Below are 71,018 nucleotides of genomic sequence, written 5' to 3' on the forward strand. Positions count from 1 at the left end.
TTATGGGCATCCAATTGGCTTTTCCTGCTATACATGTAGTTCTTAAATTCTTAAATGATTGACACCTAATTTTTCCTATTCTTACATACACTGTACAGGTTTTTATACACCAAATAGTTTTTATTTGCTTCGTTTTAAGAACCTGATGTTTAAATGACGGGTCTCTTTTTATTGTTGTTGATTTTCACTCTTCATACATCATGGTTGGTCAAAATGTAGGAAAATTTGTGCCGGCCTCAGACCATGGAATTATTACACTGATGCTGCTGTTTTAATTTTTTTTATTAATTAGCCAAATCACGATCCATGAGAAAAGTACTTACAGCTGGCCTGGCTATAAATAATAATAGCCAAGTACATAACCTTGTGTTTTCACTTCTGTTTAAATAAATCAGTTACAATATGTTCATTAGTGAGCTTAAGAGGTGCTGGTAGGCTTATTTGTGACCTTTGGACATAGCCAGGGTAGCTGTTTCCCCTGTTTCTAGTGTTGAGGCTAAGCTAAGCTGTTTCCTTATCCTACTGTTTGAGTTTTATGAAAAGGTTGTTCTGGTAACAAACAACAAAATAGAAAACGGTGTTTAAATTGTTGTTGTGTTTATAATTTTCTCAAAATTGTTGAACGTAGACTTGGTCAACCCTCATGACAAAAGTTATCAAAAGAATTTTGACAGTTAAAAAAAATTTCCAAGTTATAAAGGACCAACTTTATGAAGGTGGAAGTGAAAACAGCAAGAGTTGGTTATCTTGGCACCAGTTATTATGAAACAGAGTAAACTTGGCACTGCTGGTGCTCCGCTGAGGCCATGTGCAACATTTGAAGTAAATTTCCCGGGCATCCGGCCAGTACCCCTGAGGTGCTGGGATGGGCGAGGTCCCGTTCAATGCTGTTTGCAGCTTTAATTATTATTACTGCTTTAACAGTTATACTTTTTTTTAATATCTTCTTTGATAATTTAAAAAAATGACATTATAGCAATGTGCAGGCAATACCTTGCTAAGGGAATGTGTTGCCAATGTATATGTTTGTATGTTTATGTATGTTTATTTAGTTCTTCTTTCCTTGCAGGTTTATCATGGCTTCAATCTCTTCTGTTTTACGAACCACCCTGACAGTGATTATAGTGCTGGCTGGAATCCTAGTTCTGTTTTTAATGTACTATAATTCTTTGCCATCTCCAAAATGTCATCCTCCCCCGGGTCATTCACAGAAACAACACACAGACAAGCCTATATTGCTGCTGTGGTTCTGGCCTGAAAACAAAAGGTTTGATTTTCAAGACTGTAAGACGCTATTCAAAATTGACGACTGCCACCTCACAGATGATAGATCGTTATACTCCAAAGCTCATGGAGTTTTGGTATTTCACAGAGCTATCCAGGATGACCTCTCCAACCTTCCCACCTCACCTAGGGCGAGATTTCAGAGGTGGATCTGGTTTAACACAGACTCACCTACCAACACACGCAGGATAGCAGGCATCCAAGGCCTTTTTAATTTAACCTTGAGCTACAGGAAGGATGCAGATATCCACGTTCGCTGGCGACTGACTCTCAGGAAGAACACAGATGAAGATTTTGTGCTACCCAAGAAGGAGCGATTGGTTTGTTGGATTGTGGATAGCGATGTCCTCAGCACAAAATCAGGTGAGGGCTACAACTACTACAGAAAACTTATAAAACACATTAAGGTGGATGTTTTTGACCGCTCCTCTGCTGAGTTCTCGAATGAGAACTATTTCCTGACTATCAGCAGCTGCAAATTCTACCTTTCCTTTGAGAATTCAATTCACAGAGATTACATCACAGAAACATTCAATGGACCTCTTGCGGCAGGCACTGTGCCAATAGTTTTGGGCCCACCAAGAAGTAACTATGAGGATTTTGCCCCAGGTACTTCCTTTATACATGTAAATGACTTTCCTGATGCTGAAAAACTCGCTGAGTTCCTCTTGAAGCTGGATCAAAATAATACGGATTATATGAGATACTTTAATTGGCGGCCATTCTATACTGCCAGACGTCCTCTTACTGAGGAGAATCATGAGTTTACATACGCTATCTGCCAGGCCTGTTATTACATAGGCATGAACAACAAGTACAGAGTTGTACCTGATCTGTACAAGTGGTTGTTACTGTGATGCTGTTATGGATCTACTGTTCCTCAGAACTCATTGAAAAGACAAATTAGAATCATGTAATGTAGAGAAATACTCTTTTATTGTCTATAAAAAACAATGTATGTTTGTTAATTTTACATTTGGTTAATCAAAACCGAAATAATTATTAAAACTATATCTTGGGGTTATATGTTATGTATGCTATACAGTATATTATACCTGATTTTAAAACACAAGCTGTTGTCATTTAAGTTTGTTTGTTTGAGTTTTTAAAACTATGTAAAAAAAAAAATGATGTTTTGATTGAAACGCCGGAGCTTTAGAGCTGTAATGTACACTGAACTGTACCCAGATGCTCAAACTAGTGTCATCATGTGCTCAGTGTAAACATTAAAGGGCCAATTCACTCAAATTGCCAAAATACCACAACATTTTCATATTTTCATACTTTCCTCCGGTGGTTTTTTGACATGCACATTGTTTTGGTGTGTTCAGTGGTTTATACAGCCTCCATTAAACATCAGGATGTCTTAATTGATGTGATGATAAATACTTATGGTACAATATGTCACTATTAATCAATAAAATGAAAAGAATAAAATATTCTATAATTATTTATATTACCGGTAAATGCTATTTGGTTATATTAAGGGCTTTGGATACCACTGAAGACACTGAGAACCTGCCACACATTATAATTACTCTACTCTTTCTGATACTGAACATACGTACAGGTGCCCCTCAAGGCTGTGTAAGCTCTCCTTTACTTTTTATAATTTACACAAATGATTGCAGAAACATCTCTAGAAATAACCACATTATTAAATTTGCAGATGATACAGCTATACTTCGTCTACTTAAAAAATATTCAGACATTGCTATCTATAAACAGGAGATAGAGGAAGTAGTGAAGTGGTGCAACAGGCATAACCTGCCGCTTAATGTAAATAAAACCAAAAAAAATATTTTTTGACCCCAGGTATAGGAGATCAATGCACACTCCAAATTGAAGGTGTACTTGTTGAGCAGGTAACAGCATATAAGTATTTAGGCATACAATTAGACTGTCAGTTGCAGTGGTCTCATCAAGTGGAGTATGTTTGCTCAAAAGAAAAGTCAGCGTCTATATTTTTTAAGACGACTTGGAGTTCAGTGGACAGTTATCATGTTACTGTTTGACAAGGCAGCCATTGAATCTGTTGTTCTTCATGGCATTATGACTTGGTTCAGTAACCTGTCCTTAAAATCACAGCTCCAAAACTTGATAAAAAGGGCTGGAAAAATAATTGGCCAAATGCCACCAACTCCTCTTCAGGAGCTCTTCGAGGAGGCGGTGAGGAAACAGCGTCTCAAAATCACCCACGACCCAAATCACGTCCTGTATAGTGAGTATGAGCTGATGCCTTCAGGCAGAAGGTACAGGTTACCAAACTGCAAGCTTATCAGTTATAAATTCTCATTTGTGCCGCTTTCAATCAAATTAATGAACAATAAGAGATAAATTGTGTGTGTATTGGCTGCAGTGACGTATGCGTGACTAATACTACTAAATAATATTTGTGGCAACATGCTATGTTATATTTGATATGGTATTGTGCAATTGGGCATTGTGTAATACAGAAGTTATTGACCACAGCATGAGTTAACGGGAAATGTGCAATCATCAAAATTAAGTGCACTTAATTTTGATGATTGCACATTTCCCCATCCTTTTTCTCTTGAATGCCCAAGATGAATTTCTCCTATAGGAGACAATAAAGGCTTATCTTATCTTAAATATCAGGGCTGGATCCCTTTTTTTCCAGGAGTCCGTAAAGAAGGCTAAATGTGTTGCTGCTTTGAGAGGTGCAACACTGTAACACATTTCCTTGTTAAATTATACTACAGTAAATTACTGGCAGCTACAGTCACCAGCATTAAAGGGTAATTTTGTTTTTTGCTACAGAAATTATAGGTTCCTGTTGTCTAAAAGATTGTCAGTGTCGTGGTGGCTCAATATTTAAATGATTTAGACAATGAGTAGCTAAAACATTCAAGTAATGAAATTCTTAATCATGGCAAACAGGTTCTCACCAATCTGTATACAACTTGCATACCATACTTAATGTACAATGCTGAGACTTGTTACCTTAAAATAATGACAACATGAACATGGTTGTGTTGACTATTCCTTTGTGAAAGTAATATCCTGTGTGGACATGTGTTGTGGCTACATAAAGATAAAGCCCCACTCAAAGTCCATGAGTTTGTTTTTTATTAGGGTGGCCAAATGGCAGCCTTTTCCTGGACTAGCTTTCCCATCTTCTTGGATGCACTTTCCCCTGGCTGTTCTTTGTTCTCCTCTTCAGGTTGATATCAACAAATTACCTAAAAATGTAATAACAGAGAAAGCATAGGATTAGTACATTCCCAAAATAAAAAAAATATTTTCTCAAGATTATGACCTTATGACCTCATATCTATGAGAGAATCATCTCATTTTGAGAAACCATTTTATTGATATGAGAAACAAAACATGATCACAAGCCAAGTTGTTGCCATTGTGACAGTATACAGAAAGAGAGAAATTAGACTGAATGACTTATGTTCTATAGCCTACTCCATATGTGACACAGCAGTTGTAGCCTATCAGTTGTGGATTGACTTGGAGAGTCAGGGTGCGCTGGCAGACAACATTGGCTGCAGTGGCAGACTTCTGTAGAACATAGACAATGGTATCGACATTAACAATTAAATAGTGTACACGTTGTGTGTAAACGTGGTTCAACAAAAAGATGGTAACCCGTGGCAGCACGGTGCTCAGTGGTTAGCACTTCTACCTCGCAGCAAGAAGGTTCTGGGTTCGAATCCAGGTCGTTCCGGGCCTTTCTGTGTGGACTTTGCATGTTCTCCCCGTGTTTGCGTATAGGTTTCCTCCGGGTGCTCCAGTTTCTTCTCACCATAAAGAATATTAGCCGACTGGCTAATACTGGCGCATTTACAGAAATGTTGATTAATGTGTATTGTCCTAATCAAATAAACTTACAACCACTCGGCCTATGCAACAACCGGACACTAAAGAGAACACCTTGGGACTTTTACCCAAAGAGTCCTACCATACCTTGTGGTTCACACCCAATTTCCCTCAATCGCAGGCAAGACCACAATTAAAACACACATAGTGCCTATGCTATGTAATATATTTAAGAAATCAGTACAAATATGTAAAACACATTTAAACCAAGATCAAAATAAATGTTGTTAAACACTAATGCCTGGAAAATAAAATGACCAAAAATAACGAAAGAAAACAACATATAAAACAATCTTTAAAAATTGGAGGAGATATAGGCTAAAAGCGACCTTCAGAGGGGCTGCAGCCAAATTCAAACTAAGGCAAGTGGCCTAAAAGTTCACACTATACTGCAATAAATAAAACAACCGCACTAAAGACACTCTTAAGGTAAATGCACGCACAGGAGAAAAATTTGCCAATTGCTTTGCCCTTCACCAGGCCTTACAATAGCTGTAGCCGCTAACAAAAACATATTTACAAGAGATCTTCAATAGTATTCCTCCAAAACAAAATTATTCTAACTGAAAGCAAACTAGAACCAAAATAACAAAATAAAAACCTGTCCTCTAAAACAATCAAAAGGCCTTACAAAAATTCGGCAGAGCCAATAAAACAAGGACTAAAATAGTAAAAATCAAAAAGTTGAGGTCTGCTCCGACTCTCAAAGTTGAGGCTTTTTCTGTTGGACACTGCTTTCATTAAATCAAATGTTGGGTTATTTGGTCATAACTTGCACTATACTGCCTATACTGTCATTTTTCATTCTTTGTTGTATTTTATTCCATTTAAGCTATTTTACTTTACTCCTGTTTCCACATGTGGGCGGAGGATGCGACTCTTGGTCTCCTGGCATCGGCACTGGATTGCGCGCGTCTGCGTGCGCGCAAATTCTGGCATCGTGTGTGTGTGTGCGCGCGTGTGTGTGTGTACGCGTGTGTGTGTGTGTGTACGCGTGTGTGTGTGCGCGTATGTGTGCGCGCGCGTGTGTGTGCGCGTGTGTGTTCGCTCGCAGCGGTGCTTAAGTACCTTGGACAGCGCCAGGCGGCACAAACGCACTTGAGCAAGCGTAGGTACTTCAGCGGAGCGCTCTCTCTTTTACAGAAAATAGCCACCTGCATAGCCAGCTTCCTTCCTCCAGTTTTTTTTCCTTTAACCTTTCTACTCTACTTGGACCTCCTTGTTCGGATAACCTCTCTTTTCAGCCGGGTATGAAGCAGTAGAGCTGCGACGCGCTCGGAGCACCGAGAAGCGGACTCCTCTCTCGCCCTCCCACTGCCGTTTCCTCCTGCTGGATCTGGAGAGATGCCCGGGGCAAGATGTGCTCCAGCCGCAAGATCCTGTGGAGCCTGCTCCTGCTGTCCGTGGTGGAGGTGGGCCTGGGTGTGGCGAGCATCGTCCTGGGAGCCGTGGGCATTAGCTGGGTCCGGGGACAACACAAACCGCAGCAGGGCGACGCGTCCCCGGTGTGGAGCGGACTCTGTGTACGTCCTGAGAACAACTTTTGTCCTTACTTTTCCTTATTTACCTCCAGAGAGGATACCTATCTCCAGGGGTGTTGTGGAGGGCCAAAGCTAAAACTAAAGGGAACTACCAAACTTCTTACTCATATACCGTTGAATTTAGCTCAAAAAGTTGTGCAGCACATTTTTTGTTAAATGATTTTCATAAATCCTTCATTACGTAGGTTATACAACTGTAATAATAACTCTAACCATTTGATTCTACAACTAAAAAACACAGTCTACATATCAGCATTTTTCTTAAAAAGTCTTTAATTTTCTTCAGCTATTTACATCACACACGTTTGTAGTATTTGAGGTCACAGTAGAAAGCGTTTATTGAAGGTATTACATAGATTTTTGTTTATACTGGTGTTTATAATATTAACCACTAACTGGAAGTTTTGGCTCCTCTCCCAGTATAGACCCAGGGTGTGGTGAATGTTTTGGTTATGTTTGTCTTTTATGTGGCACAATGTGTTTGTCTATTACTGTAGATGTTAGAGACACACACACAGCCATTTGGCCTATATATGCCTCTGTTCTGGAGCTAAACATCGGTTTCATTCATTCATGCTTGAGTTGTTGCTCTGTTCTTTGGAGAGTCAAAGCTTTTTTACGCACAATCAGCTCACTCCTCTGCATAAGTCTCCTGCTGTGACAGTGGCCTCGTTGTCTTGATTTTGCTGATGAGCAATAATAAGTTGAGTTTCTGACATTTCTAGTAGCAGCTACATATAACCTTATACTGTACATGACCATGAACACTCTTATTGCTGAGAAGTACTGTAAGTGCCTGAAGCTTAGGCAACATGAGTCATAAGTATTTCAAAGACCCCTGAGGTGTGTAAATATGTGGAAAGACAGCAATTAGTGATATGACATTATATAGGTTGTATATTTGAATGTGAGTGCATGTAGTGTGTGTGTGTGCATAAAGTTGCTGCGAAACTGTTATGCAATGTGACGTGTGTGTGTTCAACCTCACAGCTGTTGAATGCTGCCTGCTGAGCTACTGTGTCTCGTGATTACTCAAAGATCTCCTGTCAGGAGCTGAGAGTCATTCAGACTGACTGACTGCTGCCCCCAGAGCAGTTTCAATGTCCAAAGATTTTTTCAGTTAAGTTCAACTAAAGGGATTTTTTCCCCAGAGCTGTCAACTTAGCAAACTCTGTCCACTGATGAAGGCCACAAGATAGGACTGAAAGCTCTGAAAGAAATCTAGTAAGTGGACCTTGATTTACTAAAAACTTTTAACTTTAACTGAAAGCAGAGTGATTTTAAGTTGCTTTCAAATAAATAAACAAAAAATGAATTCAAGACTACAACGGTTTACTGTAACTGGACGTTAGACTGAAAATGAGAGGAAGCCAAGGGATGACGTCTATAATACACCAGTGCGCTGTTCCAGTTCAGTCTGAATCATTGACATCCAGGACAATGTGCCTTCTTGCTCAAAGCCCACAATAACACACTATTTTTAGAGGGAGAAAGTTGCATCTGCATAGCCAAGTGTAAATAATACATTCTCCCTTTCCTGTTGTCAAGACGGGGAGGATGGAGTGATACCAATAGTTTACGTTTTATATTGTTTCTTAACCAGTAATTATCTTGAGACTACAACTTCTCAAACTGCTCATTGATTCATTGACTCATTCTGTTGTTCTCTATCTCTTTCCAGTTTCTGGTCTGTGGGATGTGTGGAGTGCTGTGTGCTCGCAAGAGGACAGGTCTTATTGTAAGTATATATTTAGCGGTTTCGTTTCCCAGTGGCCTCTTTGTTTGTCCTTTCTGATGTATTAAATTGTAGTCTCTTTTTAAACAGCATGTTCCTGCTGCAGCAAACAGCACCCAGTGATATGACACATGGGAAGATTCAAAGTTTTTTAAAGGAATAATTAGACATTTTTAGGAATACGTTTTTTTCTTTGGCAAGGGTTTGATGAGAAGATCCAAACAAGTCTCATATTTGTACAGTAAATATTAAGATACAGCTAGCTGTCAGTTAGCTTAGCTTAGCACGACTAAAACAACCTTTGAACGTTCACATGTTCCACCAAAACAAGTTCCTTCCCGAGACTATTGCTGCGTTCCAGGCAACCCGTAACTCGTGTTTTCATAACCTTCTACTCGTGGAAGTGCCCTGGAACGGCAGTCAAACCCGTAACTTACTACATGTGAACTCGTACCAGATCATTGTACTCCCAGTTACAGTTTTTGACGTCACACACACATAAACAACAATGGCGACCCCCGCTGATGCTGTACAGACACCGTTTATTAACAGTGATAATTAGAAATAAATAGACATAAATCGGCAACGTAAAGTAACCTAGATAGCTAACGTCAACTAGCTAACGTCCACGTTAGGTAGCCGCTAGCTAACGCTAGCTAGAAGGGTTTGTGGTGACTTTGCCTGGAACACTACCAAGTTGTGAGTCGTGACTTGAAGTCATAACTTACAGGCTAAAAACTGTGTCTGGAACGCAGCATATATTGCAGCAACACCATGGCTCCGTCCAGCGCTTAGCACCGCCCATGACGATTGTGATTGCTTTAAAGAAATGCCAATAAACGTTTTGAGCAGGAGGAAAGTTCTTGCATGTTTGAGAAGTAAGTGAAACATGGTTACTTGCTAATTATGATTACTGTCGCTATGTGATGTAATCTGCCATTTAGGCTACGAAACTACAGCTATACCGTTATCTAAATGGCGCCCAGCGTCTTTTAAAGTCTATAGTTTGTTACGTTTAGTGAAGCTGTTTAAATCACACAAATAGTATATCCCACTGTTTGGTGTTTTTAACTTGTTAACCGTATCTATCTGGTTATTGATCAGCTCCAAGTGGCAAATTCCCTTGGTACAGTTGGTTTGGAAAGTGTGTGTGTGTGTGTGTGTGTGTGTGTCTCAAACCTACAAGAATTTCCCTCCTGCTCATCCGCAAGCTCAGTCTGTCAACAACACACTTCACATTGTATATGTATTTGTGTTGTGGCTTTTGTATTTGTGTTGAACCGTCTCAGCAATAAAAAAAAAAAGTGAATAAGCATATCTGAACATTTTGTGCTTTTAGAGAAATCAGAAGCAAAAATTCAAATCTGAAAAATGTTAGTAGAGCTCCCACCTCTTAGTCGATTAGTCGACTAATAGGTTGTTTTGGTCTTAGTCGACTAAGATTTCTTTAGTCGATTAGTCATTTTTTATGCTTATTCATGCTTAATTACTTATTTCCAAGAAACTTCTGAGCACATTTATGGTAAACACAAGATTTAAAGTGGTGCTTTCGCAGGATTAATTGTGGAGAAACTCAGTTTTACAGATGGTTAATTAACTACATTTATATTGTGCTTTTCTAGTCTTGACCACCTCTCAAAGCAATTAAATCAACTAATCGATTAGTTGACAAAATCGTATAAGTGTTAGTCAACTAAGAATTTCTTTAGTCGAGGACAGCCCTAAATGTTAGACACTATTTTGTTTCTCTGCCTGTCCTCAGTTTTTGCTTGAATCTCCAACTGTTGGTTGTGTTAACCTAAAAGAAACTTGCTCAAATTACTGTAAGTAAGAGTCTTACTGATTGGTGAGTTTTGAGGCCCATTCATTAATTATAGACTGTATTCATGTTATCAGTGTCCTCTGTTAAAGACTTCATGATGCCAAATTCTAACTGGAAACAAAACCGACAAACAATTTCATAGATGTTTGGCATTTGGTGAGGCAAAAGATCCTTTGAGAGGTGATGAAGATGAAACCCAAATAATTATTAATTATTATGTATGAAAGTGTTTCACTTCAAAAGATAATTTATTTCGAACACTAATACTGTTGCTAATCAGTGAACTGTCTTATAGATATTATGTGCTGTCACCCATCATACATCAACTATTAATACACACACATCAATTCTCATAAGTATACACTCGGAAGGATCCAAATGTATTAATGGTCTGGTCTGATTATTTTCACATTATCTATCCCTGGAAGTTTCTAAGTAAAGACGGTCTAAAGGTGCTGTGTGTGTGTGTGTGTGTGTGTGTGTGTGTGTGTGTGTTGTCCTGTCAGGTGCATACAGTGCATGTGCTCTGAAAAAGACATCTGAGGAAACCAGAGGAGACAAGCAGTCACCTCTCCTCTTCTCTTTCTGTCGTTCTTTCCATCTTTGGAAATCCCATCTTTCTGCTCAGTAATCGCATCACAGTCTGGACTAAATAACATCTCTCTCTCTCTCTCTCTCTCTCTCTCTCTCTCTCTCTCTCTCTCTCTCTCTCTCTGTCTCTGTCTCCTGCGGGGAGGGCACTAATGATGGATCAATGTCAGCACAATCCACTGTAACCGAGAAATCTCTCAACCTTTCTCTCCCTCTTTCTCACCCTATCCATCCCCACCTAGTGTCTCTGTCGCCATTTTTATCCTCGTGACTTACCCTTTTTCATTGCCCTCATCCATCTATCTTCTCTGTTCAATCTCATCCTCCCCGGTCGCTTCGATGCTCTGACTCTCTCTATCTTTCTTCCTCATTTCTTTCCATCCCCTTACTCATTGTTTGCCTGCGGGATGATGATTGCATTAGGTTGGTTTGGCTCCGGAGTCCTGCCAGCCGCTTTCCACACTTCGCCGGTTAATGACTGAAATTGGAGAAGCCCTTTTCCATATGGTTAAAGGCACTAAAGGCATCTGTTCTGGGAGTAATGAAAGATAACCTGTACTCCAGACACAATACACATATGTGCATGCACAATAAACAGGGAGTAGTATTGAATTTATTGGATTGTATTATTCCCATTGCAAAGTAACAGAACTTCAGTCATTTTCCAATCAGATCCTGCTGGGGAAGAAAATTTGATTCTTATACTCTGTTTGAGTTTTCCAGCTGCTTTACTATTCTAAGGAGGTAATCTATAAAGATTGCTTGATTAAATACTGAAAGGAACCAACCTTCTAACACACAAATCTGACACAAAGACAAACACAAGAACAAGTAAGTGATGCAAGCTTATTTACAATCTGTGCAATATTTCTTGAAGAGACAGTGTGTTTTCAGGAGCAATCCAATTTTCTAATAGGAAATGAGATTTATTTTGACTGATATGCGTTACTCATCAGAGCAACCGTTCTCCAAAACAGCATATGGAAGCTCAGTGGTAGTTAGTATATCTCCCATCTCATCTCATTTTGTCAGATTGTTTACAGTTTTGTTGATAAGAGATCAATTCTGGAGTCTGCATTAACATCAAACATTCTCTACCTCTGTCCCTCAGATGATCTTATTTTCGGCATGCTGTATTTGTGGTCTGATTGGTGGGATCCTAAACTTCCAGTTTGTTCGGGCGCTGAACAAACGACCAGACTCCATGCACTCGATCCATCTGGCTGCCATGACTCTGGCCTGTCTGGGTAAACAAAATATAACAACACACTGTGATGAAATGCAACACAGCTAAACTCAATTAAGTCTACTCTATGTGACATGTGTATGCTATCATCATATAGGAGTAAATGCTAATGTCAACGTGCTAAAATGCTCAGTCATCACAATGTGATTCAATTCAATTCAATTGTAATCACAACAGAAGTTATCTCAGGACACTTTATAGATAGAGTAGGTCTAGACCACACTATAATTTATGCTAACATTTGCTAATTAGCATAAAGCACAACAGATGTCATTTGTTTTGCATGTGTTTGGTCATAAACCAATGTAGCACACAATAAACACAGACATTAAAATACCTGATGGTTGCAGAAGATGAAATGCTAAGGCACCACCTGAGGATGACATCAACATCTGTACCAAATTTCACAGCAATCCATCCAATAGTTTTCAAGACATTTTAATGGATAGGTGAAAACTTTGCCCTGCTGGTGGTGCTAAAGGGAAAAGTCAGGGGATCCAAAAAGTCATTAGGATTCATCCTCTTGCGATCATGAACGTCTTTACACAATTTCATGGCAATCCATCCAATGGTTGTTGAGATATTTCAGTTTTGACCAACATGATGGACCAACCACCATAACGTCATTCTCAAGGGACGTCACTAGCATGGCTAAAAAAGTATAAAAAACTAAAGATAGGACAGCACGCTCTTCTTCCATTGTTTGTTGAGCTGGTTTCCCTTTTCCTGTCTTGTCCAGGGATCTCTTCCTGTACCTTATCCACATGGCTTACCTGTCGCCTGGCTAGCTCCGAGCAGCAGAGGATGTTCCTGGAGAGGGAACACTCGCTGCACCATTCGCATGAGATGACCGAGAAGGTACACAAGGATAGGATAGCAGAAGAGAGCTTCTAATTGGTCAGCTTGTCAGCATTATGGCACTTAGCTCCAGCAGTTGTGGGGAAAATGCATGTTTCATGACCTAAGAAGATTTTGAAGTTTGCATTTGGGCAGTGCATGTTAAGTTATCAAGTGCGTTTGTGTTTCCAGGAGATCCTGGACAACTCCAGTAACGGCATTCCTCAGATATCTTACAACGGACACACCACAGTATCACCATGACAACGTGTCACAAAAGGTTACTTGCACACACTGAAACAGAGGCTGTTCATGTGTATCGCTTGCTGTCAGAAGACAATTACAGCCCGAACTTCTTTTTACACATCCTGCGGCAGATGCAATAACAAGATCCTGACTGCAGCGAGTGAATGGTCTCTCACTTAGGAACCCATTTTCTTTACCGCCGGAGTAAAAAAGAAAGAAAGGACATTTTGACAACAAGAGGGAGGCGTTTGTGCTTCTGAATGATTATGCAAACACAGGTTCAAACCCCCTCTGATCAACTCAAACCAAAGCCAGGATGGAGAGCTGCCGTTTGGGTGATAATTCAGGTGACAAACATCTGCATTACATAATCTGACCTTTAAACTAATTAGCAGGACGGATAGATTTTATCCAATGAAACGCCTCAAAGTGATGAGCACAAACCAAGCATGCAGCTGATTCACTTGAAGGGCTACTGCTTTTTCAGTCTCAATGTCTTTATTCTCTCTTTTCTCTATTCTCTGTATTGTTATGAGTTTATGGAATGCAGATCTTGAAATAGCCTACAGTAATATGTATCGTCTGATAATGGAATGCTATATGAAATACAGTGATGCGCAATGTACTGTATTGTATATCCATGCTTGTATATCAGGAAGATATTTTTATAAATGCTTCTTATAAAAGTGAATTAAATTAAAGTATAACAAATCTGAGTGATGGTTTATCTTTCATGGATTATTCCAGTGGAATTTAGTGTAATATTTCAGCAATTTGTGAAATGGTCACGTTATTTAATCTCTTGATTCGTGTACACGGACACGTTCATCTCATTTTTTTAGGGTGGTCAGCACGTTTTTTAAACTAATGTATTTCAATGGGAAGCATCTTTCGTGATCACAGCACAACTATGGTAGCAAGTAGTATGAAATGCCGAAAATCTGTGCAGAGAGGTTGGTTGAGGTGGTGGATGGGTCCAAACAACACAGGACCTTCACCTTGGAGATTGGGGATTGTGTCCCGCGTGTGACGATTCCTTTCCTTGTTGTTCTTTTCGTAAACACAACCGTTCCGTTGTTGTCCCGCATCCCCCAGAGACCGTGGCCGTCTCCCGCGTCTGAAGTTTCCTTTTCCCCTTGTTTTTTTCTTAAACACAACCGTCCCTTTCCCGTTGTTCTTTTCCTAATCACAACCGTGACAGATAAACGTGTCCGTGTACACGAATCAATAGATTAAAAATAACGTGACCATTTCACGAACTGCCGTGTTGAATATTTTTTGTTGCACACATCAGCGCTTGTGTGTGGTGTCTCTGTTTGGAAGTACGCAACTGCTGTTATTACTAAGCTAGTTGCCCCCTCACAGCATTTTTTTCTGTACACTAAATGTTTCTTTTTCGATAAATGCATGTACTAAATTTTAAAAACCAAGTGTGCTTATATTACATCTTGACAACCAGTGTCAACATAATCAATGTGGAGCAAGATTTAGGAAGTCACTGCATTCCTATGAGACCTCAGTTTAACTCAGTGATGCCTTTGGCTCTGCTTGAGATTCACACACTCATCGTAAAGATAAGTGATGAAGTGAATCTGTTTTATAGCACCTCCCAAACCACCTCAAGCAATAATAAACAGTATTACATACACTCACATGCACACACACAGACACACAGCTGTGACCTCTAATGAAGATATACAATTGCTCTGACAACATCATGCTGCTCAATACCTCATTATGGTGCCTACTCCAGAAAGCACTGTACTGTGTGTGTGTGTGTGTATGTGTGTGTGTGTGTGTGTGTGTGTGTGTGTGTGTGTGTTAACTACGGCCCACAGCTACAGAAGCCACTGGGAGGTCTGCTGACTAAGAAACTACGTCACAATTTATCACTGTGAAAACTGACAGGAGTGGGCCATGGCGCCCAAGAGAGCGCCAGATCTGCCCTGCACTGCACTTTGTGTGTGTGTGTGTGTGTGTGTGTGTGTGTGTGTTGCACTTATTGACACCACAGGTCACCCTAATGATCTTAATGTGCCATTGTATATGAGAACAGGATACAGAATCAATGACCGTCTCTTATCAGATGAACAGCTTTACAGCATCCTTGCCAGGGTAGCCAGTGCACACCTTGCAGTTTACATAACAAAGGTCCTGTTAGTGAGGAAATGCATACCTTTCAGGGGTTAAATAAAGATTCATGTCAGTTATCAAACTGTCCCAAGCATTTCATTTCAAGAATAACTGTCAGATTAAACACAATTTAGCCCAATTTGATCATATGTGCCAAGTAAGCACAGAATCACCTGAAATAATGGCAATTAAATCTAGATGTTGTTACAATTAATCGCATTACCACAAAGAAATTGCCATACTGAGAACCAGGGGCTTTCAGGGGACTCTGGGTGCCTGGAGGCAGTTGTCCACGTTGCCCTATTGGCTTTGTGGGAACAATGTTTGGTACTATTTACTTGAGTACTTCTACTTTACAACATTTAAATGCAGCCACATATCACACAGATTAGATTAGGTAGATTACAATTTGACATGCAAAACAAAAAGGGTAAAAAAAATGTATCATTATAGTTACTACTACAACGACATACAGCATTTAAATTCAATTCAATTCAATTTTATTTATAGTATCAAATCATAACAGAGTTATCTCGAGACACTTTACAGATAGAGTAGGTCTAGACCACACTCTATAAATGCAGCTACATGTTTATGAGTTAATAATTTACAGGTCTTTTGATACACCTACAGCAGACAAGTTGTACACATTTTCTGGCACTATCAAGGATTTGCTTACTTTATTTATTTTTAATACACAACAGTAAATCCCAAAAAGTTTTCATCATTGAGTCAACGTCTTTATGTTTATATAAATATAAATATAGCTGTAATTTATGTGGTCAAAAATGACAGAGTAGGTATTAAACTTGAGTAAAATGTTGTTTGCGTAGACTATTTGAAATGTTCTTCGACTGTAATTCCACATCCTGGCCAGCAGGCGGCAATATAAAGAAATATTTTAACTGATGTTGAGCCTTCCCCAAAGCGGAAATTGCGTGTCGTTCGTTTCCGGTCTTCTTAAACAGCATGGCGAACTTAGAGCACGCAGAAGACGACCCGATTCATGTGAAAATGTCTGATGAAATATCCGCCACCACTGCTGAAGTCCAACCGACCGAAGAGCCTTTTGTACCGGGCAGAGATGCCGGCGCGGTCCCGTGCTCTATCCCTTCGTTTGCAGCCGCCTCCGAGCTGCTGTCAGCGCCATACTCGTGTCTGGTCATGAACACGCACCGGAGACACATTGCCCTGCCGCCCATCTACCTGAACAAGAAGAGGACAGGTATACAGGAGGAGCTGGAAGCCGATCTGCTCAAGTTCTCCCAGAAGTAATAACACCGGACACGCCATTTGTCTTTTATTTGACGAAACCACTTCAGCTTGCTTCAGATATGCTAGCCATTTCTAACAGCATGCAAGGTTAAGCCTGTAATGTGTATAATGTATGTAGCCGTCGTCTCTCAGTAAACATTTGAGGTTTGTAGTTATTGTTACTGGCCAAGTTTTCACCTCCCTGTCACTGCTAATGAGCTGCAACAAGGCAAGGTTCTGACTATGGTAAATAATGTATTCGGACCTGTTACGTAAATTAAAGTGGCAGTGCCCCAATATATAATACAAAATGCACTTATAGAATCAAAAGTAAAAACGTTACTTTATTATTGTATTATTATGATTGATGCATTGTTGTATATGCAGCATGTATTATTGCAGCCGGTCAAAGTAATGAAAACATAAATTATGCTGTTTTTTAAAATGTAAATCATATCTATTTATAACATTTTGTATGTACACTTTAGTTAACGTGACACCACAAATTTATGTAATGGAGTAGAAAGTTAAATGTGCTTAGTTACTTTCCACCACCTGATCCAGGATGTTGGCATGGATGTAAATAAACACCACTGCTCCCACCAGTTTACCAGAGCATGGGTCCAACTGGCAGGGATCCAATATCTAATGACATTGGTATAATGTTGATGACATAAGAGTTGTCACTAAAGAATATCACAATCTGTTTAACTTTTTAAATTAATCGTTCAGTCTATCAAATATCAGAAAATAGCAACATGCCTGTCAAAGTATCCAGAAGAGTGAATGAGGTCTTTGAATGACTTCTGTGAATTCAGGGTTTTTCCTGTCTCAGATTGGGCCTTTGGGGGGTTTGTCTTTCAAATGGAGCTGCTGTGACAATAATTTGCATATGTTTCATCTGACCATAAATGTCATCATATTGGTCTTGTAACAAAATAATTCAACTCAATCTGTTTTACTCATGCAGTCTAAAGGGAGTACCCCTGGCTTACGACAACATCAGGATAGTGAGCCAGCATGGAGGCATCTACGACGACAGCGGCTACATCCACATGGACATAGAGGCCCACTTTATTGTCTTTCAGCCCCAAAGAGGACAGACATTGTTGGTAAGATTTACATCTACAGCACTCTGCAGATGTTGTTATCCAGAGTGTCTTACATACCTTAACAGTTTTGGCATCTGTCTTGGCCTTGCTGTGTTAAGGCTCTTATATACTAGACGCATCCAAGGTGGCGCGCGCTATCGTGATGTCAAGAATGACGTAATATCCTGCCGGCGCGCCCGATTTATAGCGCGCAATATTTTTTTTTCCTCTTCCTCAGTGGCGCGCAACAAAACGGAAACAGGAGGCCTGAACGAGTTTGCCGACAACCGGATGCCAGGACAATCAGAGTGACTGCAAGTCTGTCTTGTAAACTCACTGGGTTAAGATGAGTTATTTTATGGTGAATGAAAGGCTTGATCCGTCGAAGTAGGTCATTGAATCAAATCAAAGCATTGACGGCAATGCTGCTGCCTGTTCTGCCGTTGTTTACCTTTTTCTTCTTCTAGTCCTTAGAAAGAGCAACGTCGGTAGCATTTGCTCATTAGCGCCACCGCTGTTCAGGAGAAGAATGCAACTAGTGTCGCGAGCACCAGCGCGGTTATAAATAGTCACGGCAATCACATGACGTCACATTTGCACGCGCCAGGAGGGCTTGTGGTAAAACACAAAAGTCTCTGTGTAAACAAAAATGATGTCCATTCATGTGATTACATATTTCCCAGGACAATATAATTAAGCTTGTATACCGTACATGATTTGTGGGAGTATATTCCAGGAAACCAAGAAAACGTGAAGAAGACCTTTACCTATGGGCCCACTTTTATGCATGTAATTTGCGATTTCTACTGGGTTTCTGTTTCCAGGGTAACGTGAATAAACTAGGAGCAAGCCATGTGGGCTGCCTGGTGCACGGCTGCTTCAACGCCAGCATCCCAAAACCCAACCTGGTTTCTGTGGAAACGTGGCGGGACGCAGGGCCAAGAATCGGAGCAGAGCTAGAGTTTGAGGTGACTGCACTTGACGCTGACACTGCAGGGGTGCTGCTGATCAGAGGACGGCTGGACAGGACCAGGCAAGTGTGCGAGGAAGTTGGATGGGGATAAAACTAATCTGGATGGTCTTTTGTTACATAGCTGCAAACCTTTCACCAGCGTTTTTGATAGAAAAATATGGCACCTGTATGAATAGAACCGTTTGGGCAAATCACAGACACACCTCCACTTGATTGAGGAACGTGCCATATGTTTGTGATTTCTGTTACTTGAAAGCGTGCTGTTAAGCTGAGCTACAGAACTTTGGCTTGTCCAAATCAAGCTCACTTGAGCTTTGTTTGCAACAGCGGCGAATTAAAAGCAGTGTAGGTGAAGCATAGTTCCCAACGCACTCGGGTCGGGGGTCCGTATCTTTTTGGGCCAGGCCCTGTAGAGGTTACCAGAGGTGCATACCCTATCCCCGCGGCGGTGGCACCCACACAGCATCGTCTGCCCTCGGACGAAGCCACAGGTAGCACGTCAACTCGGGGACGGAGGTCTCCGGTCGGGCAGTGGTCCAGACTAGGTTGCCCATGAAAGGCTGTGTCCGCAGCCCCTTGCGATCCCATATCCGTCTTTGCGAAAGGGGTAAAAAAGGTGCATAAACCTTGAAAAAAGAATATACGACCCTGCCAAATCACAGACATGGTGATTCGCACGAGACTAATCTCATCACAGGACCTCTGCATTTGGGGAAATATGGTAGTTAATCTGCAGGGGAATTTTTACCTGACAAATTACATTCCTGCCAATACATCCATATTATGCTACATTCCTACTATGAAGAGTATGCCATTTCAGCTGTTGTGCGACCGCTTTCCACACATGCGCTTTTGCCGTGAAAAGATACAGGCAACGCAATTTTCTGTTCACGTTACGGCACATGTTAAAATCTGGTGCCAATATGGCACCGGTGCCTGGTATCTACCGGACGAAATAGCAGTGCGGATTACGGTGCCACTTAAATGTCTGCGTTGCGCTCTGATGCTCCAAAACAGACGTTAGAGGCAACAGAAACATTGCTGCATGTCACTCTAGTAAACACTAATAACACGTTACACAGCAGGTAATATTAGCCTACCATTAGCTACAGTAGTAACTGGATTAAACACGGCTAAAATGCTGACAGCTAAACGGTGTAGAGTGACTGTATTTCACTGTAGAGGATTCCAACAGCGGGACGTACAACAGTCTGCCGCTAAAGCTATGAGCTAAAAGACACAAACTAGCAGCGGTCACTGCTGTTGTCTGAAAAACAAGACAGACGGGACAAAATGTTGCGTTTACTGGATAACTGGTAAACCTTGTCACGACTTATGACCGACTGCTATCTGTTGTGGAATTTTCCTCACGTTACTCTGTCCTCTGTGACTGTCTACATCTAGAAACTAAGCTGCGCTGTGCAGGGAACAACTCTGATTGGCTCATGGAGGCACGTGATCAGACAGTGGTTTACGGAGCTTTGAAAAAAAGAAACTTTGATACGGAGCGTTCTATGAACGGAATGACGCATTTTAAATATCGCTCGATCACGTGAATTTGATCGTGGGAAGCCAAAATTGTGATCGTCATTTAAAATTTGATTAATGGTGCAGCCCTATCACAGACAACCTCCGTAATTATAACAAATGACTATAGGTCACCAGGTAATATTAATCCCGTGCGCATAGGGCTATAGTCTAGTCCTGCACATAGGCAGCGTCTGTGCGCACATTCATTTTTCCGAGAAGCAGCAGTTTTATCACATCTGCTCTCCAGATGGGCACATCTCACCTACTGAACCCTGACTACTACTTCTGTCAGTATTGTGAGTCGCTTTATACAGCTTTCTTATGTTGATTATTTTGTTCTTGTTGTAAATAATTGTTTACTGTATAAATGTTGGACTATTGTAAAAAAAAAAAAAAAATACCCTGCATAATTTTCCAGAGCCCAAGGTGATATTTTCAAGTTACTAAAGATATTTAAATTACAATGATATAAAACATATTTCTTTACCAAAAATGATGCAGGTGTAAAGGGGGCTGTCACCTTTTTCTGCCCACTTGAGTTTGCAGCTACGCATACTGAATAATAACTTTTGTTTTACTCTGTACGTTAAAAATAATATCAGAAGTCTTTAAATGGAAATGTATGTTCTACAGAAATCATGGCATAATGTTTTTGAAAGGTGTGGTTAAACCCGTGATTGATTACTGTGTTCTGTCTGTGTGCATCTCAGGGTGCAAGAGCTGCTGGCTATAGGTGAGAGCTCGGATTTTGGCGTCCCTGCAGACGAGCCAGAACTAGCAGAGGCAGAATCGAACCCAGAACCCACCGAGGAGTCTCCTGAAGACAACCCCAAGAAGAAGAAGAAAAAGAAGAAGAAAGACAAAGTCAAAGAGGAGGGTGGAGAAGAGGAGGTGACGAGTACACCCTCCTGCCAATTGGATGGCAACACTAGACCAGATCTGAACGGAACAATGAATGATGGAAATGGCAATGAAGCTGGTGAGAAAAAGAAGAAGAAAAAGAAAAAGGAAAAATATGTCAAAGAGGAGGAGGAGGAGGTGGAGATCGCTCCCATGGAGGTCCACGGCAGTGACTCCAGCGGTTACCTTAGTGACAAGCCAAGCAAAAAGAGGAGACATGAAACTGGTAAGGATGTCACAGTTAGTGAAGCTCCTGAACCACCAAAATCCAAGAAGAAGAGGAAAAGTGACATTGAGCAGTTTGCTTGAAAAATGTATCATGTCCTGTATTTTGGAAATTGTTTGGAAATATGTATAATAATTAAGGCAATACAAAAATAATGACAACAATGGTTCTCTTGGAACACAAAGATGTGCCTTAACAATTAAACACAATTTTTTGCAAGCAAGATATCTGGTGGGTTCTTCTGAGCTCCTCTTAAATCATTTAAAGAGTGTCAGACTTGAAGAGGGAACCTTTCTACAGTCACATGTTGTAGCTTGTGGAAAAGCGCGAGAGGATGGAAGCAGACTTGACAGATCAGTCCTCGTTGGATTGCAACTTCCTTAAACAGCCTGATGGGGGAGCAAAACTGCTTCATATATCCACACTGGGACAAAAAAAAACACAGGAGTGAAACCTTGTTAACTACATCTGTTTAATATGGTGCTGAAAGTAAATAGGCCATTATTTAATTTATAGAGCCATGTGGAAGAAAAAAAAAAAGTATATTAATGCTCTGTACCTATAGTGCTACATTTTCTCCTGCTTGAATATTGAAGAAGGCAGGCTAGATAACGGAGACTGCCGAGCTCAGTTAAGGTAAATTCTCTTGCCTCATGTGCCTCTTTGAAAATATTGTCTTGAATAATACCTGCAATGGAAGGAGAATGTTTTATTTTTACTCCCAAATACACACTCAGCTTCCTAGAAATGCAGCATGCACAGTAACAAACTGTGCAGTGACTAATTATTTGTGCTATTTCACTGTCTGCCTTCAGTGCTGCATTGACTGTTTTTATGAATCTGTTTTGATGAATGGAAACCAACAAGTGGACATTGAATATTCAGTTTTAATGCCAATTAAAGAGCTCTAGATTTTGAAATGTTTACCCTGATTCCACGTTTCATTCAGAATCATTTGAAATGCCCATGATCTTTTATCACATTCAAAAGGAATGCTTTTTTGAAGACAAGGGGATCTGTGAAAATCTCCAGTTTAGAAATCTACAGCATTGCTTAGATTGTGAGAAAAAAATTATTTTTCATGGCAAATTCCCTCCCACAACAAACTCTTTTATGCTGACCAGTGGGTGTTAAGTGACAAAGTGCTGAGAGACAGCCTAAAGATCTTTGTGTTTTCTTTACCCCCACAGACCCACAAGTACCCGCCTTTCAGTGGTGAGTCTCATTAGATGTGAGCTGCTAAGAGTTGGAGAGCTTATCGGGAGCTGCCTAAAGAGGACAGATAAGGAGCTGCAATTAACTTGGCTCATCCTTATCTGTCACCTGATCATGTACATCTGTGCTTTATGATTAAAAGCCAATAACTTAATATTTATAACTGCAGACTTATAGGCTTACGAGAAATGCAGAAACCCATAAGTATTTATTAAATGAATATTTTAGGGTAATACATTTATTAACTTTCTTGTCGAGAAAGATTGATATCACTTTCACGCCTGTTTGTTCATATGAAGCTGCAGATACCTTAGCATAAAGGCTGGAAACAGCTAGCCTGGCTCTGTTCAAAGTAAAAAAAAAAAAAAACCTACCAGCACTTTTAAAGCTTGCTTATTAACACAATATTTTGCGTAAGTGCGAATACAATAATTTGCTGTTTTATAGGGGGATTGTCTTCCAGACTTAATTACTGGAGTCTCTGCTTCTTGCCAAGCAACTAGGGTTGGGTATCGTTTGGTTTTTTTTCCGATACGGTGCTAAAACAATACTTTTAAAACGGTACCGGTGCCTGAACCAAAATATGTATAATATATTTATAATGTATATAATATAAAATATATTAAAAAACAAGCGCAAAATGACAGTTGGTGACATTAAATAATGGCTTGATTATTGCTAAGGCCATATGGTCAAAATGAAATTATTGATTATGTAATAACAATAACTTATAACAATGACTTATTTCACCAGTAAATTTCTGGTAAACGACAAAAACAAGCACCAGTTGGGAAAAGCTGCAGACAGACTGTTACGTCCCGGTGTTGGAATCCTCTACAGGGAAATACAGTCACACTTAACACCACTTAACGTAAGCTGTCAGTCTTTTAAACATTGTGTCCATTGTGATCCAGCCGGTCAGGCACCGAAATGAGGCACCGAAATTTTCGTTCCTATTTGGTCTCATTACTACCGTTTACGTTGGAACCGGTGCCCTATTGGTACCGCGTTTCGTTACCCAACCCTACTAATCAGGGCCAAGAAATCGTTTATATTCTAAAGATTAAGACATGAGAGTGGTTGTCATTTAACTCTTAAGCAAGAAAGCATATAGTTCATAAGTATTTCATAAGCTATTCCTTTAATGGATTATCAACATTTATGTCTGCATTATTACTGAAGGAAGTTTTACAACTTGGCAACCCAAAAGTTGTTCTTAACAATGGCTTATAACTTATCTTTAAAGTATTAGTACATTACTTTTTAACCTAAACCACTTATAAAGACATAGTTACAAACTATAAACCCTTTATGAAGTGTGCCCTGTTAGTAAGTGGTATTGAAATAAGATTTGAGCTCTTAAAACTAAACCTGCTTCCAGTAGAGCATACCCAAAATCAACACATAATATCTAACGTTACCCAGATTATAGTTTTCAGCAGGAGAACATTAACACCTTCTAAGAACAGGAGGAATGATTAAAGCAAGTAAAATGGTGAGGGATCTTCTATGTGGTCTGCCGAGCCCTAAGCAGCTGCCTAGTTTGTGTATGCCTTCTGGTTTGTACTGATTTTTAAATTGTTTTTTTTTCTCTTGACTGATACTCTGATGTGTCATTCCTATATTACCATATTTTCTTCTGTTTTGGGGGTTTTGTACTCTCCACCAGTGTGATCTATGACCAGGCTTGAGCCCAGAGATTTTGTCTTACCTGCTCCATCACCCTTAATCAGGGCCTAAATTGGTTCAAAAAAGTTGCCGGTACCCTAATTCAGCAGTTGCACGACATGATCATTGCATGATCTAAGGTAAGGAGCCTGGTTTGACTAACAATCTCACAGTCGAATCATCCCAGTGTCTGAAAATGTGGTGGTGAAACAAAGGATTATTCCATTCGGTCTATATGGGGGTTCTGAATGTCTGATTTTACATAATTGCTTGGTTTTTCCCAATTCATCATGATATACAGTATATTTTGGTGTAAATATCAGCCTACTAATAATACTGTTAATAACAATTAGAAGTAAGGGTACTCGTACTTTTGGGATGGCTTTTGGTGCAAACATATAGAAAGTATGACATAGTATTAACCTGTTTGCATTTGTTGGATGACCATACAAGTGAGTCACAGCTCAAAATGTATTTGTCCTTTAAGCATTGTCTTATTTCCATACATAACACACTCTTTTGCGCTGCTTAGTAAGCCAACGAGTGACCTGAGGCACGGTGTCCATGGTGGTTTGGCCTGGAGGAGGAGGAGGACCTGTGTGTCATAGTTCAGAGGTCAGGATGTGGAATGTGACAGTAAATGGTAATTTAATGACAAAGAAAATGTGTGTTATAGGTACATATCTTTATTGTTGGATCTCCGAAATGTCAACTTTTACAATACAAGAAAAAACAGCCTTACTTTCAGCCTGGCTGAAATCTTTATGTGAAATCTTTTAACTGTGCTTAAAGTGATACTGAAAATTGCAACAGTGCTACTTTTTTACTACTTTTATGTTGCAACATTGTTCTGACAAAGATCTCAATTCTCAAAAACTAAATATTTGTCTGTAGCCAGGTTTATGCTAAAATATGAGTGTTTGGAACACACAGAGGAACAGTGTAGAAGTGGATTATGCTGCTGGAGTAGAATCCACTGAATTCAGGCTGACCACAGCCACTGTTTTCTGTAAAGGAGGAAACTATAAACTTGTTACAGCCACCTTGGGATGAAAAGTTGATACTCAAAAGATATTAGCACAGCATCCCTTTAACTCATAAAAATAGATCAGCGTTCGAAGGTTTTAACGGGACAGCAGTAGCAGAGAGAAGATATATTCATTTGTCAGTTGTAAATTATGTGGCACAATGTGTGTCTTCAGTTGCATGTTTGTGTGTGTTGCTGCTGAGCCCGCTGGTGGCAGGGTGACAGAAGGTAGATTAGGGGTGACACTGACTAAATGTTTGCAGATGAAGGCTCCCAATATCTAATCACCACGGTAACAAGGGTCACCAGGGTAGGCCAGTGGGCCAAATAGCCCAAGGCACATTAATGGGGCAAGATGTTTACTTTAGAATCAACGGTTTGTGGTTATGTGAGCTGAGTGCGTGCATGAGGTTGTGTGTGTGTCTATGCCCTTAATTGTCCCTTGACCACTCGCCTGAGGGGAAAGTGTGTTTGCCCGCTGCTCTTCCAACCTCCACTTAACACAACCTTCTCCCCCCTGACATCCACATAATCCACACAGTCACAGTCCTGGCAGGAGGAGGAGAGTGGACACTTCCTGGTGCACAACAACTGTGTCATTCTAGGACTCTGTGCACATCCCTGTGGTCCCATACTAACTGCTAACACACACATGTGCACAACATAAACTGGATAGTTTACCGTACTTGTGGGAAATATATTTTCCAGTGAATAACATTTGGTATGACATTGCACAAAGACAGAATAACAGGCCACATGACTCTTCAGGACAGATAGCAGACCCCACTGTTACATCACAGAGGTCCCAGAAGGTTGCACACTAACACAATAGAGAGAAGAAGAAGTAAAACGGGTAGAAAGACTAATTTAATTTGTTAGCTATGAAAGCAGTCTGGCATTCAGCACTTTTATTATTAGTATTCAAAGCAGCAAATTGACTTCATTTAAAACCTAGTAGGCAAAGCAAGTCTCTCATTCACCCTTGCGTACACATACACACCGATGACAAGGTTTGAGGTTCAGTGATTTACTTAAATAAGAATGCTTTGACATGTGAATGGGAGGAGCTGGGGATCAAAATCAAATCCTAGGATTTATGGATGACCTGCCCTACCACCTGAGCCACAGCCACTCCTATGTAGATTACAGGTTGTATATCAGTTACAAAAATGAAACATTATTTAATATATCAACAAGTACAGTCTTGTGAATCAATGTAGCAGGTTGGCAATGCAAGTCAAACACAGAAAAATGTAATGACGAGGAGGAACAGCAACAGCAGTCATAAAATGAAACTAACAGAAATATGTCTATAGAGCCCTTAAAATACTACCAACCTGCATATAACCAAATTTAACCAATACTTGCAATGACAAATTAGTTCCTTCAGTGTCTTTTTTAAAGACTTTTTATCCAGCTCATTTGATCCAGCTCAACTAGACATGAGAAGGGATGGATACATGTAATAAATTCTAAAAAAAAAGATGGTTTTGCAGTTCTCTGGCAGTGGTTAAATGTTTCCTTTTAATGTTTCTGTTGTGTTGTCAATCAACAAATGATTGCAGACATAATTTGTTGGCAAATGATAAGCATGGACTTTACATCCACAGGCTGTTTTTATCTTGTTTTTCAACCACTGTCCTGTTTTGGCTTATGAACTTGCTTACACACAGTAAAGTTGCTGGTGAGGTCACTGAATGGAGGTTTTAAAGTGTTAATCGCCCACATTGTGTTAACTGGGTGGTGTTATAGTTTGTTCACTCTATTCTCATAAAACCACAAAAATGTTCTTTTTATTTTCTTGCTCAGTCTTTTCACACTTGGGTTTACACAGTATAATAATACATCCATGGAGAGATAAGGAAGATATATGTTTCACTTTTCAAAAGAGTTCAAATAAACTTTTTCATCCATTTAGGAAATTCCACAAAAGCGTTGTGGGGATACTGCGGGCAGGAATACCGCAAGTCTTCAGGGAACACCACAGGAGAATATTTCCCGGAATTTTGGGGCCTGTGCAACCACAGCAGCAGCAGCAGCAGCTCATTTTGAGTCTGAACGCAGCTCATTTTGAGATAACGCAGGTAGCAGAGCTTTTTGTCTCCTTGACGGTTCCTCTCTGGAGGACCTGCAATGAAAACAATAAATGGAGAGAAGACAAGAAGGGAGTAGAGGGGGAGGAGAAAAAGTATAGGAGAGACAAAAAAGGTGCATTTTTTAAATGGTGAATAATTAATCTGCCCTGACATGATGCTGCGCAGGACCACTTCCTGTGGCTCAGGTTTCAGTGTGTGTGAGTGTAAATGTGCTATGGGGGGAGGGTCCACTTCCTGCACCAACTCCTGATTTTGGGGGCCTTAGATTTGTGGCACACTTGGAAAGTATACGCACTGAAAGCAGTACTTCTTAAGATATAAAAAATAAACTGATTAATATTGGTTTTAAAGATGTGCATATACTAGTAGTGAGTGTAAGAGAGAGCAGTTATGGATTTTGGAGGTGAAAATCCCTGTCTGTAGCCATTTTACACAAATGCAGGTAATACATGTAAAACAGTGGATAGTCTCGCATTGGCAGACTTATCTCCACAGCGCTGGAATAAGACACAGTGGATGACCTTATAAAGCAGGATTTTAAACAATGAAGGTTAATAAAGGTTTTAATAGCAACATGTGGGCATTTTCCTCACTCTGTTTTACAAAACTGTACCCACATATTTGTGTCATCGTGTGAGGGACTTCCTCTCAGACGCACAACCTGTCTGTCTGTTCAGCACTTTGTTTAAGCTCAGTTTTGCTAAATTATTTTTCCTGTATTAATTGATTTTCTATGTGTGTGTATGTGTCTGTGTGTGTGTGTGTGTGTGTGTGTGTGTGTGTGAGACCAGCTTTTGTGTGTATCTGAGGTTTCTGTAGCTGCAGGTAGCGGACCTGTTCACTTAAACACTATACCTCTAACGTACTCCAGATGATTCAACTATTTATAACTCTCCCACAATCATGTGCTCACACACACCCATGCACAGACACACAGACACAGACACACACACACACACACACACACACACACACACACACACACACACCCTCTGTCCTGTTGTAATCCTGGCGTCTGATTTTTTACTATACTATCATTTCTTGAAACTAGTTTGCTAGAAACACACGTTTCCTTCTCTCTCATCATCATCATGGTCTCAACAAGACCTTTTGTCATGCTTTTTTTTTTATAGGTGGTGTTACTTTACACTTTTCCTGTTAGTTGTGTGCCATGACTCCGTGTGTGTGTGTGTGTGTGTGTGTGTGTGTGTGTGTGTGTGTGTGTGTGTGTGTGTGTGTGAGAGAGAGAGACTTCAGAAGTTGGCACTAACCTTCACCAAGCAACCAGGGGAAGAGAATTATGAGGCATTCTGGCCTGTTTTACAGAACCTGAAAAAAACACACGCACAGTTCATGTGACGCCAAATGCCAGGCTTATAAAATCACACAACCAACACCTTCTGAGAGAAAAGAAAGAGAGACACAGACAGAAAAACAACAGTCAGAAAAGCAAACACAATGTTCTAATCTTAAACAGTTTGCCAAGTAAAAAGAGCAATACCCCAAAGACACACACGGATTCAGAGGACAATTGGCTAGAAAAATGCAGGCCAGTGATAATCACTGCATCAGCAAGACTTTGTTTTTGTCTCGGCTTGGTTTTCCTGCTGTCTTTAAGTACACTCACACTCTCTGGCACTGCACACACACTTTTGGCAAACGGCATTGAGTAAATAGTGAGACATGACGAGTGTTTTGTTTGTTGAGGTAAATAAAAAGGGGAAAAGGGGAGGGAGTTTGAAGAAGAGGAGGAAATGACAGAGGGGAATTATTAAACAGAGCAAATGAGATTATACGATAGATAAAAGGAGAGAATATGATTGAAGAGGGAGGGAGATTTGGGATAGAAAAGAGGGAGAAAGAGAGAGATGGAAAGACAGAAACAGACAACTTAAAAGTAGAAAATACTGAAGACAGAGAAATGAAGAAGGTGGAGAAAGAAAGAGAGACCAACCCACAGTCCACACCGAGGGAAGGCTGCAGATTTCAACGTCTATTTCTCTCCCAGCACAACTCCCCTTAGACCAACACTGAGGCTGGAGCTGTTCTTACTGCCAAGTCATCCCTCACTTTACCCGTGTGTGTGTGTGTGTGTGTGTGTGTGTGTGTGTGTGTGTGTGTGTGTGTGTGTGTGTGTGTGTGTGTGTGTGTGTGTGTGTGTGTGTGTGTGTGTGTGTGTGTGTGTGATGAGACATTGTTCATGACAGGGGCCCTCACAAAGCCAGTAAACTACGGCTGCACTCTGGTCATTGCTTTCAACAGAGAAAAGATTGAAAACTTTATATAATCCAGGATGATGCAACACTGAGTGTGTGTATGTGACAGATGCATCTCTGGGCAGAGTCAGGACAATTCTCACTACACAACAAGGAAATATATACATTTATATACATTTCTCCATTGACAGCCACACTCCGCACATTGTGTGAATGGACCTATGTTAAGTTAAACAATGGCCTCTCTTTCTAGAAATAAACACAGTGTGTTGTGCCTGACCTCTATACTGATAGTCCATAGATATGCATGACAAGAGACCACTGTGGTTTTATAAGGTAAACATGGACAAGACCTATTCAATCTCCATCAATAGACCCCCTAAACTTCCCCATTTAAAGCCAGAATTAGAAAACTCAAATCCAATAAAGGAACTTTGTATAAGGCGAGGTAAATTAAGTTAGGAGAAAGAGCCTATGTGTTTGAATGAGCCGTGCTGGTCTTTGATAAAGCGCGTATGTTTATGTTCGTAAAACGGGGTCACTGTGATATTGCTTGGTATGTGGAGAGTTATAAGGGGCTTGTGCTTAACTCAATCTGCAAGATAAACAGCCTCAGGCATGAGCGCTCAGAGGATTCCTATAAGTTTGTTCCCTCCTTCCTGCCTACTTTTCTTGAGTTCCTCTTTTTTTTCTCACTTGTACGTTCATTTTGAAACTCTCTTTCTTCCCACCCTGTTCTCCACAACCACATCTCCCTGTACTTGTCTGCCCTTCCATCTGAGAGGTATTAGTGAAATGAGTGGCTCCTTTGTGGAGGTGAATGTGGTGGCTCGTGTCCCAGCTGGGGGTCGCTGTAGTCTGGGGATAGGGTCAGTTTGAGAGGTCACAGGTCAGGAGTGATGGGTGCAGTTGGCACCGTCCTCAGGGAATGTGTGAGTGTGAGTGGTAATTATGTTACTGCTTTGCCCTGACTTCCTTTCTGTCACTCTTCTGTCACTCTATTCCTTCCTGCTTGCTTTGACCTGACGCTATGTCTCGCAAATTACTTGCTCTGCCAAATGCTCCATTTATTACATTACTAAAAAACATTTTAAGTCCAAAGAAGCTCTGTGCCAATTATTTGAAACCCCACACGCCTTGTTTTTTAAGGCGTGACACACAAAGAACCAATTTGATCTTAAGACGCTGTATATAATTCGTAATAAATTTACACTAAATGTGAAATAATAATGAATTCATTTGACAGTATTGGTGTTGAGTGTTTTGAGCAACATTGTTTGACTCATCAACTAAACCAAATAGTTTTGTGTATGTTTCTGCATTGTTTTTTTCTATACAGCATCACAACACACTGATTAGGCACCGCCTACTGGGGCTAATTTTTAGGAATATTCTTGTAACAAAGAAACCATCTATTTTGTATAATAATTTATCTTTAAGTTTAGATAGACATGATTATGCAGCTAGACATGCCACAAGAGGTAACTTTACTTTACCAAAAGCAAGGACGAATACTATCAAACGAATGGTCATGTATAGAGCAATGCAAGAATGGAATGTGCTACCTGAACAAATTACACAAGAAAGCAGTAAAATTACATTTAAAGGTTTAGTTAAGAAATGTCTATTCATTAGAAAAATTAAGTAGACACAGAAACTACATTGGTTGAGGTTTAAAAAATATGAAGGTGTGTTCAAGTGTGAGAAGTGTCCTAAGAGGGTGAAAGAGATGTTAAGTGACGATAGCATGTTGGTGTAACTGTCTTAAAAAAGTGTTAAACATGAATGTATGGAATGCCCTATGACTGCACTAGTGGAGCTGTCCTGTCTATGTGTCTGTCTTTCTCTTATGTGTGTATTTTTGTTATTATTAGTTGTGTTATGAAATTATATTGTTTATGTTTTATAATGTATTGTAATGTGCGCATTAATTTTTGCATTTGTCCGATTATAAAGAGAGTTGTAAGGACCTCAGGACCTCATTAGCTCCTAATGAGGATCCTAAATAAACAAACAAATCCTATAATCAAAGATTTTATATTCAATACAGTGCACATAACTAAAAACACAGAAAAAGCTAGAAAAGGGAGAATTAAACTTATTTGATATCTTTAATCTATCTACATTTGCTCACAATTTCTTCTATATGCCAAAAATAAATAGTACCTATGCTCTATCTTCATCAGATTCACTGTCATAGTTTATTCAGCCACTGAAGAGTGGAGATAGGGGTTGCAGTGATATACAAAGCAGTATTTCATTGCAGTTCAGATAATGTCCTCAGGTATGATTGTTTTGATTTAAGATGCATGAGTCAAAAGCAGCAGAACACAAACAAAAAGAGACACAGTGCACGCGCGCGCACACACACACACACACACACACACACACACACACACACAAACTGCTTCAGGTTGAGATGAAACAGATAATTAGCTCTAATGGAAACCAGACTTGCCAATCTAGTCTCACTCTCCCTGTGTGTGTGTGTGTGCGTGTGTATATGTGTGTGTGTGTGTGTGTGTGTGTGTGTGTGTTTGTCAGTCCAGCTTCCCCCCCCCCCCCACCCCTCCCGCCCTGTCTTTTTGTGGTGTTGAGTGTTAATGTAAACCAGCTCTTGTTACCCTGTAATGAGGAACTTCTGATAGAGATGGAAATGAGTGAGACAACAAGCTGAAATAAGAAAAAGGAGAGACAAGACAGGAAGGTCTCTGCTAGTTTCAACAAACAAACAAACAACGTGGGCCTACTGTCTATGTAGAGGCGTGACAAATCACGTGAGACAAAAAAAAGATTTACAGCTTCTGGTATTATTAAAACACACAGGCTTGCACCTTTGGACTTTTAGATCAGTGTAAAGACTGCAAGCCCAATACAAGGAGATACAAACTGTGATTAATGAGCGGGACAGAGTGTGTGTGCCAGTCATCAAAGAGTTTATCATAGCACACTTATATCCAGATACCAGATGCCTTCATGCTGATAACAAGTGGTCATCCCATTACTTTCAAACATCAAAGGGGGGGAGCAGGAGCTGAGATGCAGGAGCCCTCTTCTCCCTCACTCTCTCTCTGTGGAATGTATTTCCCTGTTTGATAGGCGTGAGAAATCTCCCTCTATGTGTGTATAACCTAGATGTGGTTATGCGTCTGTGTGTGTGTTTGTGTGCGTGTGTCTGTGTGTGTTTCGAAGCCTCAGAGGTGACATTCCTCCGTGTCAGAGCAACAGCCTCAAGTTTAAGATAACACAGCCACGGTGATCTAAGGGTGGGAATCGATTTCCCCCGGTGGCAGGCGAGGACCTCGGGTCAGAGCTGATGGCTTTACCTTCCGCACGCAAACCGTAAAGCAAAAACACAGTAATGCTCCCATAATCATCCTTCACGGCCTTATGGAGGAAAATGAAATGCATCTAGAAGTGTGTCTCAGTATCTTTCATCTATGATAGTCCCAAGTACTCCTTTAATAGCCTATTGCTTTAGGAAATGTACAGTATTTTACTGTGTAGTCTTTAAGCATTTATTACTGGACATTTACAAATATTTAAGGAAAGGCAACTTTTGGTTTAAAGCAAGTAAAGGCAATGGGGTCCCATCTATATCCCCTTATCCCTGGTCTAATCTAGTCCTACGCTCCCTGAATACATTTAAGAACCTATTTTAATCCAGAAAATGCATTGGTATTTGTATATATTTATAGAGATATTTTTGGCAGAAAGTTGCAAATGCTTATTTGGCTAAGTGATTGAGCTGTTCTAATATTGCTCAAGAAGACTTATTTTCTGCAGGTTGATATGTGTGGTTTCAATTATAAGAGGATTGATGCCTTCACATACCTCAATGTCTCTTATATCTTTATATTTGCTCAATTTCTACGGTTACTTGTGATTGTGCTGTTTCAGTAGAAAAGTGAGTTTTTGTGGCACAACCTGAACACATCTTCATTTCAATACAATTTTTTCTATGGGGGAACAGTAAAAAAATCAAGATATATATATATATATATATATATATATATATATATATATATTATTTATTTATTTATATTTTTTTATTAATTTTGAATATTTAGAAAGAATGTAATAACAAAATACAGTATTGAGTTAAACAATGCATGTACCTTCTAAAATGATTTTGTTTTTCCCATGGTACCACTATCATGAGTGTTTGATCATTATTCACATATGTGAATAACTCTTTCTTCTTCATCAGAACTGCAGGTATATGTGATCACACAGGCTATTCAGTTTGCTTTATGACCTGCATTCACCCCTCTTATCTGTTAGAGCTCTTGGAGTAGCTGCTGTAGCACCTGCAGGATACTTCCATGCTGCCCTGTGGCTCGGAGGATATCTGGGAATATCATGCATGCCTCCCACAGCTCCACATTCACCCTGTTCAAACAGACCACCGGCTAATCATGGCTTCCCCAGATCCCAGAGCTCAAGGAATCACTACAGAATAAGCCCCGGGTATGAGATGTTTTCTTTTGCCCCCTCTACTGTGGTTCAGTTAACTGGAGATTCAACAACAATGAAAATAAACGCTCAGCAAAAGCCCAAAGTACTCAGAGTACTGAGACTATGGGACATGAGTTTGTTTCCAAAAATGTCAGGTATTTTAAACAATTTTTGTGTGTCAAATAGCCAACCTTGGTTTATTATTTTATAATCCAGCCTCTTGTTATAGAGCTTAAATTGAAATCTATAATGAATATCCAGACAACTGAAAGGTAAGAATGATATTTTTCATCATTTTTTTTATTCAACATATTAGCAAATATATACAACACTCAAATGCGCAGACTCCTGATCCATTCAGCATTCTGTGATATCCCAAAATAAATAACTTTTATTTGAGTGGGGAAAAGGAATTTGGAGCCTGTGTAGAAAAAATAAATACAAAATTCTTCATTTGCTGTGAAATATTGTCACAGGGAATGTGGGAATGAATTGTCATTTTTCTTTCATTTTTCAAAGCAGAGCAGTTCCTCAGAGCTCAATTTGTTTTTACAACAATCATAGTCGCAGTGGTCTTTCTATCTTCATATCCGTCCTGTCTGTCCTAAGTGCTCCCTTGCAAACATTACAGTCCTTGCAACGGGAAATATGAAAAACCGGCTCTCCTCTGAGGCCTGAAGCATAGTGGCTGGCCCCTCAGCTGTGTTTAGCCTGTTCCAGTCTATGTGAAGAGTTGGCCTGCTCCACTGGTTCTTCAGTCTGGATAATCTGTGAAAGAAATATTATTTTTATTAAAATAAAAAAATCAATACATAGAAATGTATTGTGTGAGGGTTGTAGGATAGGTTGTACGATTCATGTATTTGTAGGCTGTATTTGAAGAGATGTAACCTGGTTATGATCTATGGGGTAAACATTGTAAACATATCTATGTTTTCAGAAAAAAAACACATTTCCCCCTTTGCAAGTAGTAGTAGTTTAGGTTTAGGTCGACGGTAAAATCTTGTGAATGTCTTACAAATAATGTGCTTAATATTTGTGTACAGTCTACAGGGACCCCTCCCCCTCATTACGAAATGAAACATTGAATTTTAAAAGTGTTTTGAGGGATGCCATACAAATACTGCAGCGAAAGTATCCCTACATGTATATTGGAACAATAACTACACTGTGGTTGTGCGTAAAATGCGCAGGGACATTTTGACACAGCTTGTCTCCCTGTAGGATGAAAAGTCGCTAAGCTTACCGTGCTGCACCATCCACAGCAGCCATGCTAGTGGGACGTAGTAGACAAGGACCACGAGCCCCCCATTCTCCAGACCGAGAACGCGTAGCTCAGGCGCTCGTGCGCCACGTAGCTGCAGCTGGTTCCTCGCGCGTCCAGGTCATCGGTCTGCAGAACTTGGCACAGGAAGTCGATGTACCGGGCAGCCAGCTTCAGCGTCTGGATCTTGCTGAGTTTGTCCGAAGGGAGGGTGGGAATGATCTTACGTAACGACGTGAATGCCTCGTTGAGGGACTGCGTCCGTTGCCGCTCGCGGATGTTGGCCATCCCGCGCTGTGTCTGTAAGTCATCGAAGGAGGGCCCGGGGCTGCTGCTGGCTTCGCTGTCGCCGCTCCCTGCGCTGCCGCGTCCTCCGTCGCAGCTCTTTCTGCATTTCTTCTTCCCGGGGCTCGGACTCTCCATGTCTCCCTCCTCCTCCTCGTCTGCGCGCCTCCGGGTCGCCCGCCGCTTCCTCGCGCCTCTCCGCGGAAGCTGACGGTCGGTCTCCTCCTCGCTGTTCCCAGCACTGTCCATTGGAGAGGGATCCTCTTCCCGCATCGTCTCTTCAAAAACCTTTCTATATTCTGTAGGAGCGTAATAACCCCTGACTAATTCAGTGAACTGGCTACAACATCAACAAACGCGACAGGTAATGAGAAGTGTGGCCTGCAAAGGGGTGTGGGCGGTATTACGGTAAATCTCATGCGCCACTGAGAGGGAGAGGTGTCTGCCAGACTGGGGCGAGCGGGGCTCTTATAGCGGGGAGCGGGCAGGACGATTTTGGGGAGCGCTGTGATTGGATAAGGAGGGGTGTAACTTAATACTGCAGGGGAAGGAGAGTTCTAGCTCTAATATCAGAAATGGTGTTTAAGACTCCTTATGGCTCTGTTACACAAGATTGCGTAAAGGAGTGTATGGGGCGCGGTGTTGTTGGTGAAGATTGTGCAAGGACAATAGTAACTGTCCCTATTTTAGGTATTAAATCGTTCTCCCTTCCTCACCCCAACTTATTTCTGGCGCAAATGCATAATGCTGTTTTTCTCTCACTCTTGGGTCAATTGTACATTTAACAAAGTAGCTCTCTGTTTAAGCTAAAAGTATTTTGTTTAAACGTTACTCTACGTCATATGCGTAAACTTATTTTTACTTATCTCCTATTGCAGATAAATCATAGACACAAAAAACATAAGAGAAATTCCTCCACAAGTTGTCTGTTGGCCCTAGTCTCCCTGTAAGTCTAGACACTGCCTGAGATGGGAGCAGTGGTGGCTGTGAAAAATATCAGACCTACTGAAACACAGGAGGCTGTCACAGCAGGAGGTCTCTGCTCGTAAGCAGACCGAGGTGTTTATTTTCCCGTCAGCGTCCCCGCGTTGAGGTATGCGCTTAAATGGGTCTGACTCCCGCAGGGATGTGGACACCGCAGCTCAGGTTTAAAAGACGGGCCGTCCCAGGGAGCTCTCAGGGCGGATCCGTGCTCACAGCGGGGTCGCTGAAGGCGGTGTAGGGCTGGAGCGCAATGCAAACAGTGAAGGTGATGAAGATGGACTGTGGAGAGGAGAGAGAGAGAGAGAGAGAGAGAGAGAGAGAGAGAGAGAGAGATTAGCACGCAGTCTAAACACGCACACATGACCACCCAGTTCTGCGGCCTACCACGATATAATATCAAAATTCTGCAGAGATACCTCTACATGTGGCTGAAATTATAGATCTGGTAACTTTTTGAGGTGGTCTGTGGTGTGAATTGGAGGCCTCACCTATGATGAGGCAGGATGACACACGAGGAGGTTCGCAGCAGGTCCAGTCTGGTCCCTTTTTATGAGGAGGAACCGCCACGAGCGCCTTTCGGGCCTGGATCTCTCTGAACTGACTCAATTTACACCTCAGTGCTAAAGATAACATCCAGCGTCACGCAGTGAGCCTTGGATTTGCGATTCAAATCCGCTGACACGGTTGGTGATAAGACTTTAAAGGGCCAATAAATGCTTTTAATTTGTTCTCACTTTTTTTTAGGAAAACCTCAAGCTGCTTTTGTTCTGAGCTACACCTGTTCCATGTCCGCATAAGGCCAGGTGAGACTGTGTCGCTCTCCATGGTGCTGAAATAACACCTGAAGCTTCAGCATAGAAACCTCCTTAAAAATGTATAGTAGCGTTTAACGTATGACAGTAAATGTTACTGTTACGCTTTAAAATAGTATTGGATGCAGACTTCTAACACTACAAAATAAATGCATTTCTAAGGTGATAAAACTGTCAAGACATTATATTCCTATGCACTGGCCTAATTGAGTTGACATTTAATTCAATTGTTTTCTTTATGATGCTGAGCAAAGACACATGGGCTACATAATTATAGCATATATATTTATTTTAAAGCAGCAATAAGTCACATATATTAGATGAAATATTTGGATATTTGTTTTGGTCACGTCTAATAATTTATGTCATTGGCAAAATAATATGTCATGCACTACTTTTCTGGAGTTTTTGAAACGTTGTAAAAAAAGTGTATATATACAGACAAATATTTCAAATATTTGTTGTCTAGTTCTAATATTTCAGAAATTGACCGACATCACAGTTTGGATAAAGATGACATGAATGTAAATTTAGAACCGTTCATCAGTTCAACCATTTCAGTAATAAACTCAATCCAATCTCCAAGGAATAAAGTTCATATTGGACTATTCACACTCAGGTGTTCTCCAGCAGGTCCGTCATGAAGGAGATGTAGACGATGGCCAGACGGAGTGTGTCGATACGGGACAGTCTCTTCTCGTAGGCGAATGTGGGGACTTTCCTCCTCAGTTCATCAAACGCCTCATTCAGGCTAAACATCCGCTTCCTTTCCCGCACATTGGCCGCCTGCCGCTGGACCACAGTGATGATCCTCCTACGTTTGGACTTGCTGTGATGCCCGTGCGCCCCACGGCTGCAGTACCTCGGTGCGCCCATCACTAGATGCTCGGTGCAGAGCTCCGCGTTTTCCAGGTCCGCGTTTTCCAGGTCGCTCCAGGGCGAGTCGCTCAGCCGTGTCTGGTTGTCCACGCTAGATGCGTCATCATTATCATCCTGCCGTTTCGGTTCCAAAGTGCACTTTTGCGGAAACTCCATCAGGTTCATGTCACTGACAAAATCTATTAGCGTGGATTCTACTAAGCGGTCCTCCATCTCCACATTCGGTCCCAAACAGAAGTATCACAGAGAATAAGTTACTTGTATATGTCTGCTATTCAGTCAAGCCAAAAACTGAGCCAATCAAAGCTTTCAGGACTGGCTGAACTCATTCACCAGACACAGAGGACAGAGAAGGAGAGCATCTCAACAAGTAAATCCACATTTCCCCAAATCCGGTCAGAGCACACAGGGTGAGATCCTATTTGGCTCAAGTCCAAGGGCCTTTCCTGCTGTTTTAATAAGATGCATATGCCTCCTCACAGCGAGTCATCTTTTATGTCCCCTCTACCTCTATATTGAGTCCATTTCTAAGGTTAGTCGGCCGGTGACTAGGTTGAATCTGAGGAGAGAGGCTTAAAAAGGCAGACAGGATACTGGAGGATCCTGCCAATTGATGCGCTGTCCTCCTGGAGGCCCTTAATGAGCTTCTGAAGGACGGAGCCTCTTGACAGAGGGTCATACAGTCTTGTTTGCACTCTCCCCTCTGCTTTAGAGGCTAAATAATGACACTTTTATCACTTAAACAGGCCAGGAGAAGACCAAATAGAACATTCCCTAACAGTCACTATACACCACATGCTTTTCTGTTGCAAATTAAAGCAAATAACTGTCCGTTCCCATGGCAGGACAGAGTCCACACTGCAGGAACTGCTGAGAGAGCCACTGGTGTAACTGTGGGCTTAATGCCTCTGGACACGATGACAAGTAGTGCATCACCAAGACCAAACTTGTTGTTGTTGTTGTTGATGATGGTAATAGTGGCGATGATAAATATGTTGAGAAAGAGTTGAGTCTGATCAATTAAGTCGGACCTGAATACTATTTGCTTTCAATGTAAAAGCTTTAGAATTGATACATGCTTCACATGCTTCATTTGTGTAAGAGGCAATTTTGGGTGAAAGCAATACATTGTGTCCTTCTCAGTTGTTATGAGGAGTATACAGCAAATTTTGCCTGACATGCAGGGAGACATTCACAGTGTTGGTAGTTCTTTCAGAGACAGAGCTTATTTGAAATGTTTCACATTGCTGTTGAGGTTTTCTTCTCGTTTTACACAATAACATTTTTAAATTTTTATTTATTCTAGGCTAAATCAGTCAGTTTAAGAACACAAACACTGATTTGCCTAATAATTGAATAGGCATGCAAGAAAGGTTGCATGTCATGCAGAAACACAGGTTTGGTCCAGACTAAAAACAGTCTCTGTAAATAACTTACTTAAGGGCAACTCAACTGTTGCCTTTGTTGGTTTAAGGAGAAAAGAATGTACTGTTATAAAGTTTCTGAATTCAGCTAGTGCTGGTGGTTTTAAAGCCCCCTCATGATGACAAATTGTTCCAGAGGCATGGAAAATTCTAACTTTCAGCTTCACTGAACTGGACTAACTAGGTAACTGATCATATTAATAATGTAAAAATGGACTGATCCATGAGGATAAGTTCTCCTTTCGTTGGTCCCTTCTGGGAGGTCAGGGTTTATGGTCAATCCCAGAACAATACCTCTGAAGCTTTGCAGAGATTTCCATTTCAACTGAAGTTGCCATACATCCATGCAGTTGGTTGACAGGTCACTGCTCTAATAGTATGTGAATGCATCTAAGTAGTGGTCTTGTCCAGTAGGTTTGAATGGTCATATTGAGTACCTATTATGATGTTACATCGCTCTATGAATATTAATAGCAAGTTTGGTAGCACTATTTTAATCTGCCATATTTACAAGCAGTTTTTGAAAAATTAATAAATGGTTTATAACCCATTATAACATGTTGCACACAAATATGAGACCATTTGTGTTGATTAATAAACAACTATAACTCCTCATATATAGCATATATTATTGGTGTATAAACAGATAGCCTAGTTGTAATCTCATGTAATATCTCTTAAGTAAGTTTTGAATACATTTATGGACAGTTTTAAACCTGTCTATGAATGATTTGTACAATGTATGAACAATTATTAAATGTTTTATAACACTGTAAGAATTTGTCACATACACACAAATGTGTGATTATAGTATTAATTGACTGTTTGTACCCTAGAAAAGGAACGCTTTGTTGCTATCATTGCAGCAAAACACGCCTTTATATTTGCTTACAACAACATTATAGTGTGTTATAAACCATTAATTAAGTGTTTATATTCTGCTTATAAATGCTAAGAGGGGCAGGTAAAATTCATTTGGCAGTTGCCTGGTGGAAGTATTGATCAACTTTCAGCATGTTGCTCCCGGCAGTGTGAACATGCTCTGATACCTACTGTCACATCAGTAACCTACCAACAGTAACTTTGTGCCTATGCATTCCTGTGTGATTATTCCACACAAGAGTGTGAGCGCATAAGTGTCCATCTTGTATACACACTCCAACCTAAGTGTATCTTCTCTATCTTCGTCCACTGCCTCTTCCTCCTCTCGCTCTGTTTTCCCGACAGGCAGATAAACATGATGGGACATTCCGCCGGTCGTCGTGGAAACGCTGAAAAAGCACAGCTGGGTGGGAGAATATGAGGTAATCTCACCCTGGGGCTGCTGGGTAAATATTGGTCTTAAATAAGGAGCTAAACCCCAAAAGAGACACACAAACACCCACACTAACACGCATGCACGAGCGTGCACACACACACACACACACACACACACACACACACACACACACACACCTATAGGGGTTTATCCCAGTTTGGAACACCCAGGACAGACCTTCACACAGAGACTCATAATGGCCCATTTCCTGCCCTGCTCTGTTATTATTATTGGTTACACAGAGTGAAATTAATGAAAGTGTGCGGTGTGACTATGTTTACCATGTTCACCATCTCAGTTTAGCATTTTGCAGGTATTATTTGAAGGCCTAAAGAATTTGACAATTAAAAACCTTTGACCTGATGATGGCACAAGGTGGAAATTCAGGGGGTCGCCAAAGTTATTACAATTCATCCTCTGAGGATCATGAAGGTCTGTACAACATGCAATGGCAAACCATTAACCATAACCGAATAGTTATATTTCAATCTGGACCAAAGTAGTTGACCGACCGACCGTTAGAGTGGCTAATAAATACCGTACATTTTTAGTCTAGACAGGTTGTTATATTTATTTTTATATCCAAACGCAACCTAGCACTTCAGTCCATAAATTGTATGCATTATTTTACTGCACATAGCAGAAAGACCATCTTGACACTAAACCCCTATTGGATATCATGTCCATATATCATCATAATAACCACAGTAAAAATGAGTAGGTGGCTTCAGAAAAACAGGTGTTGGGAAACATGATTTCACTAATTTCACATGATTGAGTGTGGAAAAAGAATGTGTATTTTTAATATGTAAGTATTGTGTTATCACCCTTAAGCAGTTGTCATTTAGTAGTTATTTTTAATATAGAGATCACAGGAGACAAGTATGTGTCCAGTGTGCTGCTCCAGAGCAGTTCTCACCATGTAAATCTGTCTTCCTACTCCTCCTCTGGCTCTGTCTTCAGTGTGCTGTCAGAGCACAGCCAAATCTCTCCCACCACCACTGTAAATCTGAAACTAGACACTTCTCTCTCGTTCTGTTTCTTTCTTTCTCATTCCTTGACACTGTGTCCTCCCCAGTTTTCCCTGAGTTGTTTCATTCCACATCTTCTTCATTTTCTTCTCTTGTTTTCTCCACCCACTGATTGAACATATACAGTAAAACCTCCACTCCCTCTCTGTTTTGCAAATTAGAGAAAGACAACTGTCTGTGGTGCGGTGTGACAAAGCAGATGCACATTAATATAGTTGTATAGTGCCTGCATATGCACGGACTAATTATCACATTGCAAACCTTGTTTAACATTGGCAATACTGTCACATATCAGAATCTTGCCAATAAAGCAAATTTGGAGTTGAAATTCTGAGAGGGAGGGAGTCAGTCAGTGGGAAGCAGGGGGAGTAAGGGAGATGAGTTTAACTCCTGACCTATGTGTCTCTTCTTCATTGTGTCACTGGGACTCTCTTGGCCTTTCTTCCCTTGTCTCTCCACACCCAGAAGCTGACTCATTGGTTCACTTGTCCCACCTTCCTCTACATCCCACCCTCTGATTGGCTGGGCACTTTAGCCAACAGCCAGTCATGGTCTGTTTACACGGCTGGGTGGCCAGTGTAAGATAGGGTTTGTGCGTGTGCGTGGAACTTGGATAAATCCCAATACCACATCATATATCTTCTTGCTTCCCCTCCCAATTCCTCCCCCTCTTCCTCCAAACCTACACCTCCCACTCGCCAAACTGCTGCATGCCCCCAGCTCCTCCTTTCCAAATTACCCTTCTTCTCTTAATCCAACCTCTTAAACCTCTTAGCTTTCCCATCCACTGCCACACTAGAAACCTTATTGCGTGGCTCCCCCACCCACCATCAACCATGTCAGCACCTTGCCTCAGCTCACACCCACCCCCCCTTCTGCAGTCTGAGTAATGTCTGTGTTTATTTTCTGAAAGACCCACTCTTTGCTGTGTATTTTAAGGGTGCCATGTTTCATTTGTTTCAACACTCATATTCTGAACTCTAGTTTTACAGAGAAGCCTGAAAGGCTGAGAAGCCTGATGCCACTATTTGATGATGATGATGATGATGATGATGATGATGATGATGATGATGATGATGATGATGATGATGATGATGATGATGATGATGATGTAGAGAGGAGCAGTGTGCCTCTAGCACTTTGGCACTAAAGGTTTGTCTTCATGCCATACAAGTGTGTTTGTCTGGGTTTGTTCTGGTATTAATCATAATGTGTTTGTCAGTGTTATTTCCTCTTTAAAGGGAGATTGTTTATGTAAAATATAGTATGTTTACATGTGACTGTTTCAGACAGATTAGTCTTTTATTCTACTCACCACAGTGCCAGAAGGGCTTAGGAACAGAGGGGAGTTGGAAAATATGGACAGCACTGAAGAAAAACTTTACCAATTCTCACACACATTAAAACAAAAATTGAAAGAATGAATGTTTATCTTCCCAGCTGGATTACTGATCAGTTCCTGGAAGGAACCATGCTTCAGCACCCCATCAAATACTCACAGCATCCCCATAATGGCATACATTTCCTCTTTTATCTTATAATCAATTAAATATGACACAACTCAGTATTTGGGTCGAAGTAATTAAGACTGAGCTGACAAAAGTGTTTTGGCCATAAGTAAGTAGAGCTCCTGTTAAAAGTAACAACGATAACTCAGTATAATCTGTTCAGTTTAAAGATCCTGAATGTTCGTACTCAACACCTGTAGTGTGTGGATATCCAGCAAATTGAAATGCTTTTCTCTAACTGGATATGAATGCAGGAGCCTTTCAGGCAGATCAGAGCACATTAGCTGGATTACAACATGATGATTTCCAGAATTTCCCAAATTCTTGGGAAAAACTTGTTGAAAAAATGTGCTTACATCTCTCATACAGCTTCAAAATGAAAGTGGAGAGTTACAGAGGTGCTGTTTTGGAAAATCACAAGACTTAGTGAACCACATTCTAGCTCATGTTCACGCAGATGCTTATAGTTATTATAGATTATAGACATTGTATGGTTGTTTATGATTATTTCCAAAGCTCCTGTAAAAGCCAATGGCTTTAACTTTAAAGCCATACCCTTGACTCCTAATTTTACCACCATGACAAAGTTGCCTCTGCACCAGCATTGTATCTCTCTAACTTGAGCTCTCTGAGTCACCTTCAGTGGAAGCTGCTGTCTTTCGCATTGGATCTCTGAACTTACTGAGGAAAACTGGAAGATGTGTTATGTTAATCATATTTGTCGTATGTAGTCTCTGGTAATTAAAATGAGCCTGCTTGCCAGAGTCAGAGGATGGTTCACTGATCAGAGGAGTTTCTTTCATCTTCACGTCAATTACTTTATAAGTGCTTTTCCAGCAATCAGCTCTCACATACATATCATCAGCAGCACTTTGGCCACCTAGGTTTTACTTTCTCTTCATCTCTTTCTTCTCTCTTTCCATCTTGCCCTCTTTCCTATATGTACCTTCAGCTCTGTTCTGCAGTTTGACAAGGTTGTCATAAAAATATAATAATAAAATATTTAGTTGCGTCCTGGGTATTGTCCTGTAAAGCTACATCACTAAACATGAGATCATTTTTTCCAGACGCATTAGTTTTTTTCTCCCCTTTTGGCTTATTTACTTTTCAGTGGTTTTGGGAGGTTGTGACTGAAAGTCTGATGATGTGCTGTGTGTGTTCTTCTCTTACCCCTCCCCTCATTACTCCTCTCCACATTTCTGCTCTCTCCTTAATTTATATGGAAAAGGTATAGGGAGTGATCAAAATACATTTTTTTATATTAGCTTGTTGTTCCACAGTAAATCACTTTATGTGTATGCTCATATGATTTGGCCTCATTCTTTCAATATTAGCTTTGTCTCTGCAGATGATGTTACTATCATAATAGCTGCATACAGTTGAGATAAAAACATTTTTTTTCTTCTTCTGCTTTTGTCCTTTCCCTGCCATATTTCCCCAGTGTTTTGGGTGTAGGAGTTACAGTTTGGTCTGAACACTGTCTAGACTCCTATGAGCCTCCCATTACCTCCTGATTTCACTGAGCCCTATTAATCTCACTGGGCTGGCTGGCCAGGGCAGAGCACACACAAACACACACACACACACACACACACACACACACACACACACACACACACACACACACACACACACACACATATGCACATGCACAGACTTAATATAATATAATAATTGCTCATTATGTAGATATGAGCAATGTATTATATATATATATATATATATATATATATATATATATATATATATATATACATACATACATTGCTCATGTATTCTGTTACTACCTTTGTCCACCTGCAGAATGTGACACAAACACACAGAGAAGAAGTTGTCGCCAGGGTTACTGAGGGCAGGACTGGGTGTCGGGTGCCAAGGAAACACACTATGGGAATCCAAATCACCAACCAAAAGTAATGTTTACCTTTGGGGTTAATAGTGTGTGTGGGTTAATAGTGTGTGTGCATGTGCTCTTGTATACATGTGTGTGGACATTGATCCCTTGGGAAAGAGTTTAATGCTAGAGCCCATCTGACTCTGTGTGACCTAGGGCTATTTGCCTACCTGAGGGAGATTCAAAGCAGAAGTGCCAAAAATCTCTTAGAAATGCCTTTGAAAATCCCATAAAGGGATTTCATGGATGTCAGTAGGCTATGAGAGATGGGCCTTGACATGACTCAGCCCTGGCTGGGCCATGTTGGAGGATATATGGCCACAGTTGCACGGCTCTGACTGGTGGAACACTTAAGGTTTTATGACCTGCTGCCATTTGGGGCTCTGGGACAGAGCAGAGTGCCGACCACATAACTAATTAGGCCTGGCCAACGGGGGTGTGCAAGGATGGGGATTTGTGGATTGTGGGTTGTGGATGTGGTGTGTCTGCATGAGTGAATGAGTGAGTGAGCCAGTGAGTGTGTGGCATGGGTCGTTGTGTGTCCGGAACCTGGAGCATTGCGTCAGGGAGCCGTTTGTTCTCTATAAAAACTTCAGGGGCTCTTTCATGTAGGAGCCGCCAGGCCTGGAAACTTTGACAGAGGAGATACACACACACAAACACACACACACACACACACACACACACACACACACACACACACACACACACACACACATCAGAGACCACTCCTTGAGAGGCAACGAGAGGCAGACAGAGGTGTATGCAAAAGATAGTCTGGCCCGCTCAACAAAAACAACACTCCTCCTATTGTCTGATCTCTCTCACCCTCCCTGTTCTTCTTCTCTTCTTTGGAGGATCATGAAGATAAATGACTGTGCTTAGATATGAGAGTCCAGTGGCAGGGGGTTTGGGGGCGGGGTGTCAGAAGTGGAATGTGTGTGAACTGCACACCGCCGACTATAAATCAGGGAGACAAGTAGGAGGAAGAGAGAAAGCAGGGTAGGGGAAGAAGGGAGTCAGCATGAGGGAGTGATAGGAGGAATGACAAGATAAATGAGTGGTGATGGAGGGAGGGGGTACAGGTGCAAAGAGAGGTACACACAGGCTGGGGTTGAATTTGGGCAAAATACTGATAAAGCAAGGTGGGGGGGTCATAAGAGGACCGATGACAGCCAACCATTTAAAGTCCACTTGAACTTTTAGATCAGTTTTTAAACCTCTTTAACTTTAAAGGGGCAATATGGAATACTGACAGCTAGCGTATAAAATAGACAAAATATTGGAGAGAGTCGTCTCTTCTGGCCCCTCCTCCCGAGACTCTAAGTTCACAGGGGTTGCCAGGTTGAGAACGCAGCATCCAACAATGTTGCTAGATGCAAGTCTTACATAGCCAGACATTACTCCACAGCACAGCGGAGTAGCTAACGTTAGACGCTGGCTATGCTGACAGTCATAAAAAAATTGCATGTTTCCATTATGAGGAACTCAAACTTGTGGTTTCTGTCATAGGTCTATCATGGTGGTTGGCCCATGGCCCGCTTGCCTGGTCCTCAGGTAACGTTAGCAGTTATCGTGTGTTAGCATAGCAGCGTTAGCCAGGAAGGGATCACTTCACTGACTGTGTCTCAGTTGTTTTTGCGATTAACTAACTTGAGTAGTCTATGTTGAATGTTGAAATGATTGAAAATGCCCGTCCATAGTGGCCGTGATAAATTAGCCTGAAGCTTAACGCTTAACTGTTCAGGAGGAAATTACCTAACTCGGCGTCCTTTTGGGCTCTAAACTGTCTCCACTTTCAAATACATCTCTAATATTTAGCCGGGTTTTATTACGTCTCTGGTCATGCAACTGTTTTGAAACATGCCAAGGTTTTTTTTAGGTTAGGTAGAATCTATCTCTGTTGATCCTGTTCGTTTGTTTGCTGCTTCCATGGCTGTAGCGCGCTGGGTTTGTGTTTTTTACAGGTATATGTGGCAACCTGGCTGGGCTGTCAAAATGGTCAGTTGTTAACAACACACAGGCCAAAACACAAACAGACATTCCGTCACGGAACGGAAATTTCAAAGGAAAAAATACTGGCATTAGCATTGTTGTCAGAAAAGATAGTATTTCAACATAGCATGTTTCCTTAATATTTAATGACAAATTTTATTTAGATTTAATCAGTAAATATATTACATATTTCACCTTTAAATTATAAGATGTTTTGTGTATTTGTACAGTTGAAACAGTGGAAGTTGCACAATTTTAGGTAATTCAGAGCGTTCTGGTAGTGATTTATAATGACTGTTTACAAATACATTGGATTGTCACTTTTTTTTAACCACAGGAATACATGTTTTACTCTCTGATAAACCTCAAATTCCTCTCAGTATGTTATGACATTCCACTTAACAGTATACTTCATTTTAGACCATCCATTCACCCTAACAGGAGTTTGTGATGGATCAACAGTGACCTCTTGTGGTAAAGATACAACACTGCAGGTTAGAAGCTGTTGTCTGGTGAAGTCTCTGAAAACACAGCAACACCTGTCTTTGGAGACCTTTTGAGAAAGCATTTCAGAGGTTTGAAGACATAGCATGAAATGGAACACCCTTTTTATATTTGCTATTATTGTTTTAAAAGCTAGACACATGACATGGTGCAATGACGAGCACACCTGCAAAACAGGTTGATCAACAAGCAACTGCTATCTTATTTCCTGCATATGGGAAATCACTTTACCTCACAGAACTGCAAAAATACGAATTAGCTTGTAACATATTTTGCTCATAAAAGGCTTGCAACTCATAAAGCGTGGGTGTAAAGTCTACCGTTGTAACTTGCCTGTGTGTAGCCTATCTGTAATTGTGTGACAGACTGACAGAACAACAAGTAGAAAGACAGGAGGAAATAGAGACACAAGAAACATGAGAGGGCAGGGGAGATCTCTTTTGTGTGCGCCTGGGTGTTAGAAGAATGTGTGTGCTCCACTGTCCTGGACAAAGAGGAGCCAGAGACTTTATTTTGCTTTGTCTCTACCGGCTGTGTGACTCGGCTGGGGCTATGTCCAACTGGAGACAGGTATCTTGACCTAAAAAAACACAGAGATCTCTTGTAGCTAACAATCTTTTTCAGTGACAGGGATTATTTGCCTTTGCCTCTTTTATTTAAATCCCCATCTGCTCTCTTTTTGCCAGGCAGTGTAAGGTATAGCTCAGGTTGATGAAGGTACCACTGGGGCAATAAATTATGCATTATCACCAGGTTTGCAGGTAGCCATTGGTCAACCATGTTATCAGACTGCACTCTGGTCTTTCTTGTGCAGTCTTCTAATAATGCATTTTATTTGACTAGTGTCTGGAAGCTTTTTTGAAAACACTTATCATTATATAACCTAGCCTAGTTAAGAGATGTCAAAAAAAATTGTATTTAGCTCAGTTAGTCGTGACCTTTTTTCTCTTTATCGAGCACAGAACAAACAACAATATTATACATGTCATCAATAACAATAAAATGTGACAAAATAATAAAAATAAATACATAAATAAATAACAAGAAATACATTGTGCTCAGTTTTCTACATACATAATGTGCTGGGTTTACAAACTTTAAATAATCAAAAAAGACATTTATAACATTATGTTGTTCTTATGTTTAATAGATCTCATAGATTGCATTTGAGATTTGAAGTCTACTGAGAATAAAAAAAAATAGCTTAATGAAGTTGCAATATATTTTTAAGGATCTCAAAGTGAACTGTTTTCTATCTTCATAAGAATAAAGTATTAGTAGTAGCCTAGTCAGCCACTCTTCCAACCAACACATAACAGACTCCAAGATCATTTTCCTGGTCCCTTTTATATGTTCACTGCACAGTGATTTTATATATATATATATATATATATATATATATATATATATATATATATATATATATATATTATAAATTGTTAAAATATTACAGTATTTGGGTCAGTCAGTCGTGATTATGGCTGCAGTTGTCAGTCACGGGTGTGTTTCTGCGTCATCGCTCCCCAGCCAATCACATGGCGACGTCAAGAAACAGGGCACCAGAGGCGTAAATCTGGCAAATATGGCGACGCTCCGAAGAGAGTACGGAGATTGGAAATACGACCGTTTTTAACCGAGAAAATAACCTCCTCTTCGCATGTTACAATGTGGTGGGGTTAGCCAGAGCCACTGCACGCACAGCCTTTTAGACGATGATTGCAGAGGTAAGTTAGCGCCGGTGAAATAGACGCGTGTATCGTTACAGTAGTTTGTTTTTCAGTGATAGACACGGCTAGCTAGTTAGCTTGTAGCAGCTAGCGCCTTCGCGTTAGCCCCATAGTAGCCCCACAGGTAAACACAGCCTGATAGGGAGAGGACGGCACACAGCCGCTGTGCTTTCAGAAAGGCTGTCTTCTATAAGTGGCAGTCAGCCCGGGATTAGCTACATAGGTAACGCCAAGTTAATACGATGAGCTCAGGATATCCTCACTGTCAACACCGTGCTTGAATTTACACAGGCAATGTCGGTAGTATGCGTTTAGAGTATGAGTAACGTCCCTCAACAACGAATTTCTTCTACATCACAACAAACACAGGTGAGCCGGGCGTTAGCTGTCGATAGATCGACTAAAACCTAACGATAAAGGCGAAAGAAAGTTACCTAACGTTACTTGGTATCAGTAAGGTTGATTGAAAGCACAGTTGTAGACTACTGCTTACAAAACTATTTTCTCTTTTAGCTAACATGTATGTTGGCAACAAGCACATTAAGCGCCGACAGCTAATTACCAGAACGATAAGAGTGTTGTGGCATTTTCTTCTCATTTTACTTTCACTAAAGTGTCTGTGACATGTATACACAGCTGTGAGATGTTTCCAGTTGCATTCAGTAGCCAGACTAACAGTCAGAATAGCTCCCTGCTCTTGTCTGGTCTCTGTTGACACTTTTAAAACGCAGCTGAAGACTCACCTATTTAAACTAGCCTTTGTCTCATGTTTGTAATTGTGTTTGTTCAGTCCATTTTTGCTGGTCAGTGATTATGAAGATTACGTCTTGGCTTCTTGATCACTCGTTTTTTTACATTGTAGTTTTGCTACAGTTCTCATATGAGACTGTTTCTCAATGCAGGCAGGTTTCCTGATTTTAGATAGATAGACTCCTGAGTCCTGACCATGACATCTGCTGACAGGAAAACAGACTACACTGTCAACCTCACCTGGGCGGCAGGTCACCTAGCCACATCTAGGCACCTCTCCAGCAGTTTAAGTACAGGTTTAGCCTTGGTAATGAGGCTTTAACTGCCACTGCACTATTCTGCATGTCTGACAGGGAGAACTGATTTCTGTGTAATGTGCAGTCAGCTTTTGAACTATAGCTTAGTAGCTCTTGCAAAACGTTGTCCCTGTTAACCTTTAGTCTGAAGTAAATGATGGGCTTGTTTTGGACCATCCTGTGATGAGTTTTTGCTTTACACCAGCTTTTGTAGTGTCCTCTTGATTTAAGATGTAAAGTCGAGTTCAGAGATAATAAAGTAGATGTAGCAACTCGCCCCATTGATTTTGTCTCAGACTTTTAGCAACATTATATTTATTATAGTTTGCTTTTTGCTATGATTTGCATTTTGCGTCATTTGATTTTAAATGCACATTTGCACATTAAGTTGTAATACAAATGTTGCGTAGTTCTGTTGCATATCACAAGTGAGATCAAGTTTTGCCTGTAAACATTTGTCATGGACTTCTTTTCTGTCAGACTGTGATTAACTTTTTTGACCAAATGGCTTACACATAGCTTGATGAATACACCTTTGTACATTGAGTTAGTTTGTTGTAGGGGGGTGTGAGGGCATTGTGTGTTTATCCACAGGCAGACAAAGTTATCTTGGTCCTTTTTACCTCTGGCTTAATCTCGTCAAGGTGTCTTAATCAAAGCTTGGTAGACATTAGGCCAGCACGCTGTCACATCAGGCCTGCTTGTCATCTAGTACATCTTTTCCTCCTTTCTTTAGTATATAGAAGTGGCTGCCCTGCCAAACAAGCTGACACATTTCAAGAACTAAGCCCTGCACAGACCTGTCTTTTGTTTTCAGATATATCCATAGTGTGTTTAGGTCATGCTGAGACACAGAATGCAGTTCACATTTGGCATCACATTAGACTTGTGTGACCAGTTATGAATGGATTCTGATTTACCATGTGTATCAGTTATGAATCATTTGACTTCAAACTGCTATTGCTGCTAAATGTAACAAAACAAATTTGGGGCAGCACAGGTGATGCAGATGCCTACTACTGCAGAGGCCGGGGTACAAATCCCAGTAGATAGGGGGATGCTGTCCTAGTGATTCCTACTAGTTGGTTGGGATCTTGGGTAATTCAGATATGCCCTCCCAGAGAAGCTTCTCACTAGGAAATGAAAATAAGTAGCTGGGGACTGGAAGTATGTATGCATGTGGCTGATTTCACCTACCCCAGGGTAATATTGGTGTTAGCAGTGTCAAAGTACAGCTCAAGGGAGCTGGCCATACCAAATTGGACAGAAAAATAGGTGAACAAAATTGTGCTCTGCCATACAGGTTGGGAGTAGATGGCCACAGTCTTTGTCTGTGGGTGTACTTTTCTTCTCCCTGCAGCGGTATGTGTCTAATACTTTTTGGATTTTTGGGTACATTTTATTAACCTAAAAATAAGGTTCTTGTCTACTGGCGGTCCCTGGGGACCTCAGGCTCGATGCCGTCGACACTGCCACCTTTGTCAGGCAACAGAGGCGCACAGAGCTTCAGAGGGCTGGGGATAAGAGCAGGTGTCAGTTCTGTGCAGAGCACCGGAACAAAAACACAGACACATCACCAACACCACCTCCGAATGTGGTCTGAGCGATCAGATCAATGCTTCACCTGTACTTAGAGCTGTCCACTTGTAATTGATCACCCAGGATGTATGTTAATATCAGGTCTTAACAGGGCCTTAGTAAGGTCTTGGGCCACCAGAAACTGCCAGAAAAGCATTAATTGTACCATTGTCTGTAACTTCAACTTTATTTTGTCCCTAATGGCAATTGATTTTGCAGCAAGACAATACAAAGACATACAAGACAATACAATACAAAAAGCCTGCATAGCAACATAAAAAAGGGAGATGCCATCCACACCATTTCTCCAAAAAGATATTCACTAATTTGTCAGAATTTGTTATGTTTAATTTTGTTATGCATAGATGTGCTCACACACATCTATTACCACTTCAGAAAGTCTAGTACTTCCTTGCTCAGTCACATACATTTCTATTTAGTTACAGCTGCCTACCTGTGATCAGATCATCCAAGATGCATTACAGTGCAATGTGTGAACAGGGCCAAAGATTAGGCTATTCAAAGGTTTGTTGTTTGTTAGTCTGGGCTGTCAGTGATTTGACAGCAGAAGGCTGACCACCTACAGATGACAGAATAGTTTAGACATGATGGTGAGGTTTCAGTCAACCTGCCTGTGGACAGGACCACCTACCAGGGCTTACTTTATCTCCCTCTGATGCATTAACCATGGATCTCCCACAGGAGAGCTTTAATGGGCTAAGTTAACCTCTCGCCCAATGATCACACATATTGGGGTTGCAGCTAAGCGCTTGTGGACTTGTGCATAGATCCTAAAAAAAAAGGCAATTTCCACCCTTGAGCAGTTCTTCCATGTGTATGAACAGTGCAGTATGTATGTTGTTGTTTTTTCAAGTTGTGCCAGGAAATCTGGAAAATTGTAATCTCAAAGACACTGATAAGAGGCTATGTGTGCATATCTGAATGTGACTGTAGTCAAGGACGTCCAAAAGTGGAGCGCTCCTCAAAAACCTTAACTCTATGTGGCGGTGCTTTTTATCATTTAGATTATGTATGTACTATTGAAGTTGCTACTAGTCAGTGCAAGTTGGTGAGGAAGCAAGTAGGGCTGCAGCTATCGATTATTTTAGTAATCAAGTATTCTATACCGATTAATCGAGTAATCGGATAAGAAATACTTTTGTTTTATTGAAGAGCAATAATATACAATAGTTTGGTTTAATTTTTGGAAAAAGAAACATTTTTATTGCCTACATTGCTTACAATATCATCTCTCAAAAAACTAAACATTAAGTGCCATATTACATCGTTTTTAAAGAAAACATTTTTTGAAATGCATTAACAACCTCAAACTAAGGCATACATTAAACATACATAAACATTACCTTAAGTTGTGCAACTTAACTTTCAGAACTACAAGTTTCAACCTGAGACTGATCTATATAGGCCTATATGTAAATATTAGTTATACTCTTCTTGTCTTTGTTTTTGGTAGTTGTTGTGTTTGGTGTAGTTTCATCGTCCATACGACTCTGTGATTTACTTTTGTCGGGTCCGCTTCGTGGAATGGATGATTAAGTTAGACTCGATGTTTTCTGTTGAAATGCTGAAGCATTGACGTTGTGCTATTATTGTGGTAAGCTAGTTTGATTTTGCAGTAGACGCACTGTACAGAGTTTTCGTTTTAATTACGTTTGAACTGATTCAAAACTTTGGACACTTTCTGACGTTTTTTCCAGCCTGTCTCTTCTCTTAGCCCCTTACGCTCTTTCTTTATTTTGTAATCCGTCTTCATGGCATGTGTTGTCAACCCGGTGTGTGACAGTAATAATCCTCCGTGCGGAAACACCATGAGCGATACAACGTTGGTAACATTAATTAACAAAGTTCGAGGCAAATCATTTTGCATCGAGGATTTTTAGTAATCAAATTATTCTAGTTACTCGAGGAATCGTTTCAACCCTAGAAGCAAGAAAGAGAGAAACAGGCAGATGAAAGTAGAGCTAGGCCATTAATCAATATATTAGCAAAGTAACACCCATTTCTGAAGTTATTTTATTGTTGTAGTAAAGAGAAGTCAATATTTCTCTACTTGATCCTTGGCCATTGTATTAACGCATCTGATTTTAAACAACAAATACAACCACATTTCTGCCTATCTGCATGTGCAGACCTCTTGCTTGGAGAGTTACGCTTATGTTCATGTGTTTATCCAGTGTGGGTTAGGGCTGTTGGAATGAATTCCAAAAGTCAAATATAATTTGAATAGTAAAAAAATCAATACTGTTCGAATGCTGAAGTTACTATTCAAATGTGATTTATTTTCTTTATTTTTTATATAAATAGGTTGGCTAACGTTAGCTAACCTCCCTCTACTCATGTCACTTCTGATGAACAATAAGTTCCGGGAGTGAGAAACACAAGGCATTGTGAGCTAAGTTTGGAGCGATTTACATTTCCTCTGTTGTTTATATGTTGTCCTCTATGGGGAACACGGAATTGTTTTCCCCTAAAAGTGGGCGTGAATCTGTTCAGAGACATTCTATGACGTTGCGCCGGTTGTGCGTATTGTTAGTGTTACTTAGTTTATGATGAATCGTTTTGGCTGTGCTTTCTAACATGATGTCATTGTGCTAACCGAGCAACGTTAGCCTTTACAACAGAGCCGTTTTAATACACTTGTTAGATAATGCTTCATTACAGAGTTTTCCGTTTTGTGTTTGTCGCTGTATGCGTGGTGGAAAATAATGTAAACAGAAAGTGGCGTGGCAGACCAACCACATGGTTATAGTGGCATTGGCAATGCATAAGTCTGAGTAGTGTAGTACATATTTATAACAAATGGAATTTGAATGGTATTATAGAGGAAGACTGACAGCTCTAGTGTGGGTTGCGTAATAAATTGCCTAGATGTTTGGATGTGTGCGTTCCCGATGGGCTTGGGTGTTAATCACTGGAGCAGATGGTTCATGTTTAAAACCCTGTGTAAGCTGTAATGACTCAAGAGTGTGGGTTATTGTCTCTCCTACAGAGCCAAGCCTCCACAGCCTCATCACCTTATCACACGCAGTCCTTATTCATTGCTGCTCACGACTGACGTCAGACTGGACTCGTGTTACTCATTTGAACTACATTCAAATACTTTCTCATGTAATTTGATTGCATTTGGTAGAAGAGACTTGGACAGTATTTCTTTTACGTTGTAAAATTTCCCACATTCAAATGACAGAAGTTTCTGTTCATACAAAATCTGTTTGTAAACTTTTTGTTATGTTATGTTTTTGTGTCTAAGCGTCGAAACAAGCTACAATGTAACGTTAATGGGCAATTTTACACCTTTAATCCAAGTCCACAAAACGTGCTTGTTGTGCCACTGACATGCTAAGATTATAAGTGTCTGACAACATTATGGAAAGGATCCCTACAGAGGTCAACCTTTTTGTTAAACCGTAAGATCCTTTTTGTTTAACATAAAACATCCCCGAAATCGCTATTACAAAACAGACCTCATACAATAATTAGTAAGCCGTCTTAGTTGGTCTTTCCACTGCTCCAACAATAACCACCCTGGTTTGGTTGAAATAAACCCTTAATTCACCCATTTACATGTGACAATATGCTGGCTCTGTATATGCTAAAAGTATTGATTATTTAAATGGAGTCTGGTGAGTTTGGCAATCTCTGCACTGTTCCTGTTAAAAAAGTAAGGATTTTACTCTTTAACAAAAACGTCTATCTCTGGGAATCCTTTCCATAATGTTAAAATAATAATCTGAGCATGTCAGTGGCAAAAACAGAACTTTTAGTGGACAGAAATTAATGATGTACATTTGCTCCATATGATTACATTGCAGCCCGGTGTCCGACTGCTGGTTACAGCGTTCTCGCTCACTGCTGGACCAATTTCAAAGATCTTTAAACTGATACAGGAATTGCCCTCATATTTACTAAAACACTGCTTAATGTCTGTTCTGGCAATCACAAACCCGAACCACATCTACTACATCAGTCTTGAAGGAATTCAAATGTTTAAAAAGAAAAGAAAATAAGCCAGCTCTGACCGTCTCTGGCAGTGTGCTTTTGGGTCCTGCGTACCAAGGTCAGTGTTGTTCACTAAAGAGTAGTTACTGGTTCAGGTTACTCCACAGTTATGCTACTTTATTATCACACTGTTATCATGTGTGTCTATAATAAATACAGTCACCGGTTAGCATGTAGCTTAGGCCTGGTGGTGATAAATGTCTGTGATGACTGCAGTGGGCTGCTGAGAGCTACTGAACCATCAGTGAAGCAACTGACTTCTCTATGATTACTGTGTGGGTCAAAGGTAAACAGAGTAGATGTGGCCAGGCAGGTCAAGTTGTTCATTGAGGTTTGCTTGAAAGTAATTTCCTAGTGTTTAATGTGGTTTTCTTGTCATGGGGACAACACTGTGGCAGATAACGGTTCATTTAAGATAGTCAGCGTTTGTGGCAGGGTATGAACTACTCTGTAAATAGCAGTCCTTTTGTATTTCTACCACTCATAGCTCAACTGTAATAATAGGCCTCTTCTTTGGCCAGCCCTGTTCTCTTCCCAGAGTCCTAACCCCGCTATTGTGACTTTGTCCCAGCCAGTTATGACTTGAGAAAGAGGGGGTAGTCCAGCCAGTTTGGACACATTCTGCAGCCCAGACACCAGTGTGTTCACATGCACTCAATACACTTGGGCAACAACCTGATTTCCTAAACTTTATGTACATAAGAATCCTTGATTTCTTAATACAGGTAAGGAATTTAGAAAAACATGGTTAATACAGCTACATTCCTGCTGGGAGAATTCATCTTGGCCATGTAGTGTATAATGTATGTTAAACAGGCATGTTAGATGAGGTCATGTGCATGGCAAAGACTTCAGACAGGGAAATCCCTGAAAGTATCACGGAGTGAGGAACTGAAACATTAGCTTTACTTCCTTTCATACAAAAGTATTTAATTTGTAAGACTGAAATTTAAAAATACATTTAAATAATCTGATTTCTACATTAAGGGAAACAATATATATAATATATTATGTCAGCCTTGGTTCAAAATATGGTAGGTGGTGGGGAAGAGAACTGATTACTGGCCAGTTACATGTAAAGGAGAGGTTAAGAGTAGTTGCAGTGCATGTAGATATGTTCTAATATTTCCTGCCCTAACCTGATTTCTCCCATAACCAGGTTCATAAATGAAATAGCTGTCTGCTGTGCGTCATATATTCCAAGGTGTGCTCAGAGATACTGTTGTTCTATTAATGTAATGACCCATATGTTTAAAACCAGTTCTACTGTTTTAGCCTACGCTATGACAAGGCTTAGCATGTCTACAATATATTAAGTATTAGTTGTTTGGTTTACAATGAGTAAGTAAAGTCTGGATCAGTGCGTTCTCATTGACAGCCATTAGCATCAGGTTTTATTTTTCCAGTGTGCTGCTGTGTAATCAGCTGGTGTAGCGACCAGGGATGTCACAAGCTGATCTGCAAGATCTGAACTGGAGCCAATCAATACATTTTTTTAATAGACTGGTATCAGCTTTGTGAAGCCTGATCCAATTGAGATCCTTTGTTCAGTGTAGCCCATCATGCTTTGTATGGATACACCACGGGCAATATGTCAGACATGTCAATATGTCAGACTTAAGCAACTAATGACAGAAATTATAAATCCAGGTAGGTCATTATGACATCCTAGTCATGAGGCATGCACTTTGACATGATCTCAGCATTGCCTTTAGATTCTCATGGAGTGTTTAAAATGATGTTGAAAACATTGTTTTGATTTTTAAGTTCAGTGCAGGTCTTACTTATAATCAAACCTTTTTAGACTGATCATTAAAGTAGTAATGACATTTAGGGCTGTGTATTGGCAAGAATCTAACAATATGTATCAAGATACATGGGTCACGATTCAATATATTGCAATATATTTCGATACTGTGCGTAAGGCAATATATTGGGCTTTTTTTGAGTATAATTTTAGAAAAACTAATATTTAAAAAGAAGACATGATGTGCAAAAAAGTCAAAGAAGTTTACTTTAGGTAAACAATTCAGTACACAGAAAATCAAACTGCCAGTTTGGGATTGTGGTTCACAGGTTCTTAGTGAGCAAATTTTTATAAGCTAAAGTAGGCCGAAGTTCAGTCATAGCTACGTTGTTAGCTTCTATCAAAAAGTCAGGCATTGCTAGGCACTGTTAGGCAAGGACACTAGTGGTGCGTCTCAGCATAGCCATCTAGCGGTAGGGGGTTTCAACCCAACATAAACGTGAACCACTGTCTTACATGAATATTTTTGCACGTAAACTAAAAATTAAATAAATTGATATTGCGTTTTTGAAAATCGATACAGTATTGCAAAATAAAATATCGCGATACTCAAGTGTATCGATTTTTTTCTTACACCCCTAATGACATTCTTAAACACTGTTCTCCATAGTAGGTTTATGCAGTGACCTGTGTTCAGTGGTTCTTTTACCTGCATTTTCAAAAACATTGTATTCTTTAGTAATAAATACAATTTTGGATTTGCATGTTGATAGAGCCACAGGTTGCACTAATCCTTTTTTTCACACATTTCTATAATACTGACCATATTCCTCAACAATAATTTGCTATGCATTGATTGTCAAGAGCCCTCCCGTGTGTCTTGTTTGTGCTATACATTATAAGCTGGCTGGCCCAGTTGGCAGCATGTGTCATCTTATTGTCTATTGCTGGCTGTGGCAGAGAGAACAATGTCTCTGTGTCTTGAGGAAGCTCTATCTGTCCCTATCCGGCTCCATCAGTGGAGCTGTTTATCTAAGGAACTCTAGAATGAATGTAGGTCAGCTGAAGATCATCACTGCTGATCACCATGGTGTCTGCCTATCTGATGGCTCCACAGTCAGAGTGTGAGCTTTATACAGTGTGTGACTCTGTGAGAGTTTTTCACTTCTAACCACCATTGTGTAGATAACTGCATTTTTCACATTAACTAATGAAACTGTATATTATAGTACTTTGCTAAGGTTTGCATGACCTAATAGTCCAACTTGCATTTGCTGGGGCAGTCAAGTTTGTGGAGTTCTATGGCAGGCTCATCCTTCACAAAACAACCCCCATCATGCATACACACACTGTTTAGCCTGACTGATACTGGATTTTAGGTATTTCAGTTATCAATACTGATATCTTAATTTGGGATTTAAGTTTCTGGTGTATTTTAATTGCAATTATCGCATCTGTAGCATTGCTATAGTATGGGAAATAATGGATCTACTCAAGTAATGTGGAGAACTGGGGACACAGTTGCAAAAAGAGCTTAGTTTCCTGCACTGACAATAACAGGAAAACCATAGGATGTGACACACAAGTATGCACACACACACAGTCTATGCCTAATACTCTAACAATCAAACACACCACCCTGTGTGTCTTTTTAAATAATCTGTTCCTGTGCCGACATCTAAAGTGTAGAATGGTGTTTTTCCTGTGGATGACGCAATTGTCTAATAATCTTTTTTTTTAGTCTGTATCGGAGTGCTGCTGATTTATTGGTACTTTTTCTTTACAATGGAGTGAGCAGTCGAGTCCACACAGTTTTATGTGGAGAATTGATGATTGATTTATGCTGGGATTTTTTTTTTCATATCAGAAGGGCTTTTTATTTTTGGAGTTTGGTCCTAGTCTGCATATTAAAAGATCTGTCATTAAGTGATAGAAGATGGCTTGATCAAGCATTACTGATGGAATCTTTCTTCTGACCAACTCTAATGATCTCCAGATGGGTTGAAGTATAAGCTGAAGTGCATGAAGTATTTAGCCTGTGTTTTGTGTTTGTGTGTGTGTTTTAGGCCAGTCTGTCCATCTGGGGATGGGGGGGTCTTGGAGTCGTGCTGTTCCTCGTCACCTTTGGACCCTTTGCCATATTCTACCTGGCCTTTTATATCTTCTGCTTCATTGGAGGGTGAGCAAGAAGACCAGTAAACCGTCCATCATGTCTTTACATAAGCAAGCTTTCTCTTATTAACCACAACACCTGATCGATCCGTTTTCTCTCATTCTCACTTCTGTTTTTCAGGGGCTTTGCGGTCACTCTGCTGTATGGAAAGATCAACTCAGAGAAACACCTGGAAAAGTGCGAGCAGTCTTACTTGCCACCCACACAAATTGGTATACTAAAGGTAAAAGCATGCTTGAGCACACATACATTTTGACCTCGCCTACATAAACAAATTAATGAATCATGTTCCCTTGTTGAAGTCTGCTTGGCAGTTACCAAGCAGATTATAAAAGTTCCATTGATTGTGTTTTTGTCCCCTTCAGACATTGGATGAAATGAAGCTGGAGATGAAGCCCATAAAGATTGACAGGAGACTGACTGGCTCCAGTTTCATAGATGAGCCACTACAACAGGTGTGTGCGCGTGCGTGTTTGCATTATAAATGTCACAAATCCTAGCCCAGGTCAGCAACTTCACAGCCTCAAGCCAGAAAGTAGTCATCACTGTCAAACACTGCATACCTAAAGCCCTAATGCCTCAGTATCTCCCATTCAAAAGAGGTTGGTTCCTTGTGTTTTGTGTCATTGGATTTGATTTGAGCAGGATGATTAATGCTGGCTATTGTCCGGCAAAAAAAATGCATTTTTCCAACAAATGAAAATAAAATCAATTAAAAGCTCTGGAAAAAATATGACAAATAACTAAATGAATTAATAGCTTTATTAAATTATAATGGGTACTGACAACATGTGCGGCTGGCACACATTCTCCTTAACACTGAATTAATTTAAGTTCTGCTTCTATATTTTTATGAGGATGAGAGATGGGTCACTTAGTACTAGAAAGCATCTTTATCCATCATTTGATTGATTTAGTAGTTAATTAACAGCTGTAGTGTTTTTCATAGTTAATTACTATGTCTACAAAACAATATTTAAATGTATTCTAGATTACCTAAATCATGTCAGCAGGTAATGCTTTACTTAAATCATGTAAGCAGGTAATGTTTTACTTGTGTGTCCAGAAAGTGGAACTGAAAGTTTCTGTACTAGTACACTGTCAGTGTTGCACCAAACCTCTCTTCATCATGTGGCTTAAGTAAAAGACTGTTGCAGGCTGAACTGTAATAGTTTCACTCTGGCTTTGAGTCTGCTGGTAATTGACTCAGAATCTTTTTCAGCTCAACGCATTCGTAAATAGATCTTCGGTTAGGCTGCGAGTGTCAGTCAGCGTTGCAGCCAGGGAAAATGAGCTTAGTAGCTTTTGTCTGGTCACATTTTTTCTTTCCACCCTATCCTGTGGGTTACAACACTTCCCGCTGAAAACAAGCTTTTAGCATGTTGTCCTCAGTAAAGCAGCATAGCTAGCAGAGTTAAGTGCAGACACAGCAGTTTGTGATGGTCAGATGACACTAACTGCTACTATGGTGCTTCTGTTCTCCCTTTCTCCCTGGGAATGCACACTAATCATTTCAACAGCATATGAACCTTGAGATCTTTAGCAAACATGACATCATGTAAACCTGCGTCATGCTCTCTGTAAGACATTTATGTTCTTGATTTGTCTCTTTGTATCTTTTCTCATCTGCACAAACACTTTCATGACAAAGTCCTACCTCCCTCTGCAGCTTATAAAGTAGCAGCCTATAATGACAGTTAAAGATGCAGTAGGTGAGACTTATAAAACTAACTTTCTGTCATATTTGCTGAAACTGACCCTATGTTCGAGTAGAAGTACATGAAGCAGATCATTTAAAAACATCCAGCTCCTCTGGCACCACCTACAGCCTGTAGTGCGATTTCCAAAAATCCACCGCTCCCTGTTCAGATACACCAATCAGGGCCGGGGGAGTGTGCCTAACTGCATGTCAATCACTGCTCATGCACACGCATTCTTTCTCCCTAGCGGGAAAGAGGGGAGGGACTGAGAAGTTGTCGATGTTCAAATTTGTTTGCTAAATCCTGGATCTTCACAATCCTACCTACAGCACCTTTAACACTGATTCATATGTTTGCTTGATTTAATCATACTACTCAGCTCAATCCCTACTGTATGCAATGGTACAACTAAATGATTGATTTACCCAGCTTTCCTAGGACCTGAAAGCCCAGTAATCTGTTCTACAAGTCAATGATAATCAACACATTTAATTGTGTTTCACTTATTTACAAATTTACCCATCTCACACTTAAATCTTGTACAGCATTTAATTAACCCCCTCCTCAATCCCTCTGTTTTCTTTCCACTCCCCTCAGTCCAGCTCATTGGGTTGTTACATTTATTTTCTATTTTTCTCCTCCATATTTCTTTGCCTCTATAGGTGATCCAGTTTGCCCTGAGAGATTATATCCAGTACTGGTACTACACTCTGAGCGAGGATGAGTCCTTCTTATTGGAGATCAGACAGACGTTGCAGAATGCCCTCGTCCAGTTTTCTACACGGTACAAGCCGTGCATACGTTTTCTGTCTTGATATTAAATGTCTTATTCAAACCAATTTTTATTTTTCAAATTTCTACATTACTTCTGTGTTTATGTGCCAAGGTCCAAAGAGGTGGACTGGCAGCCTTACTTCACCACTCGCCTGGTGGACGACTTTGCCACCCATTTACGTGTCTTTAGAAAAGCCCAGGATCGCCTCGCTGACAGAGAGGACAAGCAAAGTAAGCACACACACATTCACACACACACTTGCTTTCTCACTCACAGTTGTCATTAGTATGTTTGGCATGTCACCTGAGTTGAGTCAGCTTGTCTTTAACAATGATTGTGATTGTTCACTTCTGAGCTCAATCAGAGTTTGGTGATCCTTTGATGGACTACACAATAAGTAGTGCAGAAAATTTTCTCCATAAAGTTTTTGATTAAGTCAAATTATTAGAATTTAGACATTAGTGGTGACAATGACGGAGAGTGATGTCTGAATAGGGGACATAACCGAGGAGCTGGTGGACTCCTTCTTTGAGGCTGAGGTGGAGATGGAAAGGAAGATTTGTCGAGACGTAGTGTGCACTTCACACAAAGATGAAGAAGGTAAACACACTTCTGTAATGTGTCTAGACTTACAGTTCGAACTGCCATGAAGAACTCGTCACACGCATGTTGCTGTTTGATGCTGTAACTAGTAAAGTGTGTGTGTGTGTGTGTGTGTGTGTGTGTGTGTGTGTGTGTGTGTGTGTGTGTGTGTGTGTGTGTGTGTGTGTGTGTGTGTGTGTGTGTGTGTGTGTGTGTGTGTGTGTGTGTGTGTGTGTGTCAGGTTTTCTTCGGGACTTGTGTGAGTTGCTTCTTTATCTGTTACTACCTCCTGGAGATTTCCACAACAAGAACATGAGATACTTCCTAAGGGTGAGTGCACACAAACACAACACAAAATATCTCTCTCATTTACAATGTCTCTCAAATGATCACAACACACGTGACTTCATTGGTCTGAGATGCAAAAGTGAGGCGAGAAATCACATATTCAGTGACACAATATGTCATACAACCTGTGTTGTTAATTTATCACGATTGAGCCACCAGCCAAAAGCTGCCACTTTGGCTGCAAGCCAGCCATGAGTATTATTTTCCAACAACAGGCTCCTGAATAGACTACAATGCCGTACCAGACCACATGATGCCATGTTTGTAGCGTAAATTGTTGTGAGCGAACCTGAACACGTCTATGATGTTTTTGTTTTAAGGAGGTGCTGGCGCGTGGTGTGCTACTTCCTCTGATCAACCAGCTTAGCGACCCAGATTACATCAACCAGTTTGTCATCTGGATGGTGAGAGTTGACACTCACACCCATCCATGCCTCCTACCTATTAGCCATTATTTGAACTGACTATTTGTGTATATAATATAAAAACTAAACAAAAAAAATCAAGAAAGCAAATGAAGTGGGACAGAAACAGCGACATGGCATGTATGTTGTGGATATGTAAATGGATGTGATTTTTATATAGATACGGGACTCCAGCTGTAACTATGAAGCCTTCATGAACATCCTGAAGCTGACAGATAAGCCTCCTGAGCTAGAAGCTGTCAAGGACAAGGTGCTAGAGGAGCTGCAGTACCTCCGCTCTCTGGACACCGCAGGAGATGGTGGGCACTCACTTTTTTTCTCACTGACCTACAGAGACATTCACTAATGAAACTAATTCACCATTTGAGCAGGAAGCTACAAAGCCCATATGTAAAGAGGGGCTCAATAAATGCACTGCTTTCATTTCCTCCCTTGATGTCTTTGTTTCTCTGTCCTTTAGACATCAATGTGATTAAGAACCAGATTAACAGTCTTCTGTTTGTGAAGAAGGTGTGTGAGACCAGGATCCAGAGACTTCACTCTGGCAAGGTGAGAAACTGCAGCACAACCGTATAATGCTTACTAATGCACTAATTGTTAGTTTGATGGTAAAACATTGTCTGTAAGTACCAGCTGCAATTGCTCAGAGTCAGTTTGTTAATTACATTTTGTGTATCAGACTTTACTTATCCCTTTCCTGTCTTATGTAGGAGGTGGATGCCTTGAAGCTGGCAGCCAACTTTGGCAAGCTGTGTGTTATCCCACTGGATCACATCCTCATCCACAACATAGCCCTGCAGTTCTTCATGGGTAATTCTGGACATGCATCATTTCAAGGCCTTAAGCCTGAACATTTCTGTTAATCATCTTTATAATCCATTACTTATTCAATTTCTCTAGAATGTATAACTCCAACCTGTCTGGTTAGGCACACACTTCTTTTCAGTCCCAGACCTTGTCAGAGACCTTAAAAGGTCACTCCACTTTAAATATCAGATTACAGTAGTGTGTTTGTGTGTTTGCGTTTATGTGCAAACTAAGGACTCAAGCCAAGTTATCAGTCAGATATTTTTGTGGAAAATGAGCAAGTGCCAACAACCTAATCAGTATGGCTGGTTCTGTCATTTAAAATTTTAATGACTTTTTAAATAAATGTGTTTTAGATCACTAAAACTCACTCATTGTAACCAACCACAGTAAAAAGTATCATAACCTTCATATCAAAGGAGTTTACTAAGAGTGTAACAGTAGATGGATCTTTAGTTACAAGGTCACCAGAGACCACAGGCAGCCAAAAATACCAAGTGCTTAATTTTAAAGGCACAGGCATAGTTACTATGCATGTATGTGTAACCAAAGTGCTATAGCAGACAGACGCCAACTCTTATGTGTCTGTTGATCCAGATTTCATGCAGGCAGCAGGTGCCCAGGCAGAGCTGTTCTTCTGGCTCACAGTGGAGGGCTACAGGGTGACGGCACAGCAGCAACTGGAGGCCATGCAGGGCTGGCAGGAAGATGGCAAAAAGCAGCCCAGTGCCACCAAGGGGCTGCTAAAAGCCGCTGCACTGGGTGTCTATGAACAATACCTCTCGGACAAGGTGGGAGGCGTGATCACATGAGTGTTTCACGCCAAAATTAATTTTAGCCATAAAGGAGATCAACACTTAAAATGTTTTGGTCTTTCAGAAGATCAGATTATACATATTTCCTGTAATTTCTTGGTAAATTTCAAACAAATGCTCTTGCTTAACAGCACTGCGCTCATTAGCCTTTAAGGTCGAATATTTTGAGAATGTATCCTACAATATCTATCTTCTCTTCTTTTCACACCCAACAGGCGTCTCCCAGGGTGCAGGTGGACGAGGCATCCGTAACAATACTAGGGGAGAAGCTACAGAAAGATGACCCCACACCAGAGATATTTGATGAAATCCAGAGAAATGTACTAACTATTTTCTTTTATCTGCATAAGAGGGAATTTTGTGAATCATGTAAAATATAAAAAAGATTCTGTTTTTCACTATATTTTCTTGATCTTTTTTGAATGAGCTGTCTTGCCGGTTTTCCACCTTTTTAACAAATTGTTTCGCACATATTTATCCCAGGTGTATGACATGATGCTACGTGATGAGCGCTACTACCCCTCATTCAAGCAAAGTCCTCTTTACGTCCGCATGCTAGCAGAGCTGGACATGTTGAAAGAGCCAAGCTACCGGGGATCTGATGACGGTGATGGAGAATCCTTCAATGGCTCTCCCACAGGAAGCATAAACATAGTAAGTCTTCTTCACTTCCTGTTGCAAGGCTCAGAAAAATGCTGATGTAGAGACACGTCAAGCATTGTTTTTGTCGCCCATCATCAGCTGCTTAGTTAAATGACTTGTTTCTTGTGATTTTAGTCTTTGGACGACTTGTCAAACTCCTGCCATGATGAATCTATGCACCTACATGCTTTCATCTCCGACACAGGTATGTGTATACACACACACACACGCACACACACACACACACACACACACACACTTAAGTCACTCTGGCACTTTATGCTCGGTGTGATTACAAATGTCAATTTTGATAAAGCGTTGTTAAAAAAAAATTTAAAAATTCTAGATTCTGGCAACTTGTGTATGCATGTCAGGTTTTTAGAAAGATTTCATTTGACTTTCACTTGATGTGGGATTTGGGTGTTGTAATGGCTTATGTTGAGAGTGTGTGAATTTGTTGTGTATATCAGGTATCTGTTAGTCCCTCCCTGGCCAGCATGTTTTTTTTTTATTTCAACTTTTCACCTCCGAACTCCATTCATCATGTCTGCTTTGTCACTTCATACTGTTCCAGTATTCTTTATTTCTTTCATTTTATCACCTACACTGTTTTTCTGTTCTTTCTTTTTCTTCCTCTTCCCTCCCTTACCTTTCCTGTCATTCTGTCACATTTCCCTCCCTTTTATCACATTTCCACACCCTCTGCTCTGCATTCTTTCTTTTGCTTGCTCTTCCTCTCCGCACACACTTTGAACCTGCACATTCCCATTTTGGATATAATGCCGGGCGGGGTAGCTGACGCTTGTCTCCCCGGCTTTTGGGGTGCTGCAGGGGTTTGCAATGACCACGGTAAGACCTACGCGCTTTACGCCATCACTGTGTTCAGACGCAACCATGATGGCAGTGAGGACTGCTGGAAGACCTATCGCCGCTACTCAGACTTCCACGACTTCCATATGAGGATCACTGAACAGGTGTGTGTGTGTGTGTGTGTGTGTGTGTGTGTGTGTGTGTGTGTGTGTGTGTGTGTGTGTGTGTGTGTGTGTGTGTGTGTGTGTGTGTGTGTGTGTGTGTGTGTGTGTGTGTGTGTGTGTGTGTGTGTGTGTGTGTACACAAGTTGTTCAGAAGTCAGTAACATTTCTACCCCAGCAAAACGTTAAACTCTCATGAACTTGGTTGTCTCCTTCTGAGTATTCCATATCTGCTGTTTCAGTTTGAAAACCTGGCGTCTATCCTTAAGCTGCCAGGGAAGAAGACATTCAACAACATGGACAGAGACTTCTTGGAGAAGAGAAAAAAAGACCTCAATGCTTATCTACAGGTAACTATTTGATGTTAGTGTTGACTAGTCAAATATTGAATGCCTTTTATTGTCTTGCATCATTTTGTAGAGTGCATATCAATAATGTGTGTGTGTGTGTGTGTGTGTGTGTGTGTGTGTGTGTGTGTGTGTGTGTGTGTGTTCGTTCCAGTTGCTGCTGAACCCAGAAATGGTGAAGGCCTGTCCAACTCTGATTCCTTATGTCTATGACTTCCTAGAGAACAAGGCCTACAGCAAGGGCAAGGGAGAGTTTGCACGCAAGGTCACTACATTGTTTTAGGAATAAGTGTTTGTGTCATTTATTTACTATAAAATAACTGCAAATTTATAATATATATAGTTACTAATATATAAATGCATACTCTTTGCATTTATTTCATCACAGATATGAGTGGCTGTACTTAACAGATAATTTGTGACTGGTTTTCTAAAATACATTTTCTCCTTTTTGTTGTATTCCCCTATCAGATAGACACATTTGTAAATCCACTGAGGAGTTCCATGAGAAACGTGTCCAACGCGGTGAAGGGCCTGCCAGATAGTCTGGCTGAGGGCATGACCAAGGTGTCTGATAACATGGGCCGCATGTCAGAAAGACTGGGTCAGGACATCAAACAGTCCATACTCAAGGTAACACCATCACGTAGAGCAAGTACTAGTCTACTTTATCAGTGTAAAAAGTGTATTTTTTTGATTAGTTTGATATGGTCTGTTAGCTTTAAACCTAATCACTTGGCTGTGGTTATAATGATTGGACTCCTTATAGGGCACCAGTCCTGGCCCTGTGGCCTCTATTTCTGTAAATTAACCAGTAACCATTACCCTCACTGTTCTGACAAGTTAAGTTCATCCAACTTATGACTATCCACTGTCCTCCTTTTTTTTTTTTTTTTCCCCCCAGGTGCCTCCACTCCTCCCCAAGTCTGACATTGACCCTGAACACTGTCGAGTCTCTGCTCAGCTTGATGACAATGTGAGTCAGTGGGCATTTTTGGTGTTTGTTTAATTTCTTTAATTTCCTTGGGGTTTTAGTTATTTAAATGGTCATTTATGTGTTTATTTGTGTATCCAGGTGGATGATAACATCCCTCTGAGGGTAATGCTGCTACTGATGGACGAAGTGTTTGACCTTAAGGAGAAAAACCAGTGGCTGCGCAGGAACATTAAGAACCTGCTGCAGCAGCTCATCAGGGCCACGTATGGAGACACTATCAACAGGTCAGAGACACAAAATACACAGAGCAGACTAAAATACAGTTCACAGACCTACGGAAAGTATAGGCACATATACAGCAGACCAGTTTAGAAATGTTTTATGTATTGTATTGTAGTTGTAGTTATTACTTAATTTCTGCGCCCACCAAAACATGTCTATAAATGATTCCAAACTCAATCAGACCTATTAACAATCTTGCAGAACTTAATTTGGTTTAAGAATGATGGTTAACTTGAAGTATTTCCTTCAGGAGTAATGTGAAAAGAGATGACTACATTTAAACCAAAATACAGTATTTCAGACTAGATGTTTAACCGTACACAAAGGTTTATACCCCCAATTAGGAGTCACGGTACTAGTGATTGTAATCGGACGATTTACTGTCATTGGCCCATTGGCAAATAATGGTGATATGCAGTTTGCAAAAAAATAATCCTGTGACATTTCAAGAGGAGGTGTGGCAGTCAAGAGTTTAAATACATTGAATCTCATTGGCCATTTGAAAAGCAGACAGAATGTCTCTGCCCTATGTTAACCACAGCATTTGAGAAGGTGAAAAGATTCCCCTACGGAGAGCGTAGCTTACCGGCTGGTAGCATGCAGCTAAAGACACAGGGTAATGTTAGCTTACCGGTAGCCTGCAGCTTAACTATTCCAGACACCATGGCCACTGCCTGAGTCATATATGACGGAGAAACAACTGAAAATACTCCACTACAGAGGGACCGCAGGGTTAGCTAACGTAAGCTGTTCCCAGACAACTGAGTTGGTTTTGCCTTTTTTTTGCTCACCAAACGCTGCTGCCATCTTTACTCGCGCTAAGTTTTTAAATTCCAGCGGATGATATGCACACGACTTGCCTCCCTGACTGGCTTCGGGAGGGGGGAAGGGGCGGATGTGCGCGTGCGGATGTGCGTGTCATTCATTCAGAACACAAGACAAAATAAGCGTGTTCTTGCAAAACAACATGGCAAAATAATCGTTTTTTCTCGATTATACTATTTTGGTGATCATTGGGAGCTGAAATTTGAAATTCAATTAATTGCACAGCCCTACGATCAAGATGGTTTAAGTTTTTTTTATAATGAGATTTATTTGTTTACCTAGCAGATAATAAAATAACAAGTATCAACATCAGCCAAATTAAAATCGGTGCATCCCTACTTAAAACTGAAAAGCATCTCTTTTGCTATGAAACTCTTTCTCCGTTGCTATTGTAGCTAACCGGGAATCTGCATGCGTGACTTCCAGCTCTGGCATTTGATTTAGGCTCGCCATAGTGTAACTGACCTCACTCCATTCCGCTGGTTGTGCTTACCTCAGCACATGTTGCTAGTGGCATAATGCTAAAGATTTTTAGGTAGAACTCATACGTTTGAACTTTGGTTCCACATTAGTTGCATCAATTTACACACAGTGTATTCTGCATGCGGCTTCGGACTGTGACCCCCGGACTGTGACGGTTCAGTGCGAATACACAAACCGTTACAAACATCTCATGACCTAAGACATCAGTATCTTTTATTGCAGAACCAGTTCCACACAAGCAAACGTTATAATAGGATTAAAGTTCACAGATCACAGGATGTTTACACACACCTAAACCGAACACAAGTACACATGTTCAGAGCTTCAGAAAACATCTCAGAAGTTTTGTACACAAAATAAAGAGCAGTAAATGGCATCACACAGAGCACAACCTGAATCATCTTTCCTTTGTCTTTGTAGGAAAATTGTGGATCATGTGGACTACTTGACCTCACCTGAGCAGGTTGCAGACTACGTCAAGAAGTTCAGGTAACTTCTCCCTTTTTCTTTCAGTAACTCTAATTGGTCAGAAGAATTATGAATAACCTTTAGTGGCTCTGTCTCTTTATAGGGATTCCTACTGGCCCAACGGTATTCTGGCTGAGACGGCGCCCCGCCGCGACAAGAGCATCCGCATGAGAACACGAATAGCTGCCAAGACCAGTCTGCTGGGCATCATGCCAGGTGAAAACACACATTATCTAGACATTACCCAGCCCCATTTGAGACTGTGACTGTCTCATCTATTTCATCCTTGAGGCCCTCTCTCTTGTACAACTGAAACCTACTGTTGAAAAACGCTTCCGATCAAGCAATAATCCACAGAGGTGTATATGAACATAACAGAAAAGGAAGAGGACACACAAGGATTTTAGTAGTTGTCTTTTATCTGTTTCTTTGCACCTTTTCATTTTGTAAAAGATTTGGTGGTATGTTTGCTACACTCTCATTG

At 40.6% G+C, this 71,018-nt stretch overlaps 6 protein-coding genes across 8 annotated transcripts in view; 4 read left to right on the forward strand and 2 right to left on the reverse strand.

Annotated features, from left to right (window-relative positions):
* Nucleotides 1-1,076: 1,076 nt before the first annotated feature.
* Nucleotides 1,077-2,141, forward strand: LOC114568620 (alpha-(1,3)-fucosyltransferase 9-like). Its single transcript, XM_028598221.1, has one exon. The coding sequence runs from the start codon at nt 1,077-1,079 to the stop codon at nt 2,139-2,141; it is 1,065 nt and encodes a 354-aa protein (XP_028454022.1).
* A 4,350-nt stretch (nt 2,142-6,491) lies between these two features.
* Nucleotides 6,492-13,169, forward strand: tmem196 (transmembrane protein 196). The gene is made up of 5 exons (XM_028596868.1): nt 6,492-6,656; nt 8,356-8,412; nt 11,934-12,069; nt 12,808-12,926; nt 13,098-13,169. Exons 1-5 carry the CDS (start codon nt 6,492-6,494, stop codon nt 13,167-13,169), a joined length of 549 nt encoding a protein of 182 aa, XP_028452669.1.
* Nucleotides 13,170-16,212: 3,043 nt separating this feature from the next.
* Nucleotides 16,213-22,182, forward strand: polr1f (RNA polymerase I subunit F). The gene is made up of 4 exons (XM_028597447.1): nt 16,213-16,555; nt 17,509-17,650; nt 18,454-18,662; nt 20,843-22,182. The coding sequence occupies exons 1-4, from the start codon at nt 16,254-16,256 to the stop codon at nt 21,339-21,341; spliced, it is 1,152 nt and encodes a 383-aa protein (XP_028453248.1). The 5' UTR covers nt 16,213-16,253; the 3' UTR covers nt 21,342-22,182.
* Nucleotides 22,183-34,204: 12,022 nt separating this feature from the next.
* twist1a (twist family bHLH transcription factor 1a) lies at nt 34,205-35,915 on the reverse strand. Its single transcript, XM_028597957.1, has 2 exons — nt 35,185-35,915; nt 34,205-34,706 (listed from the first exon to the last, which is right to left on the reverse strand). Exon 1 carries the CDS (start codon nt 35,758-35,760, stop codon nt 35,212-35,214), a length of 549 nt encoding a protein of 182 aa, XP_028453758.1. The 5' UTR covers nt 35,761-35,915; the 3' UTR covers nt 34,205-34,706; nt 35,185-35,211.
* Nucleotides 35,916-37,898: 1,983 nt separating this feature from the next.
* On the reverse strand, nt 37,899-38,375 carry LOC114567762 (fer3-like protein). Its single transcript, XM_028596869.1, has one exon. The coding sequence runs from the start codon at nt 38,373-38,375 to the stop codon at nt 37,899-37,901; it is 477 nt and encodes a 158-aa protein (XP_028452670.1).
* Nucleotides 38,376-49,371: 10,996 nt separating this feature from the next.
* Nucleotides 49,372-71,018, forward strand: part of snx13 (sorting nexin 13) — a 24,380-nt gene continuing 2,733 nt past the window's right edge. The window contains exons 1-24 of one of the 3 annotated variants that reach the window (XM_028597669.1): nt 49,372-49,560; nt 60,021-60,133; nt 60,248-60,350; nt 60,493-60,582; nt 62,490-62,611; nt 62,714-62,832; nt 63,098-63,202; nt 63,426-63,514; nt 63,853-63,936; nt 64,118-64,256; nt 64,418-64,506; nt 64,668-64,767; nt 65,362-65,555; nt 65,795-65,899; nt 66,063-66,233; nt 66,357-66,426; nt 67,017-67,195; nt 67,435-67,542; nt 67,694-67,804; nt 68,011-68,172; nt 68,444-68,515; nt 68,615-68,760; nt 70,487-70,555; nt 70,638-70,750. In XM_028597669.1, the coding sequence (XP_028453470.1) occupies nt 49,549-49,560; nt 60,021-60,133; nt 60,248-60,350; nt 60,493-60,582; nt 62,490-62,611; nt 62,714-62,832; nt 63,098-63,202; nt 63,426-63,514; nt 63,853-63,936; nt 64,118-64,256; nt 64,418-64,506; nt 64,668-64,767; nt 65,362-65,555; nt 65,795-65,899; nt 66,063-66,233; nt 66,357-66,426; nt 67,017-67,195; nt 67,435-67,542; nt 67,694-67,804; nt 68,011-68,172; nt 68,444-68,515; nt 68,615-68,760; nt 70,487-70,555; nt 70,638-70,750 (2,665 nt within the window). In that variant the 5' untranslated portion in view covers nt 49,372-49,548. Of the gene's footprint in view, nt 49,561-49,583; nt 49,933-60,020; nt 60,134-60,247; nt 60,351-60,492; nt 60,583-62,489; nt 62,612-62,713; nt 62,833-63,097; nt 63,203-63,425; nt 63,515-63,852; nt 63,937-64,117; nt 64,257-64,417; nt 64,507-64,667; nt 64,768-65,361; nt 65,556-65,794; nt 65,900-66,062; nt 66,234-66,356; nt 66,427-67,016; nt 67,196-67,434; nt 67,543-67,693; nt 67,805-68,010; nt 68,173-68,443; nt 68,516-68,614; nt 68,761-70,486; nt 70,556-70,637; nt 70,751-71,018 lie in introns of those variants that run through there. The other 2 variants (XM_028597667.1, XM_028597668.1) reach the window with 2 other exon arrangements.

This window comes from Perca flavescens, chromosome 14 (assembly GCF_004354835.1).
Source record: "Perca flavescens isolate YP-PL-M2 chromosome 14, PFLA_1.0, whole genome shotgun sequence".
Lineage (NCBI taxonomy): Eukaryota > Metazoa > Chordata > Actinopteri > Perciformes > Percidae > Perca > Perca flavescens.

What these genes read in the sequence shown, in the direction of transcription:
- twist1a (XM_028597957.1), bottom strand. Translation starts at nt 35,760, where the DNA reads ATGCGGGAAGAGGATCCCTCTCCAATGGACAGTGCTGGGAACAGCGAG.
- LOC114568620 (XM_028598221.1), top strand. Translation starts at nt 1,077, where the DNA reads ATGGCTTCAATCTCTTCTGTTTTACGAACCACCCTGACAGTGATTATA.
- tmem196 (XM_028596868.1), top strand. Translation starts at nt 6,492, where the DNA reads ATGTGCTCCAGCCGCAAGATCCTGTGGAGCCTGCTCCTGCTGTCCGTG. An exon ending in CATGACTCTGGCCTGTCTGG is followed by an intron (nt 12,070 to 12,807) that starts GTAAACAAAATA and finishes TGTCTTGTCCAG; the next exon opens with GGATCTCTTCCTGTACCTTA. An exon ending in CGCATGAGATGACCGAGAAG is followed by an intron (nt 12,927 to 13,097) that starts GTACACAAGGAT and finishes TTGTGTTTCCAG; the next exon opens with GAGATCCTGGACAACTCCAG.
- LOC114567762 (XM_028596869.1), bottom strand. Translation starts at nt 38,375, where the DNA reads ATGGAGGACCGCTTAGTAGAATCCACGCTAATAGATTTTGTCAGTGAC.
- polr1f (XM_028597447.1), top strand. Translation starts at nt 16,254, where the DNA reads ATGGCGAACTTAGAGCACGCAGAAGACGACCCGATTCATGTGAAAATG. An exon ending in AAAGAGGACAGACATTGTTG is followed by an intron (nt 17,651 to 18,453) that starts GTAAGATTTACA and finishes TTCTGTTTCCAG; the next exon opens with GGTAACGTGAATAAACTAGG. An exon ending in GGACGGCTGGACAGGACCAG is followed by an intron (nt 18,663 to 20,842) that starts GCAAGTGTGCGA and finishes TGTGCATCTCAG; the next exon opens with GGTGCAAGAGCTGCTGGCTA.